The sequence below is a fragment of the Diadema antillarum genome, unplaced genomic scaffold (genome assembly GCF_040938485.1).
Source record: "Diadema antillarum isolate AM-2024a unplaced genomic scaffold, OU_Dant_1.0 seq00001404_RagTag, whole genome shotgun sequence".
In the NCBI taxonomy this organism is placed as follows: domain Eukaryota; kingdom Metazoa; phylum Echinodermata; class Echinoidea; order Diadematoida; family Diadematidae; genus Diadema; species Diadema antillarum.
Genome location: NW_027272159.1, coordinates 26,565 through 95,872, shown reverse-complemented (window position 1 = coordinate 95,872; position 69,308 = coordinate 26,565). Strand labels below are relative to the sequence as shown.

General features: G+C 40.7%; 4 protein-coding genes across 4 annotated transcripts; 2 read left to right on the top strand and 2 right to left on the bottom strand.

The window, feature by feature from the left end:
- Nucleotides 1–13,118: 13,118 nt before the first annotated feature.
- LOC139709074 (pre-mRNA-splicing factor SPF27-like) lies at nt 13,119–24,532 on the bottom strand. Its single transcript, XM_071621039.1, has 6 exons — nt 24,411–24,532; nt 22,876–23,039; nt 21,914–22,075; nt 20,022–20,115; nt 14,152–14,189; nt 13,119–13,362 (listed from the first exon to the last, which is right to left on the bottom strand). The coding sequence occupies exons 1-6, from the start codon at nt 24,483–24,485 to the stop codon at nt 13,119–13,121; spliced, it is 777 nt and encodes a 258-aa protein (XP_071477140.1). The 5' UTR covers nt 24,486–24,532.
- A 215-nt stretch (nt 24,533–24,747) lies between these two features.
- Nucleotides 24,748–33,334, top strand: LOC139709079 (unconventional prefoldin RPB5 interactor 1-like). The gene is made up of 8 exons (XM_071621042.1): nt 24,748–24,792; nt 26,845–27,029; nt 27,744–27,879; nt 28,516–28,671; nt 29,395–29,626; nt 30,162–30,426; nt 30,884–31,150; nt 33,206–33,334. Exons 2-8 carry the CDS (start codon nt 26,859–26,861, stop codon nt 33,332–33,334), a joined length of 1,356 nt encoding a protein of 451 aa, XP_071477143.1. The 5' UTR covers nt 24,748–24,792; nt 26,845–26,858.
- A 10,396-nt stretch (nt 33,335–43,730) lies between these two features.
- LOC139709081 (uncharacterized) lies at nt 43,731–54,246 on the top strand. The gene is made up of 3 exons (XM_071621043.1): nt 43,731–43,889; nt 52,299–52,365; nt 53,091–54,246. The coding sequence occupies exons 1-3, from the start codon at nt 43,821–43,823 to the stop codon at nt 53,186–53,188; spliced, it is 234 nt and encodes a 77-aa protein (XP_071477144.1). The 5' UTR covers nt 43,731–43,820; the 3' UTR covers nt 53,189–54,246.
- A 4,641-nt stretch (nt 54,247–58,887) lies between these two features.
- LOC139709078 (U6 snRNA phosphodiesterase 1-like) lies at nt 58,888–64,801 on the bottom strand. The gene is made up of 6 exons (XM_071621041.1): nt 64,695–64,801; nt 61,848–62,033; nt 60,841–61,072; nt 60,169–60,274; nt 59,460–59,543; nt 58,888–58,983 (listed from the first exon to the last, which is right to left on the bottom strand). The coding sequence occupies exons 1-6, from the start codon at nt 64,792–64,794 to the stop codon at nt 58,888–58,890; spliced, it is 804 nt and encodes a 267-aa protein (XP_071477142.1). The 5' UTR covers nt 64,795–64,801.
- Between the last annotated feature and the right edge of the window lie 4,507 nt (nt 64,802–69,308).

The following is a 69,308-nucleotide window of genomic DNA, read 5'->3' as shown; positions in this document are numbered from 1 at the left end:
ATGGAGAAATGGGTGGAAATCGATGAGGATTTTTGTGTGGAAACTTTATTTTGTTTTGAACTCGTGGAGAAAAGCAGATTGAGGCTACTTCACTCATCAGTATTCATCGACATTTTGCAAGGGAGCTTTCCGAATTCAGCGAGCCATCATAAGCGTGTAACAAATACCTTTAGAGGTTGAGAGTGCCCTGGGTGGCATCCTTTTGTGGTGTGTGACGTAAGAAAATGTTAAAGCTCAGTCATATGATGAATAAGACAGTTTAGTCTCAGTATTTATACAATTTCTCTTATGATTCTTGGCAGTGAGTTTAGGAAATGGGTACAAATGTGCTATGAGCAGAATTCTGCAAGCTATCAAGAGAATTTGTGTGGTAAATTAGGCGATGGATATCTGCCCTAATTTGATTATCTGTTAGTGTTATTATGTTTACATTTCTGCGTGATACATTCAAATGCTTTAAGATTGATATTGATTGAAGAAAGTAACAATTAAAGTTAAAGAGAGGTAAAAGAACAGACAAAAATGTTGCTTTTGTCTCCTGACCACTTTAGAAATAACATTGACCATGGTGTGTCCATACAAACTTCGATTACTCTTCACTCAGAGACATCCAGTATATCTTACAGGTGTATATCTTTTGTGTGTTTTGTTGGTAGGAAGATTTGATGTGAATATCACTCATCCAGTTAGTAATGATTTGTGATTTCAATTTAGGAAGAAAAGAAAAAAACCCATCAATATCAAGTACTTGTTTGTTTGTGTTTTTGTGTATAATATTATATTTTGACCATGTCTAATCTAATGGTGTATGTGACAAAAACCTGTGCAAACATCACTTAGCAGGGCATTTTTTCGAGTAATGAGCATTGATCATGTGGCGTTTGTTATTTGTGCCACACGAAGGCACTTGCAATATATAGAGCATGAAGATCAGGGTATTAATGTTATTAGTGCCATCCATTTCATTCTGTGATGTGAAGACTGTGAGGGTAGAGATAATGAATCATGACATGAAATGACATCATTATTTATCATCAATTTCTTGAATTTCTTGGGTTTTTTTTTTTTTTTGTCGATTTCACTAAATGGTCAAATGTGCACAAGGATGTTTAGCTTACCTCTGCATTTTCCACAATTAACTCCACATGTTCCACTGACAATTCATGGGAGATCACATCACACACTGTTGATAACAGACCATTTGTGGGACCCTGCATCACAAAACCAACAAAAAGTCGCCAGACATGGATTTGTAGTTAAGGTCAGATTCTGAAAGAGCAGACTCTAAGCTTTAGAATGATGTATAACTCAATTCAAATGGACTTCCCTAACCTATCTAAATAATGGAAAGAAAGCACACACTCTGGGAAAGTGTGAACTGATAAAAGAGGCTCTGAAGTACTGGGTCTATTCAAGCACTTAATCTTTTCCAAGCCATGCTAGCTGTGCGATGAAACGGGACAAAACACAGGATGTAAACCACCGAAGCAACAACAATGAAGGGATTATCCACTTGAGCTGAAAATGAGCATGTTCTATGAACACATTCTGTCCATGATTAATGCCAACTTTCAAAGCAGTTGGGTTATCCTTTCAAAAGTTATTCGATTTGAAAGTGAAGAGTGTGCAAAGAATTTCAAGAAATGAAAAGGGGCCTGTAAGACATACCTGATCATTCTACTCTCCTCCCAAATAGGGTTGTAGAAAAACTGCTGAAAACACACTTTCCCATTCATGTTATGATCCCAAACTAAAGAATTATGTTGAAGAAGGATCGCTCTTTCAGAAAATATGAAAAACTCAAGATTGACATGGTTGACCCATTTCACTTTTTTTTTTAAGTCCTCACGTAAAATCAAAGGATGCAACTTTTTGTTGGTTTTGTGATGCACGGTCACATTTGTTGTCTATGTGAGAAGTCTTTGCAGTGTCTGTAGCAGCCTGTAAACATGGTTGTGAAAGCGTTATCACTAAAGTGATTTAATTATTTTTTCTTTCTTCTTTTGGAGAGGAGCTACTTTGTCAGTCCTCTGGCGAGACTACTTCCTTGAAGTGGGAAAAACAAATTGTAGAATGTTCTGTCTGTCTTTGTTGTGTGGAACAATTTTTGACAAGAAACAAAAAGATACAAAAGTGGGCTTCTTGATGTATAGTTTAAGAATGGCATCTGAAATATGTAATACTTGGCGATTTTAATTTGGTGGAATTTTTTTAAATTTTTTTATTTATTATTATCATATTTTTTTTGACAGTTGCATCAGTGTGTCAATCCAAACAGTGGTCTGGAATGGATACCAAAGAGGCATGTTGTTGTCAAAATCTTGTGCATTGTTCTCATCCTAGCTGCCTTAGTCAATGACATGACATAGGACTAAACTGACATAGTTGCATCTTGCTGCTTGAAATTTTTGTGCACTCTCCATGAAACAAATGATGTGATGATCTTTTTGTGCAAAGCGTAGGGCAGCTCTTCGTTTTCAATCTCGCACCGAAAGTCAAGGAAATTTGTACATTGCTTGTCTGCAGTATGATAGTAAAATGAATATGAAATATGTACTGCCAAAAAACAAAAAACAAAAACAGAATCGAAGAGTGAAATGCCAGAAAGCAATATTAGAGACCAGGTAGAGTGAAATACTATAGTACTTCCAGTGATTACAAATTGCAAAAGGTGTGCTGCCCGTTGGTTTCCTGTGTAATCCTTCTGTATAGCAAGTATTCCTCCTATGTGCATTCATATAGGCCAGCCATCTCTACTGTCTACAGGTCATGTAGTGATTTATTTTCACCGCTCTTTAATATCTATCTACTGGAAGTGACATGTAAAAACTGCAAAGTGATTGACGTTTCGTCAGTTTAGAGGCAAAATAAAAGATATTGCCTCAGTACACTCCCACGGTTAAGGGTTCTATTTCTGACTTCAGAGTTTGGGGGAATTTCATGCAAACAGTGAGCACCAGACCATCAAAGGTTACATGCATTTGTTTTGTTGTTACATCCATGTGGGTCCTTCAGTGTTTTATGGGTATTTTTGGTTAAATTTGCTATGGGTAATTCATTTACGGGATCAATGTCTGTTATCATGCAGGACGATATGAAGTAGCACAGAATATGTGATTTAATGCTATGCAACCTCCGAATGAACAGTAATGCATCCACTGATCTCCCATGTTATCAAGAAAGGGGAAAGGGGAGTGTGTGTTTGTATAGCAGAGTGAGAAACAATTTTCATGGAAATTTCTCAGAATGAAAGCATTTATTGAAAATTTCGTCATGAAATGCAAGTTGGCGAGCGTTTGAGGTTGTTTTCTTTAATTAAAGTGTTTGGATTTGTGATTGTTTAGAGTGCTATGGCACTGTGGATTGAATTTTATGATACCCAGTGCTACAAATGGAAAGATATAAACACGCAAATTCTGGAGATATTCTTATTGCTCCCAAGGTCAGAGTTCAAATTGCTGACTGTTGTGGTAATCAGTCAAGCCACAAAATGCCAAAAATCTAGGGAAGTAACAAAAGTAGTCATCTACATTTAACTGCCAACACATATCTTTGGTCTTATGCCAAAAGGGCCTTAAACCTCTTCCACTGTTATGCCAAAAGGCCCTTAACACTATAGACTTTGTACACTATTAGTGCCCTTTTAATTGGCACAACAGGGGAAGTTCTTTAAGGCCCTTTTGGCATAAGGCCGACGATATGCTTAACTGGGAAGCATTACAGATAAAACACACAGTGTCTCCTGTACAAGTGAAGCAGTCACCTGCCCTATACAGACTTTTACTTCTGCTCTATTTTCTGTGCGGCTGCCATAGAAATGTTTGCAAACAACATTGCCTACATGGATGTCATAATTCGGGGGTACTGTGAACCCTGCAAGGAAGTAATAACTCAAGTTTCCCCCCAGTTTTTCCCCCCGTTTGATCTCATGCAAATTCAAAATCATACAACTTGTTAATTGTTCCTTCAGATTTTGATATTTGAAGGATGAGGAATGTGAATTGCATCCGTTTTCACATTTTGAATGATGCATCCCTTCATTTTCAAATGTGCATGGTTCTACAATAGTGTCGAAGTCGATTTGGCAATGAATGAAAAAAAAAGATTGTGGTCTGCAAGTGAAATGCTTTAGGAAGCACCCCTTCCCCTCCCCATGGGCTACATTTGTAGGTAGTGATATTTTCTTCAACTAATGGACCCAGAAAAAATAAAACTGTCCATTCTTTTATATTCTTTCCCACAAAATTATAGAATCACTGAATAGCAGTCGTTGACTGAAAATTGATGATATTATGATGGCAGTGGTTGATCCTTGTTACGAATGTTTTTAGTTGTATATATTGCTGACAGTAGTGCCTTGTAACGTGATTAGAGGAGGGCCCGCATGTTTGAAATAGTCATATATTATATATTTTCAACTCATCTATTTATTGCACTCATCACAAATGTACCTCCTCTCACCTGATGTCATCTCACAAATGTACAGATATTGTTCTTTTCAGAGTTATTTCTGTACAGAGACCAACAGTAGCTCTTTCAGTCAAAGTAAATTATTTTACAGATTATATGATCGACATGACAACTGTTTTATGTGTAAGTGTGTGTGTATATTTATATCTATATTAATTATCGTATGCTGTATGTGAGGACAAGCAATTTAGGAATTCCGACGTGATTAGGAGGAAGTTACAAATTTAGAGATGCACTCATACTATGTTCATGTTTGATCTGAGATTACAAAACACTTTGGCCCGAATTCACGAAGGTTGTACAATTGAAACCATGGTTTAAACCATGGACAAAGACCGTAGTATTGTATGAGGCGCCAAGTGTCGCATGGCCTATTTCGTTACGAAATCAGTCATTTCATTAACGAAATAATCATTTCATCGACGTAATGTTAACATTACGAAATGACTGATTTCATAACGAAATGGGCCATGCGACACTTGGCGCCCCATACAAAACTGCGGTCTTTGTCCATGGTTTAAACCATGGTTTCAATTGTAACACCTTCATGAATTTGGACTTAAAGGAGCATGGAAGGTTCTCATTCTGTGAATTATATTAGCCCGAGACTCATCGACGAATATGCTCTGGTGCAATTTTGTTTCTGATCAGTGAGAAACTCTTTCATACACACAAGAATTCTAAGATATGATGGATTCATATGAAAGCATTATTTTTATCTCTTTTTCCCTATATTGTATATTGTTTACTTTTACTGCATTTACTTTATAGGAAGGGCATTTGTCAGCTAACACTCATTTTGTTGTTTTGTTTTGTTTAATCAGAATTGTTATTATACTTTTGTTTGTGTATGGACTTGGTTGCATGACTTTTATGCAGAAAGCTAATTTCATATCAGCTGTACAATTGATGGAAAAGGTTTTGAGGTATTGTATTAGTGGACACACTGACTGCTCACAAAGTCACTGTAGTTCAAGGGTACTTCACTATCCACATTGTTTGTCATAATCCAATTCGTGAAACGATGGTGAATATTGTGGTTTCGTGAGGACAGCGAAACTTGTGACGAAATATGATATGCTTTCTACATGCGAGACAAATTCATTATTTATGGACAGGTGAGATCTTGTTCAGCATTACTGACATTTTTTTTGGTGTGTTTAATCATGACATGTGCACATGGAAAACCTAATGCCTTGAGAAGCAATGTACATTTCATGTACTCCAAACATTTTCTCATCCTGCAAGCAAGATTTTTGATGGGGTCTGAATATAATGCCGGAAAGCACAGTACAGCATAGCTGAGGATGCTTTGGTGTAGAAATTAAAATAAGATCACACTGGAGTAGAATGAATCAATACAATATTTGTTCAAAGAGTGCAGATTCTGAATGGTATAATGCATATGAACATGTCAAAAATTGTTTTGCAAATGTAATCATGTACTAGGCATGTTAGGGACATTCTTCTTAAACTGTAAGGGTGTTCCATATCTGATAATTGCAAAATGTACTGTCTGTCATAACCATTGGAATGATGTAAAGTGTGGTACTTTGATAGCAGTGATGATAAAGAGGATCGTCGATCAGTCCTGTGTCTCTACACCTGTCCCATTAGTGAGACATTCAGGTCCTTGCAGACCTTGTTCTGTTAATCTTTTCTGTGACAGGGACTTTTGATAGATGTGTGCAACGAAGGCTGTGAAGTTTTTTTTTTTTTTTTTTGCCAATCAGCACTCAAAGCACACATAGGGTCATTACTTGAAGAAAAAAAAAAAATCAGTTGTCTTGATGCCATTGGAATGACATAATCATCTCATTCTTCTTCACCCCTCCCTTTATACTGGACAACAAAGTACATGCGTTTTACTCAAACCTTGACATTTTGAGTGTGAATGATGCAACTGATTTTTACTTTAGTTGCTCATAGAAGCTGTATGTGGAGGGTAATGATTTTTTTGAAAATAGTCCGGTCTGCTTAATCTTGTATGCCCATGCATCTGCAAGCTGTACCTTGCACGAGGAAAAGACGCATTTGGTTACTGTAATTGTTTATATCTGTCAGTTTTGTATGTGTTCTTCAAACATGCATAAACTCTGCGATTAGGTTATGAGAGTAACTACTAATTGTTGTATGTTACCCAGGAAGTACAGTTTATGGTCTGATATATTTAAGAGGAAAATGACAGGGACTTTTACCTACAGAGGAATCATGGGACATTTTTTCCGTCTTATATGTATAGTATTCTACACAGTCATACAAGCACACATTCACATCTTTGTTTTTCCTATTGACCTTTCGTACTACACGAGCCCAGACAACTACCAATATACCAGGTGATAGAGATTTGTATGTGTAATTTAAGTCTGTTGACTGATGTTAGAAGGAATGGTTATCTTTCAGAGTAGGAACAATCACCACCTATTTTGCACCATTTCTATTCTTACCTCCGAGTTAATTTCCATATCTTTGGCAAATTAGCATTTTCAAAGGACAGTGGTTGTAGGTTTGGGCCTCACGTGTGTAACACTGGTCTGTGGGAGATTATATGGTTTACCGGCATTCCACTTTGCAAATGAATTCTGCACTGTGTGATAACACAACAAAACACAAAACAGACAAATCTGCCCTGAAACATGTACAGTATTACACTGCAAGGTGATTAGTAGGTATTGCACTAGTATGCTTTTGCACTTCAGTATTCTAAGGTCATTGTATAGACTAATAAAAATACACTGTATGTCCCTTTTTTTTTGGTGTAAAATAGAATCACTCGATAACTGAAATTACTGTAGGTCATAGTCAAAGCTTGCATGCTTGTATTCATGTCCAAGAAAAGTACTTCACAGATCCCGTCTGATCAATAAATGTACATCGTATGTACGTACGCAGGTATACGCATCAAGTTGTGTGGTTGTCTTGCAACAGTCAGCATAGTAGCTTTTGAAAACAAGCAAGAGTATCAAAATGAGGAAAATTGTGATGTGTGTGTAGAAACAATCTTACACGCATTCCAAACAAAACAAAAAAAGTGAAAAATGACTATGTGTGCATGGAAATATGTTAATGTGTGTATGTGTGAAAATAAGGTGTGTGCCCATGTATAAGGATACGGTAAATGGTGAATATAGTTATTAGCAAATTTTACTTTCTACTAAACTACTGCAAAAATAATGTACAAAGATATTGGAGAGATGTTGAAATATGAAAATTTATGATTCTTCACCATCATAAATGCAACAATATTATAGCATCCAAACTGTCCTTATTATAGTGCAAATTGGCCCTTGTAGCATCCAGACTCCCATCTTTTTGGTACATACACAGTATATAAGCACACACACACACACACACTCCCTCGCTCTCTTGCAGGGCTATGTAACACAAGGAAGCATGTACAGTGGAACTTTGTAGAGATCAGATACGTATAAATATCAATCTGTAATAAAACTAGGTAATTTTGCAGGTCCAAACTCTTTATATTGCTTTGTCCTTGTGTGTGTGTGTGTGTGTGTGTGTGTGTGTGTGTGTGTGTGTTTTACCTGACATAGTGTGAAACTTGATATAACAAGGTAATTGTCATTGCTTTTAGATCTCTTTATAACAAAGTTCTCCCGTACAGCCAAACTGGAGAAAGAAAAAGAGACTGTAAAACTCCATTCAATTCAAGAGATTTATTACAAACCATACAAATTATAAATTTACAATGTTTCTAAACTTCACTGGGTCATTTCACAAACAGTGAAGAATTTGGAATACTGGATTCAAGACATTTTTATGACCACAGACAATTCCTGTCTCCTCTTTATCTCTCCCTCAAGTTCACTTAGAGAGCATGTGTTCACAGTGACAATAAATTTATATACATGTACAGTATACACTCACACAGAAAGATGACTAGTCCCTGCTAATTTATTTACATTTCTATACATACCAACATATTTGTACACTGAAAAGTATCCCACTTCTTGCGCAACACAGTTTCCACAAGTACTGTACGTGTGATCTGGCAGAAAATTTTTTTTTTCGGCTAAAATGTCTGGGAAATTTTGTGGAAGGAACTTGTATCAACCTTTAACATCTGCACAAATTTGCTTTCCGACAGGTGGTGAAATTCAAGATCGTAACGTAGAGTAATGGAAGGAAAAACGCTATCATTCACTCATTTTGAGGAAGAAGCATGCGCATCCATTCACACAGAAGGTAGGCCAAGACTTAGACCAACTGAACTGTGTTTTTTTTATGTACTGTGAACTGCGTAACAGTACACATGCATGTGCATGTTGCAGTCATTTAGGAAGCACAGATATCTTCGCATGTTGGTAAATTCGAGAATAGCGCCTGACATGCAAAATTTGTGAAATATATGGCGTACACAGTGGCATCTCTGCACAGAAGCAGTGAGGTCCACGAGGGGTTTTAGCATGTCGCTGCGACATGCTAAAATTTTTGCGCGACATCCTTCAAAACTTGCGACATTCTAAGCGCCATGCCAATAAAACTGCGACATGCTAAAAGTAACTAACTCGCAAATGACTTACGAGAGTGCTCCTTGTTGAAAGGAGCAGCAGTTTACAAGCGCCAAAAGTTTATCCACAGTCACCGCACCGATCACAACACAACGCGGCTCAACAACCAGCTATCAGTACAACAGTCTCGCACAACACCACATCACACACTTGCTCACTATCTCCCTCACCTCCCTGCTCACATGTGTATGCTATGGGATTGCGCTCTGATTCGGGATCCACACACACAGCAATTTGTGTGAAGTAACACCTATGCAGCGGCACAGACAGCCGCCTGTATGCATGTGAGAGGGAGAGAGAGGACGGAAAGAGAGGGTCGGAGGCCGAGGGAGGCTGAGGAAGGCTGACACGTGCTCGCTTGTTGTCACGCTTGTTGTCGGGTTACGCAAAAACAAACGATATGAAATGCATGCCCCCCTTCGCCAAAGGTTGTATTTTATATATATATATATTTTTTTTTTTGCTGCTTTGGTTTGTCTGTTCGTTTGTCTGCCTGTCTGTCTCTCTATTCGCAAAATAGGTCAAAAGTTGGGAACAGATTAGGATGAAATTTCAGGAACGGTTGGTTGGTAAAATGGCGCAAGGAACAGATGATTAAATTTTGGTAGTGAGAAGGATTTATGATACCACTGGAATTCAACGTCAGGATATCCAGGATTTTTTCTTAGACTTTGTTTCGTATATTTGAAAGGATTCGTATCAATTCTATAGGAAGCTTGCCATCGGCAATAGCAATTACGCAAAATTAGATGCGTTCAAAGCATTGCCGCAGAGAGAAAATTACCTCCATCTTTCGTTAAAAAAAAATCAAAAACAAAAACGAACGATGGAGTAAGCAAATGCAAATTGTTTAATCTTTTTTTTTTGGTAGATTCAGCGGGTTAGTTTTTCTCTAAAAAGCCATGCGTTCCATTTGAACCTTTAGTAAGTTAGATTTTACTCGAGCGCCGAAGTTGAATTTATCCCAAGGATCTCGTCGCAATACCGAGTTTCCAATGTGTATTCATTTTCGCGTAGCTTTCGGTGCTGCAAAATTTTGCTAGGGCCTAAGTTTACTACTAAACTAATTTCTGTCGTTTCTCGCACCTCGTTTGGTACGATTTCTTCCCTTTTATATCACTTTATCCGTTCCCTTTATACTTTGAAGTAATTAAACGTAATTCCGTGTCTCGCACTGTTATTTTTGTAACGGCGATTTCTCCGCTTCGCTGCAATACTTTTTCGAATCGAAGCGACGGAGCTCGGAGTTTGATCCCAGCAGCCGCTTCGATGTGCTGTTTGTTGTATTTTCTAAATAAAAATGTTTGTGTTGTTGGGAGGTGTTGATACTTTGTATTTGTTATTTATTTTCCTAGGTATTTATCTCGAGGGATTAGGGCCTATGCGTGTTTCTTAATGTTGATAGGAAAAGGCTAAAATGATCTTGAGTGATGTCTGATGGTGATGATGATAACTATGCTGGTGACTGGTGTAAAAAGACGGATTCCTGTGAATGCTGAGCGTACGTGACGTTTGTTTATTTCCCTTTCCCTCTTACTCTTCTTTCCCCCTTACTCTCCTTTCCCCTCTCAAGAATGATAAAAAAAGAAATTACATACACCTCACAACAAAAAGAACCACGTGCTATGGCAACCTTCGTAAAGTTCAATCTAAATGTTCAATATCAGCAAAGAATAAGGGGAAAGCACGAATGACAATAAATAAAAGCGAAGAGATCGTGTATGCAGTCTCTTCGGCTAGAAGAAACTTGACACCCCACCCCTCTCCCTTGTGGAAATTTCCACAAAAGCAGGTGCCACACCCAGGTGCGTGCCAGACGAAAGAATGCGCGCACTGGAATAAACAGCGTGTAAATATCCTGGAAATATCGATCGAAGAACCAGCTCATTAGTTGAATTAAAGGAATCATTGCAAAGATATCATGATTCTATTTCTATAGCCTTTCTTTTGGCGCATAGTAGGAAACATCGAACAGTCGATTATAGTGTACTTGATCGAATATCTAATGTTCCCTGAACAATAAAAAAAGGATTGATTATTCAGTCAATTAAAAATGCAATCACAGAAATACATGAATTAAAGGTCTCGTATGACCAGACAAATTCACTACGAGTACAATTGTAGGTCCAGTGAGATGCAGTCATCACCTGGTTTAATACAACGTGTAATGACAATTAATTCCAGTTCACGCTCATCAAAACTGCTTATTACTTTTCAAAGTTTTGGCTATCAACATTCGTTCGTGGGTGTATTTTGTTTGTTTATTTGTTTGTTTGTTTGTTTTGTGTGTTTTTCTCTCGTGAAAGGCGTAATGATTTCTTCGTATCGAACGTAAACTGCATGTTTACCGTAAACAAGCCATTCAGCTCAGCTCAGCTATGGCGCATTCGATCCATCGAACTTGCAGTAACCTCTTACAGGCAGGATCGAGCACATGGCGCATTCCTTTAAAGTGAAAACTAAGTTTCGGTAAGTGCTGGAGAACCCGTCTAGCACCATTTCATTTTGAACGTGAAGCCACGTGTTTGCATCGGCGCTTCCACACACAGCGCGGCATTTTGCGATCATCGTTATAGCAGAATTTCCGATTCCAGTCAGGGGAAAAGGAATTGGAATACTTCTGAAAATACTGATATTTAAAATCCAATAAAATAAAAAAGCCTGAAAACAACGCATGATTATGTTTAGATAGTAAACAATAATTGGAAACACAGAACAGAGTTTTGCATCCGCTCACACAGAAGCTCTCTTGAGAAGATGAAAGCATTCCCCGTCCCCTGCTAGATAGTGGAAGCTTCCATAATCAGCCCAGCAAGTTTTTGGAGGTACATACAGTTGTACTTGCACTTGTACACATTCATTGCGAGAAAGCAATCAATCAACGCTGAACATTGCGTAGTTTGGCATCTTTATCGTGCTGGTGACCAGCTCGATCCTTCGGCATGTGTCATAACGTTATGTTTAGAGCCTGTAGGCCTCATAAGTTGACAAGTTTAATTCAAAATAGCAAAAAAGAAAAAAAAAAGGAGATTGAAAAAATATGAATTCTGGTGGGAAAATACGAATTTTGCAGCTGCTGAGTACTAATTTTTGCTTCCAAAGGTTGGCAGCTCTGTACTTTGGAAATTTAATTTCTCTCTGGAAAGGCTTATTGTGGATAGAATTATCTAGATCTGAGTTTTTGTTAAATGTCATTCAAGTTAACTAAACGTCTGTTTACCAGTAGGCTGCAAAAGTGCAGTTCTCACTTTTCTACACTCATCTCATCTACTTTGTGAGTACACAGTTATCTTGGCATTTCAATGTGAAACCAGGGAGGTGGCTCCTCCCTGGTGAAACTGAAAGTAAATAATATTAAAGACAGTCAGTGTGCTGTACTGTAGTACAAGTTCAAGATGTCCTTGTCATTTATCATAGCATCCCCATTGAGGAGTATATCTATTCAAGATATATTCAAAAGGTCTTATGAGTAAGGAGTAGGACGATATATTAACATTTCAAGAACAATTTAAAATCTTATGTCATAATCAAACAATTAAACATAATTTTTCAAATATTAATGATTTTTATCCTGGCATTGCAGAGTGATCATGGTGATCAAAGTGTTCAAAATAAGGCTAAGATAGCACCAGAGAGCATCTAGAACCCCAGAGCTTCCAGGGCCCTTAAGCGGGCCCTGGACCCCGGCCGCAAGGGACTTCGCGCTTCGCGCTCGTGATGTGCGCTTCGCGCACATACTTTCATGCGCAATATCACTTTTTTCCCCCTGCAACATGCTAAAATTTCAAGTTGTGGACCACCCTGCAGAAGTAACATGCATCACATCTCAAGGAGGAAAATAATTTTTGTCCAGCTTCCAAATGTCACTCACTTCGAAAGAAGTTGCCCACGGCAAGGTGCTACAAAACCACTTGCCCACTGGCCCGGGGCAATGAAATTCACTGGCCTGGGGCAAGTAACATGAATGGACAGTTGCCTCTTAAAAACAAGCAGCCATGGCCAAAACGTCCATTTGGGCAAGTGGAAGAAATATTGTACGTAATACCCTGCATTACGTCAGAGGTTCCATATCATACAGGGGAAAACCCTTTCCAGTCACTATGATCATCTTGATGGCAATCATCTCGATGCCTGATACTCATCACGGTCCTCATAGTCTTCCTCATCCCCTTCCTCCTCGCTCTCCTCCATGTTGACGTCGCCATGGTAATGATGGATGTCATCCTCTCCCTGGCCCTGCACGTACTCCATCTCCGGGCGGGGCTTCATGACGTCCGCCTGCTGCCTCAGCTTCTCGATGTCGTACTCCAGCTCGAGGCAGGCTCGCTCGATCTCGTAGTTCTTGGTCACAAGACCGGCCCAGCTGCAAAAGGAGGGTCAGACTAGTGTCAGATTGGTTATCTATATATTACAAAGGTTACGCAGATACTCAGTGTCTTTTGTCCAGTCTAATTTCTCATTTTGGTCACATGTGTACAACATCCAATATACCACAAAGGTCACAACAATTTCTCTTGCTGTAAAAGCCCATTAAATAATTCCTGTACACAACAGCTATCTGTCTCATAGCACTAGCTGCAACCTTATCGTGATCCATAAATCAGTGAGTTTCTAACCACACATGATAGTGTATGAATGGGACCACTAAAATATATATGTGCAGAATAGCTACCAATACTGTGTACACTAGGTTCATCTTTCCATAATTGTCATTGTTATATTTTCCCTTCAATGGACTTTCTGTGCACATTTGACTGTTTATTAGTGAATCCATTTACTTGTAAGCAGTTATCATTTAATGAGTTTGATCAAAAGGCTTTTAGCCATTATGCCCAAGCATTTCACACTGTACACTGTAATAACAGTACCAAGGGACAAGAAACAGACTCATAACTGTAATAATAAATCATGGGGTGTTTACCAGCAAATTTTGGGTCTAGGTAAATAGATGTAGTTATCAGGCATGCAAACATGGCTGTTTTACTTTATCAACATGATAGTGTTTGGCTTGATGATCATTAAAAACATACTTTTATCAGCTTAGAAGAGCTCGCAACTGAGACAGTTCAATCATGATTCCATCATCTGGACGCCATGATAACAAATACAACTTCTTATCTGCATTATTAGAAAATCATCTATGCCATCTTACCTCTCTTGCAGTCTTGTCAATTCAGGCCCAGATGCAGTCTAAACAACACAGAACGAGAAAAAAAAAAAGAGAAAAGGAAGAGAAAATGTCCTCAGTCAATTATCCTTGATATTTACATTGCTTTGTTCTTCTAAACCTCTTTGCTCAAGCTCTGCTTATCAATACAATCTGATTTATTCAGCAGTGACGATAATAGGAAGATTAAATGAGAACTTACCTGTTTGAAATTTAATCTTGATTTTATAAGTAAGTCGTAGAGAAGAGACTACATGTCTCATCGGGTGTAATATGAGATCCCGCTGGTCACGTGTGTGGCAATTTTTTAAAGCTGTACGAGACTACAGGATATATTGATAGGAAGATGAAGATGTTGAGAACTTTACCTGCATAAGGCTACGTAAGTCGCAGGGTGGGAAGAGGAGGGATGTAGTCTCTTCTCTACGACTTACTTATAAAATCAAGATTAAATTTCAAACAGGTAAGTTCTCATTTAATCTTCCTATTTTATTACATAAGTCTCCGATCGAGACTACATGTCTCATCGGGTGTAATATGAGATTTCAAAGCCCTGTAGTCACGTACAGAACAATACATCTGTAAGCCATCAACGGCATCACTACAGACAGACATACGTGTGCACTCTGTGCAGACTGCCATTCCATATGCAGACTGAAGTTGCCAAGTCACATTTTCAGTAAAGCCTGGGCAAATTGGTTAGTATCTTGTAAGGGCTTGCAATAAAACTTGCGGAATGTCTTCTCAGCCACCCATCCAGCCCTTGAGAGGATTTCTGACACAGGCACCTCACTCCTTTGTGCTGCTGACGTAGAGGCCGCCCTTGTGGAGTGAGCACTGAAGATCTGTGTATCGACACCAGCGTCATGTAGGACAGTCTTAATCCAACGTGCAATTGTTTGCTTTGATGCACGATGGTGAGGCTTCTTATAAGCTACTAACAAATGTCTCTCCATCCCTCTTAGATTCTGTGTCCGCTGCACATACTCTTTCATATAATTCACTATGCACAATCTCCTATCTGGAGGGTACGCATTTAGTGTGACACTGAATCCCGTATTTCCAGGCTTGTTTTGTTTCAGTGTGTTCTCAAAAGAAATCTCAACAGATGATTTTTTCCACCTCATCCTGTCCAGGTGGATAACATGAAGAGACTGCACCCTTTGTGCAGAAACAAGTGCTATCAGCATAGTCAATTTCTGAGTAAGTTGCTTCAGATTAAGTGCCTTGGATGGAGACAGCTTTCTGAGGTAGTCCAAGACGACTTTAACATCCCAGATAGAAGAGTAGCGAGGAGCAGGCGGCTTTAAATGAAAAACTCCTTTCATAAACCTATTTACAAGTGGGTGCGACCCAAGAGGCTGTCGTCCACCATCAACTATGAGAAACGTGGAAAGGGCACTCCTGGCTGTATTCAGGCTACTGTATCCAACTTTTTCTTTGTCTAACATATTTGTAAGAAATGCAAGGACATCACAAACTTGGACATTCAAATAATTAATGTGTCTCTCTGCACAAAATCTTTTCCATTTTCTGATGTACACCTGGTACTGTGCTTTAGTGGATCCTTTGTGTGAGGCCCTGCTCTGCGTAAAGTCCCTTCCAAGCCTGCAACATAATAGAGACAAGTGATTATTCAAAGGATGTGGGGTGCCTGAAACTGGTTGACATAATAATGTCTTACTCTTTCGAATTAACATGGGTTCCTCAACCAGCATACTCTTAAGGATAGGGTACCAAACCTGTGTTGGCCAATTGGGCACCACTAAAATCCCACATTCCTTATCCTTCTGAATTTTCTGCAAGCACATTGGCACTAGATTGAATGGGGGAAAGGCATAAAACTCCCACTGACTCCAATCAACTGTGAAGGCATCTACTGCCCAGGCCTCTGGTTCAGGCCTCCAAGAAATATATCGGTCTACCTGTTTATTCAGGCGGGAGGCAAACATGTCAATTTCAGGCACACCAAATCTCCTGATTATTCGTTGAAATATGCTCTTATTCAACATCCATTCTGTGCTGTCCGAGAATTTTCGAGACATGCGATCTGCTTCAATATTCAATCGCCCAGGTAGGTGAGCAGCTGTAAGCCAGATGTCCTTACTAATACACCATTCCCAAATATCAATGGCCATTTGATTACATTCAGGAGATTTTGTGCCACCCATATTGTTCAGATATGCGACAGCCGTTATGTTATCTGCTCTAACAAGTACATGATTGCTCCTTTTCTCTGAGCAAAAGGCTTTTAGCCCATGACTAACTGCTACCATTTCTAGCAGGTTAATTTTATTCTGATTTGCCTCTTTCAACTCATCACTATTCCATCTGCCACCTGTTGAAGTGCACAGATTTGTTGCCCCCCAGCCTTTACCACTGGCATCTGTGTGGATTTCCACATCTGGTTTTGCCCTCTGCATTGGGCTAAACTGTGACTCAAGGTTCCATATCCACCACTGAATTTCATGGATGCTTTCTCTTGACAAGGTCATATGCCTATCGAAATGTCCCTTGTTCCTTGCAAGGGCAAGAATCTTGTCTTTCTCTAAGGCTCTATAATAGAGAGGGCCATATTGTACTGCTGGGAATGATGCCACTAGTTGTCCAATAACCTTTGCAACTGTTCTGATAACAGGTTTCTCAGTAGCCAACAGTTCTTTACAAGACTGCTTTATGTTCTCCTGTTTTTCTTTTGGAAGCCTAACACTCATATCCAGAGTGTTCAGATTGAAACCCAGAAAGGTAATCACATGAGTAGGCTCTAAAACTGATTTTTCAGGGTGAACAATAAAACCCCAAATTTGACAGCAACTTAGTAGTTGTGCTCACTGCTGCCTGCATTTCCTCGGCAGTTTTTGCAATGATAAGTGTATCATCTAGATATGCAATTACAATGTGGCCCTGCTCCCTGAGCGTTGCCAAAACAGGCTTTAGCAGTTTTGTAAAGAGCCTTGGTGCTGAACTAAGCCCATTGGGAAGTGCTTGAAATTGCCATAACCTTCCCTGCCATGTAAATCTCAGGAATTTTCGAGAATCTGGGTGGATAGGAACCGTGAAGTATGCGTCTCGGAGATCGACTGAAGCTAAATAATCTCCCGGAGAAATAAGAGGTAGAGCTGTCTTGATATTATCCATCTAAATGCTGATACAAAATACTCTTGTTTAATTCTGTCAAATCCAAGATGACCCTGAGGCCACCATTCTTCTTTGGCCTTGTGAAAATATTTGATATGAATTCCCCTTCTACATGTTCACATGCTTCTATGACATTTTTCTCAACCAGCTTGTTGATTTCTTCCTGAATCGAGGCCATTTCCTCAGAATTTCTTTTGAATTCATGAAGGGGTTTTTCCCTACAAGGGGGATATTTAGCTGGGTCAAATTCAAGCTTGTAGCCCTGTACAGCTTGCAAAATATATGTATCAGATGTAAGCTCTCCCCAGTTGTGCATATGTAGCTTCAGTCGACCTCCGACTGCAATATCATTGACATTAGATGTTATTGTCTCCCTTACCTCATCACTGTTTGGGAGTTGCTCTATTTCATCCTGCCCTGCCCTTGGCCGAGCTTCCGGTACTGTGGGGCTTGGCGTCCCTCTCTAGACGCTGTCGGGGTAAACGTATGGGGAGCTTGTTGTGGGGTCCTCTTCCTCCACTGGTTTCGTTGGCCTAAAAAAGGCCTAGATGTGCTCCCTGGCGAATCCGCGTAGGATGTCCGCGACACCCAACCAGCTTCCTTGTATCTGCGTTGAGACCCCTGGCTTGGGTAGGGGTGATAGGCCGGCTTGGGTCTTTTAAACCCGCCTCTCATCACTCCGGTCTTGCAAGTCCTTTTTACTTGCTTGCCCAAGTCATCCCCAAAGAGATACTTGGTTACAGGGTTTGTTGGTTTCCAGAGATGAGTAAATTTCGTGTTCAGGTCCGGCTTGATCAATTCTTTACGAAGAGCATTCATCTCAAAGTTTGCGTTGCACAACAAAGCTAGAACGTCTTGCTGTTCGGGAGATACGTTGCTTGGATCGAGCAGGCTGACATAAGCCGAGATACCTCTTGTTGGGGATTTTTGGACCCTCTGAAGTTTCACATCCTTCGTACGAACAGGGGCAGAGAGGTTTTCCCAGATCGTCTGATTCACTTTCAGGGTGTCGATCCCTCGACAGTTCGACGGCACTGGGTATTTGCTACTTGTCTCATCGAGCACTTTCTCTTCCAGATGATGGCTCATCAAGTAGTTGACAGAGCTTGCTAGCTCCTCATCAAGAGGCTGTCCAATATCTGATGCCACCGCAAATTTAGCAGCAAAAGCTGGTACTGTCTGTGCTTCTGCCCTATCCACGCACGACTCCAGCTCTGAGCTATGCCCTGCACTCAAGGCATGCACCATGTCATCATCCTCAATATCCATTTCTTCTGTATGTGCCAAGTCATAATCTGCACTAACGCTAGAAGTTGAAGCAGAGGCTGAATCACTTCCACTGCGATCAAGATGTCGGTCTGGCTGTGCATGTCCCATGCCTGCCACCCCTTCCCTTTTACTGGGAAGAGCCTCCATGAACTGACAGAGCAAGCCTTCGAGTCTATCAAGACGACTGTTTACGGTCCCAAAGTTATCATTTGTCAACTTTGACGAGTTGGATTTCGTAGCAATCCGAGGCCGAGTCGCCGCTACCGCCGCGCGGTCGCCAGCCTCCATCACCGCCGGTACTCCCCGTCCACGGCCCGTGTTGGCAGCCGTACCTTTCGCTGCCGCTGCGCGGTCAGCTTGGCTAGCACTCACCGCCTGTTGTGACTCCATTGCTGCTCTGTTTTCACCCGAAGATTCTGCCGCTGCGCGGTCAGTTTTCTTCTCTTTGTTTTCTTTTTCCGCGGCCACGCCAGCGGATCTTCTATCCTTCTGTTCTTTCATTATTCTGATAAGTCCGAAAGGAAGAATTTCCGCGAAATTCTTGAATATTCGAGGGTTGTGAAAAATACTTTTCACACACACAAAACGCGCCAACGAATTGCCACACACGTGACCAGCGGGATCTCATATTACACCCGATGAGACATGTAGTCTCGATCGGAGACTTACGTAATAAAATCACTATTATGAGTCTAGAAGAGTGCAGGAGGAATGTACACATAACACATAAAGTGAAAGTGATGCCCACCAAAGATCTCATGAGAAAGAATAGATTAGAATGGTATGGTCATGTATGCTGCTATGAAAGTGATGAAAACATCAGAAGAGTGTTCGAAATGAGAGTAGAAGCAGGGAGGTGGAAGACCAAATCAGAGGTGGTCTGATACTATAAACCCTGACATATGTTGGCCTGATCTGGACAGGAGAACTGTAAATGACAGAAGCAGATGGCACAGTCTGGTGAAACTGGGAATCAGGCAAAAACCCGCTACCCAAACAAGCTGTGGCAGTGAAAGGTGTGGAAAGGTGTGTAATGATACTCACTAACGAAACACAACAGAGGACTAGCACTGTAAAGAACACAGATTGAACAAATTCTTGTTATATCAACAATTATTTTTCTTGTCCATATGTTCAAAGCTTCTTTGTATGCAATTACTTCTCTGATGCTCTTTTGATATGTACAGAATAAATTCGCTGGTCCCAAGGAGTTTTTATAATAATACAAGTAGTCCACCTTACAACCAAGTAGCCAGCCATCTATAGTGACCATCTGCTTCATGCAGCCACTTAAAAAAAAACAACAGCAAAACAACAACAACAACAGCAACTGTGAGTTATTACAAGGTCACATCCCCATTTTCTATTAAGCATTGCTACAAGGCACACAAATAAATGAAGAAAAATCCAGAGTTAAAATGCATAAAAAGGTAGCCTGCATAAATCACCTGCTTATTTTTTCTCTTCCAGTTGACTTCTTGGATCTGTTTCCTGACATCTTGGAGCTGTCTCTGTGTGCTGTCCACCATCTTCACAAGTGTTCTGAGTAAAAATAAAATACCGCGGTAAACAAAACTAGAAATGTCGCTACAGTGACTGGTTATACCCCCGCCAAACAACATTTCATAAGCTTTGGTCAAAAAACTGAGGAAGTAGTTAAATCTGCAAGATCTTTCCTTGATCTTCTGCCATTAATATGCCGTTACCATGGCAACGTACTTTCGGGTACTGTCAAAAAATGCGTCTTGCACATCTACAACCAAAGGCACACATCTGTACCAAGTTTCATGGAAATTGGGCAAAAACTGAGGAAGTAGTTTGCAACACAAAATTTTCCATCATTTTGGCTCATAATATGTGAGCTGTTACCATGGCAACATACTTTTTGTCACTGTCAAGAAATGTGTCATGCTGACCTATATCCTAAGACAAACATTCAATATGAATTCCATGAGAATTGGAAGAACACTGATGAAGCAGTTTTGCCATGAAGCATTTTGCCCTATATTTTACCAATAACATGCCGTTACCATGGCAACGCACTTTTTGCCACTGCGGAAATATGTGTCTTGCACATTAACATATTCAGATGAACATCTGTACCTAATTTCATAAAAATTGATCAAAAACTGTGGGAGGAGTTCGCGACGCAAGATTTGTACCCATTTTTGCCCATAATATGCCGTTACCATGGCAACGTACTTTTGGGTACTGTCAAAAAATACGTCTTGCACATCTACAACCCAAGGCACACATCTGTGCCAAGTTTTATGGGAATCGGTTGAAAACTGAGGAAGTAGTTCGCGACGCAAGATTTGCAACGGACCGACCGCCGACCGCCTGACCGACCGCCTGACCGCCCGACCGCCCGCTGATTCCTATATACCCCCTTCAAACTTCGTTTGGCGGGGGTATAATCATGGTATTCCACTGAAAAAAAAAGGAAGATGGAAGCATCATGTATACTGTAGTGCAGGAAAATACTACTGGGCAAAGCTAAAGTCCTTCTGCAGAAGAGACAGTTGCCATACAGCAGGTCGATTCCATTCAAATGCCTAACAGAAGCATTTGACTTCTTCTAAAATTCATTGAATATGAAGGTTTGTGCATCATGTTGCACATTAATTGCTATATTTCTCTCTTTTTAATTACCATATTTCTAGGTATCTCAGTTTTGACCCTATCTCCTTAGAATTTCAAAACCGTTTCATTTTTATTTATTTATTCATTTTATTCATTTTTTTTTTGGGGGGGGGTGGTCCATTTTCTATAAAACTTTCAATGCTCTTGTTTGATTGACTACTTTATTTGATGAGTGAACAGTCAGCTTATACATGGAGATGGGTTTCATCCTTTAAAGGGGAAGGCCACCTTGAAAATTATTTAGCGTGAACAGACGAAAACTTAGAGGAACAAGTTAATAAAGGTTTGAGAAAATTCTAATTAAAACTCAGATTAAGTTATGATTTTTTTTTAAAGTTGTGATAAATCAAACACAAATTGGTAACTCAGTGATGCAGCATGTGAGCTCAACGTCCACTTGCACTGTGCAAAAATGCCATTTTTTCTTTTTTTTAAAATTGATAATGGATTATACAATTGCATGCAGGGGTTGTACAGAATTATATCAAGGGTGACTGCACGGGACATAGTGGGATTTCCAACTTGTTTTTGATTGATTACAACTTCAAAAAAATCAAAGCTCTCTCAGATTTGATCAGTATTTGCTCAACTTCAACTGTGCTGTTCCTCTAATTCTCCTTCTATTCACACAAACTAAATTTCAGGTCGGGCTTCCCCTTTAAGGTTGTTCATGCACTGCATAGCCAGTGCCTCTTACTCGTTGTGTGCCCTCCAGGCGCGGCTCCCAAACTTCTGGAGCAGCTCCAGGTTGATGACTCTCTCTGCCTGGTGCTCCAGCTGTGCCATGGAGTTTTCCACACACTCCGTCCACGCAGTGATGTCATTCTGCCTACCAATGGGAGGGGGAGGCAGCTCATATCTAGCAGAAGTATAAACAAGCATTCCATTTAGTCTTAGCATCTTGGCAGACATCTTTTGATTTACCAGTAAAACATAATACCTGTACATAATGAAACAGATATCCCATAACAGGTTACATTCATAACATGCTATATTTGTATCATACAATGTTTAGAACATATAAAAGACTTACTAAACTTTCTCAAAACCATGTTAACAACATTTTTAGACCGGACATCAAATAAGCAGCACTAACATACATACACATATGCAAATTAAGATGTGCATGGGATTTACATCTCTTGCTTTAATCAAAACAGGAAATTTAGCATCAGTCTGAGAGCAAAAGGAGCCTCAGTCCAAAGCACAAAGGGCATGATAAATTCATGCAAGAAATATTTAATAAAGTTTTCATAGTTACTAATTCTAAATCATCATGATGAGGATATGTACCTTGGACACATAAATGATGACTTGTACATGAGGATATGCATGTACACTTCACACAGGAAAAATCTTTCCCTTGATCTTCAGACAAATAGTATGCAATCACATGGCATGTAGGGTAACATGATATCCATTTCCATGTAAAAGACTCCCACACAATATTCATAATCTGTTCTCTCTGAGTAATTATCAATTTGGATAAGCAATGTGTAAATATTTCTTTGGTCCCTTTTCTCATGTCCCTCTTTATAAATATTTTCTGTTGCCTTTCTCAGCACATGAGTACCTATTCATGATGGATACTGGCACATTACAAGTGTTCATATTAACATTATCATCATCATAGACAATCATATCTTTGAAATCACATACCTCTTCATGCTCAGCATGTCCATGGGTTGCCTCATGGCCATTCGCTCAAACTCGTTCTTGAGGACCTCGGTGACAAAAGGAGTGCTGTCGATGCCAGGCAGATGCTCAAGATAGTTTTTGGTAGGCCGGTAACGACGCGTTTCTTCCTCCACCAGAGCATATGCCTGCGGAAAACATTGGAGAGAGAGGTGGCCATGTGTTGTAGAATTACACTTCTACTTTTGTCAATCAAGTATGGCCTCACTGTGTCTAAATTCTAAAGCTCAGCTCTTTGAGTTTGATCTCATTTTCTTCTTTCGAGTGCAAACTTGTGCTTGAAAACGGTCAATGCTAAGTAATAGAATGGATTTCAAATATGCTAATAGAATGGTTTTCATGAAAAGTTAATTCTATGAATGGAAACTTACAAAACTTTTGATATTGAGAATACATCACATATCTCATAATGGTGATATTCAAGTACAGTCCAACCTCAATTACTCTTTCTCGGACTTCTCTATTATCTGGACGCCTGAAAGCAGTGAAGGAAAAAAAAAGTGATTTCAGACACAATTGAAACTCCTACAAAACTATGGAAGGCAATATACCTATGATATTCCCTACAGAAACACATGAAATTTACACTATTTATCAAAATCTACACTACAGTTACGGAGTACACAACTACATGTACCTGTACATACCGGTACATGTACGTAACGTAGCTACCATTGGGTCAGCAGCTTACAATGTACTTGCACTCATTACCATGTATACATAAACACCGTTTCTCCCATATATATCCGGCCAAATCACTTACAAATATATCCGGGCGAGCGCCAGTCCCGACTCCTGACATGGCCATATTACAAAAGTTTGGACTGTATTGTATAATTCTTTCAATTTCTTCATGCCTCAATTCTCATCATAGTTTTTCTCCTTTGTCTATCGTAATTCTTATTCTCTTTTTCTTTTTCTTGTTCCTATTATTCTGTGCTTTAGGGGTCTAAAGTAGGCTGCCAGCTTGGCCTCTGGAGACTTGCCTGAATCTGCATGGAACACCTCTCCAGTAATGACATCAAATGAAATAAAAAATCCTACACTGTACACACTAAAGATAGTCAACTCTCAGTCGAAAAGTGAAACGCTGCCGCTTAGAATTGTGGGATCTTTAAGAAGTGCAGCACTAGCGCTGAGCGGAGATAGTTTCTATATGAGCTGTACTTTCCCTACAATTGTTTACAGCTCTGCTTTTATCACAATCACATATTATACTTATAGACTCTAGACAATCTAGTGTGTCTCATAAGATAGTCATATGCCACTTGCTTTTCTTCTTCTTCTTCTTCTCCTTTTTCTTCTTCGAGTTTCTCGTGGATTGATTGACAAGACACCATCTCTAGACTCTACCAGGTTAACAGCAGCGTGCATGCAGCACCATGCACCAACAGCAACACTACACATAAATACACGGGTCCCATTCATTTATTTTCATGTTTGTCATGCAATTTCAATGGACTGTCAAACATTTTGAGCTCAACACAAAATATACTTACTGCTTCCCTCACGCCAGGCTCATCATATCCTTGATCAACATACGGTAAAGCATCGACAATTACTTCTCCGGCCATGCTTGTTGGCGTTTAAGGATTGTTTTTTATAGGTTATTCTATATGAGAGAACCTACTCACATCACACTCACACTTACTACTCACTAGTCACAGTGCACCGTTGTGAACTGTGTTACACGCACCGTGCTGTGAACGCGGGACGCGTGCTCTGTGCATGCATATGGCATGAACGAACCGCCGCGGAGTACTGTACGCAACGCAAGAAAGAAGAAGCGGCTGCTTCTGCAATTTGAGTTGATCGCACACAGACCAAGTTGTTAGAGTGTCTCTATACTGGGCAAGTTCGTGCAGAATAACGTGATTCTACGTAAGATCCGAGTCAGGAAGACATTTATTTGATACCAGTAATTTGCGGTAGTGTGTCGGGTGTGTGTTTTCATACAGACTATTTTTGCAGGCCCATACATTGCATTGGCCGTGGTGAAAACTGTGTGTGCGCTGTGCTGTGCTAGTCGTCTGTCTGTACTACTATCTATGTCTGTAACCCCGTCGCGGGGCGCTGTATTTACGGTACGTATTTGTCCGTATGGGGTCGCTGCTGCGGTTACTATGTCTGTAGAGTGTGGATGGATCATGGATACATACCACTGGCACTGACTGTACCAGTCAGTACTGGTAGTGCACAAATATAGTGGATCACATGTGCTGAGTTTTGAGAGATATTCTGCCACTCTTCGCTCTTTAAATAGTCTTAATTGTAGAATGTAGCACCAAAATGAAGCAATGACAATATGACATGAATGATCAATAATATAATGAGACCTCTCGGTGCTTTTGATGTATTTTGGGTAGGTACGTATGGGACATGACTTGGAGATCTACCTCTGTCGACTGTCATTCTGAAAAATATAATGCCACCAGGTAAATTTACAACATGTAGGGTCCTAAATATACACTCTTAAAGGCGCATATAGGCCTACCCGGTGTATGCGGGGATGCTGTTGGATGATACTGCCGGTCACCGTTAGCATTGATACGAAGATTGCCAAGGTTGAGCTGTCATCAAGAGTAAAGCGCGTAGGTGTTGCTAGGTAATGCACCATTGCTTTCATTGTCATCTCTGTGCATCTTACAGTCTGTAGTAATGCTATGGTCATTGATAGTGCATGCTTATGTGCTTCTATTAGTATGACGTCACAAAAGAAGGGCAAAATCGTGAAATAGGCCCCACCGCAGTGCGCGTGCACCCGTGCGATGCTATGCTGTGGAAATCAGCCCCACCGCCGTATGCATCTCGCGTAAACGCCGTTTGGTGGGGCCGTATTCACGAGTACTATACTGTGGAAGAAAGCCCCACCGCCGTGCTTATCTACCGATGAACGCCACACGGTGGGGCTGAATTCACGAGTATAAACAGGCGAGCCGCCGTAGTATTTGTACGGATACGCAGTGGTGGGGCCTATTTCACGAGTATGCCAAAAGAAGTTTGCTAAAGCTGGCTTTCATCCCCCTTAGCCGAATCATGAGCCGGACTGTGATTGGACCACTGACTACAGTGGATCGAACTTCTTCGGACCCGTGGAAATGGGTCAAAGCGTACGAGCGCTAACGAGGAGTTGATAGCAGGGCTGCCAACACTGGAAACTAGTTGAGAGTGAGACTCCCATAGGCCAATGCTATTACTGTATTTAGGAGTCAAAATGAGTGAGATCAATAGAAATGCATGCAAATGAAATAAAGTTTGAGAGTGAGAAAGGACCAAAATGCGTGAGAGTTGGCAGCCCTGTGATAGGAAACTTACGCTGTGCGAATGAGATTAAGTATACACCTCCATGTCACTGTACAGATACTAAACATTGTGCGCAGCACATTGTCTGGTCCGGCTAACTAAAGATGAGAGAAATGTGTGATAAACATGTGCACATATGCGTAGTTGTGTTACTAGTGTGGTAGTAGACTCATTACAGTAGATGTCAAACATGAAAAGACAGAGGACAGCCATCCAAACCCCTCATATACTATGGCAGGGGAACCTCCCAGAGATGTGTAGTTACTGCATCAACAACCCCAGTGATCTTAATTAAAGTTCAGTGTATCATCCTCATGAAGTTGCTGCTATATTCTTCCCCAGTGCGTATCGAAGTCATTTAAAGTTTTTTTAGTTCATATTTTGGCCTCACACTTTTTTTTTTTTGAGTTTCATGCTTTGATAGCCAATGTTGCAATTATTAAAATGAATAGTTACATCCAAAATAGATGATCTATAAGCTGTGTCACAGATGTGAAAGTAAAGTAGGCCCCAACAAAGCCTCTAACAACAAAAATAAGATTATGTTTACCCCAACCTAGATATATATATTTTTAGGTTTCCTTTTTACAGTATTTCCTTTCAGTGATTGTACTTTTCTCCGTAATGTAGCTTTGGCTTGCGTCATGGCTGTGGAGTCGGACCTGGCACACATTGGTAGATTGAAAGAGGAGGAGGAAAAGGCACTCTTTGAGACGTTGGAGAAGGTTCGTCAGTGGGAAAAATTTGATGAGGATTACACCGCACTCAAGACCAGATTGTCAACTCTGCCCGACAAGGTGTCGCACCCGATCATGGTGGGTTACGGGTACTTGGTAGTTTAATTGTTACTCTTTAACACACACATACACAGTACAAGACACACACAGAGCAAGCAATGAGCTGAAAATTTGAAAATTTTGGTTTTGTTATCACATTTTACAAGAATATGAATTTATTGCTGAAATGAAGTCATATTGGAAAGGACTAAGATGTTGGAAAGGACCAGATTATGCCTAATTCTTATTCAAGTGTAGTTTTTTAGATGGTAAAGGAATTCCTTTCTGTCCTCTTGGATTCCCAAGGTGTAGATTCTCAGATGACAAAATGCCTATCTGGACTACAGATTTATATCTCATTGTAAAATGATATGCCATGTTTTTATGATGGAAATGGTATTGATTGCATCATCAGAACAAAACACAGTTTTTGTGTTCTTCCATGAAGGAAATGAGGCTAAAATAACATGTTTTTGTTTAGACAGCAATTATACACCTTTATTGTGTGATTATTGATTATCATTTTTTTTTTTTTTTTTTTAAGGGGCGGGTAGGGAGGGGAAATGATTATTAAACTTGACATTAAACTCCGCTATTGTTTCACTGACCCATAGTGTAATTGTTCAGCAACTAAAAGAACCAGTTCAATGTGCACTCATTAGTACTGCTGAACGTATTTACTTCTTGTGCGGCCTAGGCACCTGAAAACCAGAAAAACTTGTTAAAGCCAATCGTTCTTATAATCATGTCTAGGTACCCTTTGGGAAGCTTGCCTTTATGCCGGGCAAGCTTGTTCACACCAATGAGATACTAGTGCTACTGGGGGACAACTGGTTTGCTGAACGATCAGCCAAACAGGCATGTGATGTCATTGACCGGCGAAAAAAATGTAAGTTGGCAGCCGATAGTCCCTCCACCTTTCTGTGCCACTCCGTTTTTGAGTTATTTGCATTCTTGCCACCAGATTTGAATGCTGCAATTTCATGATGTCTCTCCCATACTTGGTTGCTCACTCTCTCTCTCTCTCTCACACTTTCTCTCCCCCTCCTCTCTTTCTGTCATCTTTATCTGTCCTGTCTGTTATTGTTGTTGTTTGTTTCACTTATCATATGACCTATGTATATAATATTATGTTGATGCAAGGCATTCCTTGGCAAGTATCTTCTCCAGGATATCTTTTTAATGCATTCCTCCCTATCAGGCTTTGTTGTTTGTCTGTCCATCCGTTCATGAGCAAGCATCCTGGTACCAGATGAAGCTCCTTATACCTTCAGCCCTATTCACTATGTAGAGGAAAAGGGCTCATCAACGATCACTCCAAGAATTGTTAGCATTACCCATTTCTCACTCTTCTCCAGTTTAGTTCTTGACCCTCCACCCAAACAAAAGACAAGTTTTGTTGTTTTATAAATCTGCTTGACAATGATATTGTATTCATTAATGAATAGATATTGCCTAAAATAATTTTGTTTCTCTTTTCGCCCACCCTGTCCTCTCCTGATGTCTGCGGATGTGATTCTGATAGACGTTGGGAAGATGATAGATGACCTCAAGAAACAGCAGTATCTCTTGGAGTCAAGACTAGGCTTTGTCTCAGACCTCAAGAGCACCACAGAAGGTCGGGGAGACGTAGTGGAGATCAGAGAGGACTATGATGCAGAGAAAGAGGCTAAATGGAGAGGTACATTGTGACAGCAGGATCCTAATTACCCATTGCTTTTAGAAACCATGTCAAGAAAGGATTTTAAATAGAAAAATCTTTGGTTGTCAAGCTATTTGTCATACTGCCAGTTTCTGGCCAGTACCAGTATTTTTATTCTCTCTCTTTATGATTTATTTCCCCTTGTAAGAAGAAATGATTAAGGTACTCTTTTAAGTATCTTTGTAGTAAGATTGGCAGAAAGATTCTGCTTATGTCCTGTAGTCACTGTTTGGTGAACACTAGAATATTGATATGCCCCTCATCATAAACGAAGATTTTACATTCATTGTGACGATCTGAGAATGCAGGTGTAGAAGTACAGTGTTTGCAAGTCTTGTATCATCAAATCGTCACCTATTTTCAGTGGTAATAATGCAAGACATTTTCATAATATAGCAGTGTATGAAGTGCATTCACTCAGAGAGAAGATGCATCTTAATTCACCGATTTCCAGAAGTCTGTCCTTTTCTTCCAGTATTTACTGTAGGGATTGTTTTCCACCAAGTAACTATGGCCTTCGAAGTGCCAAAGCATAAAACTGAAGAGATTGGTTAATATCAACTTCTGATGGTTTTATAGATTTGCCATCTGAATGGACATCTAGGTTTGGGAAAATTATATTATAACCGTAGAGCCAAGGTAACTGTAAGCACTAACAAGTGGCACACCACTTTCATCTTTTCCTACATCTGGAAACTTCAGAGCAGAGGAGAGCAAACAAGAAGAAGAAGAAGGCTTCTGCGGAGCCGTCACCACCACCACAAACTACGGCAACAACCAAGCCATCTGGAGGCCACCAGAGTCTTGGGAGCGGAGGAGAGGAGGGGATGGGGGAAAGGGGTGTAGACACCAAAGCGATGAGCGAGGAAGAGGAGCGCTTGTGGGCCAGACTGGATGAACTGGAGAGGCAGGAGGAAGAGCTGGATGAGATGGAGTAAGTGTATTATGCATGCCATTCATCACTCTGTCAAGATATTTTGTGTTGCTGACTTTGCTGAAGTTGCTTGGATGTTACTAGGATGTTGCTGAAGTTGCTGAAATTGCTGAGATGTTCTCCAAGTTGGGTTGTCAGACACCTGCAGTTTTAGCAGGGTCCCCTTTATCACAAGTGCTTCATTATGGTGCAATTTCTAATATCTGGGGGGCATTTCACGAAGCGTTTGGTCAGATATTTTTTCTGACAAACTGTTATAAGCTACTGAAATCCTTGCATCTAATTGGCTGAAAGCAAATTTGCCGCACAAATTTGTCGGACAAAACGCTTCATGAAATGCCCCCCTGATGTCAAAATTGTGGTTTTCAGATAGAAGGTAAGGAGGATGTAGGAGTGTATATGCGATGTGTTTTTTTTTCTTCTTCTTCTTCAGTCTAAGGAGGTTTATCCGTACTGAATTTGTACGTTAGGGGAGAAAGGTACAGGTTCGTTTCTCTTCACAATGCATGCATCATCTTCATTTCTATCTATGCAGCATGTTGGATGAATATTATGAGGAGGAGACAGTAGCGTCACACAAACAAACCACAGCAGCTGAAGAAGCTAGGCTCCCAACAGTGACGGGACCAAATCAAAGGCACGTTCACTGGGACGATGAGCAGACACCTCCCACGTCAGAAATGACTCTCAATCTGGGAGAAGATGACAGCGATGATGAGGATGAAGAGGATGATGATGATGATGGACCAGGTTCGACATCAGTCATCCACTTCACACACAATAAGGGGCAGGACAAGCAGGTATTTGTGCATTTCAATATGATGTTAGTTAATGGTAGCAGCACTAATGATAATGATGGTAATGATAATTACTGGTAATGATAATGATGATAATGATAATTATCATCATCATCTTCATCATATGAATGTTGTCTTATTCATCAATCCTCTTCACTGCTCTATCAAAATTATCATTCCCTTGCGTCATGTACTTTGGTCAAGATGGACATTGTGGAGAAAACCTGAATGCCCTGGGTGGGATTCAGACCAAGTACTCCCCTCCCTGGTAGTAATTTTCCTGTGTGGAAGCATTGACCTTTACAAGTAACACATAAGATTGTTAGAATTAGGGGCTGCAATACTGCTATGAGTAATGGACACAAAAATGTGGTTCATTACAATGTTAAATGTCCATTTGAGTCACTAGATAGCACTTACTGTATGTGCAATGCATGATTTTGTTTCCTTCGCTGTTTAGGAACCACCCATGATGGAGAATGGCAAAGATGTGTCGCCCAGATCTCCCGGCGATATCTATGAGCTCTACCATTCCAAGAGCAGTGGTGAGGGTGGGAAGTCGTCAGAGGTGCAACCCAGGTCCATTCTCAAGCACTCGCGTGAGTCGTCAGAAGCACAACCCACGTCTATTCTTAAGCAGACTTCTGTCCCACATCAGGAAGAATCTACATCCAAGAGGAAGGAAGAAGCTAAGGGAAAGTGTCAGCCTCTACCTGCGCCTGTGTCTGTAAGTTTTTCTTTTCTCTTTTCACATCAATCAAATTAGTCCAATGCAGAAAACATGTGATTGCAACTAGGTGCTGAATAACAGCAGCAAGAGAAGTAGTTTAGTATGGAGACAATAAAGTTGTACTTGCAGCTGTTGCTGCTTCATTATGTGAAATAAAAGTGGTTTATCATCAGTCTCCTCAAATGATACGATTTTCCAGACTCTGTGCTTCCCATGATGTAGAATTTGTGTCATTCAATTTCCAAATGTCTGCCACAGACACACTAAAAGATTTTGAAAAATTTGATTTTGAACTTAACCCTAAAATGGCCAGGGGATGGTATCAACCCCCTCGACATTAGTGTTCAGATTCATCAGGCATGCAGGAGATGTGGTATTCATACACAAACAGTCAATTCACAGCATATCAGCAACATGCTTCCCCAAACCTGACATATTTTGAAACTTTTCAATAGTCTGGACTTTAATAACAGGAGTTAGATAAGTTATCAGATATGTAATTTTCACCCCCCCCCCCCCCAGCAAATATGACATTTTTAAAATGTTTAGCCAAATCACCTTATGTGGCAGTTTACCTAGCTTCAATAACTTTGACTCTGTCAGTATAATGTGATTATGGGTCATATAAATTGGATTCTTTCTTTCTTTCTTTCTTTCTTTCTTTCTTTCTTTCTTTAGGAGACAAAATGAATTGAAACAATGAAAAGGTAGCTTAACTCTTAATGTGCCATGGTCGCCGAACGGCGACCTTAGTCCTGACGTGCCATGGTCGCCGATCGGCGACTAAGAACAGCGAGAAAAGCATTGATCATTTAAATTCTTGTGGTACAGTAATGTGTTACACCAAGCAACTGCCAATGATATGTACTGGTAGCTGATTAGCATAGCAATCGTTTCCACTAAAAATATGAGCATGCTTACAGTGGAAAATTTTGAGTAAATTCACGATTTTTCAGCTAGGTGTATTTTTTTCACATCGGGAAAATCAGCAGTGGGCGCACCCTCTGCGAGGTGTGTATGGATCAAAAGTCTCATAGGTAAACCACGCGTGTGTATGCTATTGACTCTGCGTGTATTGTCTATGCGGTTCCACTCACATTGTTCCGCTTGGACGCTGTCCTGCGGGAAGCTGCTTTGATTTTGTCCCTCAAAGAGGGTCAGCTTTCGTTCGTCGGTCAAGTCTTTCATCCTTTTGTTTTGGTGAACGTCACTAATCGTCCCCACGCTAGCACAGGAATTGCGCGTGGACAAAGGCCTGCCGATTTCAATAGAGTACGCCCGCCCGCGGTCCGCGTAGACAAAAGGAGGATTAGCAGGTTCTTACTTCTCAGGTGGACAAAAGACACTATTCCAGGGCCCGGGACAATTACTTTAGTTTCAAATACAGGATCTGGGACTAAAGGACTCAGATTTGAGAATGAATTACTGAGGCAGAAAGAGAAATTGCTAAGACAAAATAAACTGCTAGTATCTTTGGAATCATACAATTCTAGAAGGCAATTTTGTTATCATTTGAAAGAGGAGATGTTGCTCTAAAACTTTCTCACAGAGCCAAGGGAGCGTTCTATTGAAGAAAAAACAAGACTGACTCTTTTTTTCCATACTACACAAAAATTTCTAATAATTTTTTTTGATGTATCAAATATTTCTGCAATATTTCAGATTCAGATAGATATTGTGGCAAACTGACAGCATGACACGAAAGAGCAAATATTTCTTGATATATGTTGTGTAGAACTCAATTCAAAACAGTCAATAGTTTCAGAGATATGACGGTTTTAAATTTCATTGTCAGTCCAGTTTCGAAACGTTCTGGCGTTAGGTAAAAACCTCTGGCACGTTAGGGGTTTTGGGCCTGGCACATTAAGAGTTAAAAGGTCATGGGATAAAATGTACTGATGCTAAGGTGCACTGATGTTAGGTGGTTATCTAACATGTGGATGTATACCTGCTTCATATGATATTTGAAATTGGAGAATTTAGCCTAATTTGTGTTTTGATTGCATCAAAATACAACAAGAATCATGCTTCATTTCCATTTTTCTTCTGCAGGCATTTACAGGAAACGTTGTTGAGCACAGCCATTCAGCAGTACCCAGTGCAGCTCCCGTTCCTTCAGAGCAGGGTCAAGGATCAAAGCGTGTGTCAAAGTTCAAAGCAGCCAGACAGGGGAAGAGATGATAGAGACCCTGGGAGGGATGTAAATGAACCGAGAGCATTGATGCATATCTAGGATCGCGATTAACCCACAGCTTTTGGGCCCAGTCGTACACATTGCCAAAATTGTCTAAGCCCTCAGCTATAAGAGTAGCTTGCATTAGGCTATATGGTCACTTCCCGATAGGGATGCACCCCCCTTCCTTCCCCTTTAGCAATATCTGAGTAGCAGTGCCAGCCTTCTGTCATAGTCATATGCACCAAACAACACCATCACCATTCAATAGGTGTCTGAACCCATATCTCACTATGCGGGCGAACCTACAACGTGTATGTCACCACTTGGGCAATTTCAATGACCACCTGACTCATCTGGGCTTGAAATGTGCCATGTTCATCTTTTGGTAGCCAATCTGTGGACGCCCATGGATTTGGCAGTAATTTGATGATTGATTTCCAGTTTTAGATCTAAATTGCAGTGATATGCCTGTTGATATCTTTCCAATGTACAATCACAGCATTATGGTTAGGTTTTGTCTCAAGGCCCTATAGTGATGGGCATGAGTGCCTAATAACTTAATCGTAGTTGTAAGATCTTGGAGAAAGAAATATGATTCTTTATGTTAACATATTTTTGTATGGAATTAACTGAAAAACCTCTTTATCATCAAGAAAATGAAAGCTGGCTGAAGGAAAGAACACATTTGTGATAGAAAATATGAAATTTAGATATGAATCATGTGTTTAAATGTTATCGTCCAATTTATTGTGTGTTTCCGTGAAACACTAGATCATGGGTATAAAAGGATAACACTGCATTCATTTGGATGTAAAATGAGATAGGTTATCCTTGATATAAGAGTGCAAAGTTGAATGTAAGTGTAAAAACTACTTGGCTTCCTTTAACCCATCAAATCCTAGGGATATTTGCTGCAGAAATAACCATCTTGTCATCACCAAATTGGCACATCTGAATTTCACTGCTTATTGTATGTGGGAGAAAGATTAGATGGAAGTGCTTAGATTAATTAAATCCACACAAAATCAAGGGGGGGGGGGGGGAAACCAAAACATTTGCAATTTGAGACTGAAACAATAGCTTTCACCTCAAATAAAAGGTAATGTTTTGTTCTACCTGATGAAATCCTAGCAGTGGATGATAGGAATTGTAGTTGAAAAAAAAAAATAGTGCAGCATCAAACCACTGAAATATTCTGTCTTGGACTCGATGAGTTAAACAAATTCACTGTTCAGACTTATTTACCAACATGAAGATGGTAACAACACTTACACAGTATCTTTGTAGCGCCCCTCCCGGAGAGGGGGGCGTATCTATTGAAAGAAGAAGAAAGAATCCATGTGATGCTTGAATGGTGGTGATGAGCACAACTACTGACCTCCACCAATACCGCATCACCATGGATCCACCTTGCACCCCCCATAGGGCTGGGATGCTTCACTCTCAGATTGGGGTGGGACAGGGTGTTTCCTTGGAGGGACAACTTTAGTATTTAGGGATAATTGTATTGCTGAGGGGGGGGGGGGAACTGTATGTTGGGTTTCTGTTAATACTAATTATTCTCAAAATGCGTTTTGTCTTTAATTACATAATAATTAAATAATTACTTCAAAAATTTATAGGGGGGTCCTATTTGTGGGGGCTCCACCCCTTCCCCTCCAAAATCAAATGTCTACCAGACATTTCAAACTTAACAAAAAAATATAGTCTAACATCAATTAACGTAACCATTTCATTCCATCAAAGCATTTTCCTACGAAAATGCAATACATTTGTACAGTGTAATTTCATCATTATGACATATGATAATAAACTTGAGTCTTTCATAGTCCGATCACATCGAGCTACGACAACATTTCGGAAGTTAAGAAAGCTGCCAAATTCATCGAGGTTTACTCCGTTCATCAGCAAATGCGGACCACTGGGCAATCCAATTCTTTGTATGTGATGACGATGTCATTCAGTTGGACAAAATTAACACATAATGTTTATCATCTCCAAAATGCTTTTGCTAAGAACTCTTGCCAACTCCATGGCAAGATATTTTCTTTCTCACATTCTCCGCTGGATGCGGTGATCCTTCAACAGACGGTATTTTCCCACATCCTTAGATCGAATATCGCGACATATTTATAAATACAGCACAGAAGTGATCCCATTTCATGATCCAACATACACATGGTTTCTTCCTTCACATTCGCACAATAGCACATTATCATAATAATTACACATTGGCACAGCAAACGCATCATAATTTTCCTTTGGCACAGGTAATCACACGCTTACACAGGTAGGGGTGGTCCTCCTTGTGAGAGCTGCGGGTTAGCTGGTAGAACATGACTCTGGACATCTGTTGTCATCATTGGCGGCAAGGGATGTGGTGTCATCATCTGGAGTTGAGGTGGCGCATGGTAGGGGAGACCAGGCAGGAAGGGATACTGCATCGGTTGCTGGGCCGGAGGGGGATTTCCAGGAAAATATGTCTGAGATTCAAACATAGGTTGTGCATGTACGTAGTTGGTGCAAGTGGGGGCCATGGGGGACAGATGGGGCAGGATAGGTTGGCGGAGAGTTTAGCAAGTGGGGTACAGTGAAAGTGTTAGGCGTAGTGGGATTTTGTCTCGCTCCTAGTTGGGCAGGCCAGGGAACGTATGGATTGGCAGGCATGGGGTTCCTGTCAATTTGCCGTCTAGAAGCACTAGCGCTTTCCAGGGCGACATTGGTAGGGTACCTGACGAGTTCACCGGGGGTCTCATATGTGAAGGTGGCTGGTGGCCGTCTCTCTCTTGTACTTCTCCTTGGCGCATTCTGTACTGCAGATGGTTGGGTGGGGTTGTCAGGGGTCAAGGTTGGGTCTGGGGCAAGCGGGATGTTGTCATTGGCAGCTTCAGGTTTAGGTGGTCCTTCTGGCGGCTTATTTGGGCCCGCAGGGTGTTCAACAGTAAATGCATTCCCACTTGAGGAGGCTAATTCCTGTTCTTCCTCGGTCTGAGAAAAATCCCTTGGTCTGGGCATTCGCCTTTGTGCGGTCCAGTAATAGTTTTCCTCTCCTGAGCTGGAGTCATCGCTGTCAGGTGTAGGAGTTGGTCGGGTATGAGTTGGTCTGGACCGTTTCCGTTCTTTTGTGGGGACTCTCTTGGTTGGGATGTTCTGTGGTGCATGACTGTCTGGGGTTTTGGGGAGGTAGTCGCAGGGCATTAAGTGGAATCGTGTCGTTATTCTGCTTAATGACTTTGTAGATCGTGTCTTCCCAGTAGGATTTGAGTTTCCCTGGGCCTCCTTGTGGGGCAAGGTTTCGAACAAGCACGCGGTCTCCTGGGCTCAGAACAGTACTGCGAACTCTCTGGTCATAGTACCTCTTCCGTCTTTGCGCTGTTTTGAGATGCCAACTTGTAGGCCTGCTCCATCTGCGTTTTCCACTTCTCTGCATATTCTCTATGGCTCAGAGTAGCTTTTCCATCCTCTGTCGTCTTTAGGCCAAAGGCCACATCAACGGGAAGTCGTGGGGATCGTCCAAAGAGGAGGAAGAAAGGACAGTATCCAATTGACGCGTGCTTCGTGCAGTTATATGCGTGCACGACCTTCTGGAGATGGTCCTTCCAACGGGAGCGTTCAGTGGGGGTTAGATTCCTCAGCATGCTCAGCAAGGTCCTGTTGAAGCGTTCAACATTACCGTTGCCTTCCAGGTGGTAGGGAGTAGTGTGGGATTGCGTGATGTGGCTATGTTGACACAGGCGGTCGAACAACTTGTTTTCGAATTCACGCCCCTGATCATGATGAATTCGCTGAGGGAATGCGAAACGGGGAATGAAATCGTTAAACAGGCGATATGCCGCTGTCTTAGCCGACTTGTTAGATGTAGCATATGCTTGGGCAAACCTTGTGTAATGGTCCATTATCACCAGTATGTATTCCTGACCTCCAGTGCTCTGCTCTAGGTGTAGGAAATCCAAGGACACTAACTTGAAGGGCTGGGTGGTAATGACTGGCACGAGGGGGGCGGTGGTTTTGGTGTTCGTTTTTCTCTGCTTCAGACATGGGCACCGGGAGGTTGTGTACATCTCAATGTCTCGCTGCATTTGGGGCCAATAGAATTGGTCTCTTGCTAGCACTATTACTCTCTATGCTCCCTGGTGTCCCATCTCGTCATGGAGCTGTTTGAGAACAAACTCTCTGAATTCTTCAGGAAGAACAAGTTGTGACCGTTCTCTTGTTTCCCTGTAGAGAATTCCTTCCTCATTAATCCTCAGCTTGCCCCACTCGTGCAGGAGGCTCCTTGACTCTTTACTATACAATAGCCGCTCATTCCGTGATGGGAAAGTACCTTCAGCCTTCTTTTGTTTGACCGCAGCAATGACTGGGTCATTTTCCTGGGCCTTCTTGACTTCATCTGGAGTCCACTGGCGGAGAGGGCTAGGTAATGGGTCTCCTTCTTCTATGGGTGAGTTGGATACCATGGTCAGGGGCTCTTGAGTCTGCATTGCAGCTTGCACTGCCTTCATAACATCCTGAGTTACCTCTTCTGTACAATCCTGCTGGTAGCGCTCAAGGTCAGTTGGCATCCTTGACAGGGTATCCGCAACAGAATTGGTTCTCCCTGGAAGGTACTTGATGTTAAAGCAGAAATCAGCAAGTTCTGATACCCAGCGTTGCCCCGTAGCGTTTAACTTGGCTGTCGTGAGAATGTAGGTGAGGGGGTTACTGTCAGTATACACTGTGAAGTGCTTCGCAAATGCGAGGTAGTCACGGAAGTGGTCAGTGATGGCCCACTTCAGGGCCAGGAACTCGAGTTTTCCTGAGTGTAAGTGGTAGTTATGTTCTGCTGGTGTTAGGGTGCGGGAGCCGTATCCAATTACTTTGTTCTGTCCCCCTATCACCTGGGTCAGCACTGCTCCCAGGCCGTCCTGTGATTCATCTGTGTACAGGCAGAACGGTTCATCGAAATCTGGGTACGCCATTACTTGAGGTGAAGCAAGGGTGTCAATTAGGTCATTGAGTGTCGTTTGGTGGCTTTCTTGCCACTCTACTGGGGTATTTGAGGGGACTGTGTTTCCTTTCTTTTTCCCTTTTGGGGTGGCCTTTTGCTTTTGGTTGGGGTTGGTTGGTCCTTTTAGTAACTGGTACAGGGGTTTGGCCTTCTGTGAGAAGTTTGGTATGTACTTGCGGAAGTAACCAACAAGTCCAACAGTTGACGTACTTCCCCGACCGTGCTGGGGTGTTTCTCCTTCAGGGCCTTGAGGGCTTGGGTGTCCTTGGGGTCAGGGGTGTGACCTTCTGATGATACAATCCTGCCCAGGTACTTAGCTTTCCTCTGGAACAGGCTGCATTTAGCTAGCTTCAGCTTGATGCCGTGCTGCTGTACTCGGAGGACTTGCCGGATATGTCCCATGTGCTCCTCGAAGGTGTGACTGTAAACGAGTATATCATCGAGGTATACCACGCAACATTTATGGGTGAGGCCCTCCAGACATCCCTCCATGTGGCGTTGGTAAACCGCTGGGGCATTCTTGAGGCCGAAGGGGATACATTGCCACTCGTATAAACCCCATGGGGTTACGAAGGCGGTCATGTGTTCGCTGTCTGGATGGATGAAGCCTTGATGGTAGGCTTTGCCTTGGTCCAGAATGGTAAACCACCTACTCCCACCAAGTCCATCCAGTACATCCTGAATTCGGGGTATTGGCTGTCGATCGTCCGTTGTCTTTTTGTTCAGACCTTTGTAATCGATGCACAGCCGTAGACTTCCGTCTTTCTCCGTACGCATACAATCGGCGAGGCGTAGGATGAGGTGGATTTCCTGATCCAGCCTCACTCTATCAAGTCTCGTAGATACTCCTTAACTTCTGCGTACAGGGGTCTGGGGATGGACATATATGTTCGACTTACAGGAGCATCATATGTGAGGGGAATACGCATTTGTAGGTCAGGAATGCAACCCATGTCGGAGTCGTCTTGGGCAAAGGCGTTCCTTTCTTCCTGAAGCATCTGCAGGACATGTGCTCTCTGGGACAATGTGAGTTCAGTGAGGTCCATGGCTGCAAACATCTCCTCAACTATTTTGGGTGGTGATGGGCTGTCACTGGTTGTTTTATCTGTCTCTGGACGTGGGTGACTTGGAGCAAATTATTGTATTAGGTGGAGCCGGCTTAAGACTTTGCGTCCCTCTAGTAAAACTTCATGCTTGGTAGGATTCGAAACAGCGATCACTATTCGGGTGCTCGATCCCCACTGAAGTTGGACCAAGCTCTCATCTACTTGAAGGTCTCCCATCTCATCACTCGTGTTAGGCTGGAATAAAACATCAGTGCAACGGTTTACAGGAGCCGTATGCACTCTGCACACCACACCTACAGTCTTCCCACTGGGGATCGTGATGCCATTCCATCCATTTCTGACCAATCTAACCTCATCGTCTTGCTCTTGAGATAGAAGATTGATTAGACGGGGGATATCGTAGGGGCTGGGCTCTCAAAGAGGATAGCATGGCTTGGGTCCATCCTGCTGCTGCATCTGCTCCTGAGTGTGACCTTGCAATCTCTGCTATCACGTTGTAACCTATGATTGGTGTTTCAAGGGGATCTGGGGTGACTAGGGTTGGTACATCAATGACATCGCACTGTCCATCAAGGGTGAATTTCATACTTATCCATCCAAGGAATGGAATGTCGACGCCATTCGCAGCCTTTACAGACAAGTCTCCGCCAAGTAATTCGTCAATATGTCGTATGGTCATGTCAGGCATAAAATCTCTCCATTTCTCTGTGACAATGGTGACTTGTGCGCCAGTATCCCAGAGTGCCTCAGTCTTCACACTGTTCAGGAAGCAGCTTACTGTGCATCTATTTCCTACTAACCTTGCTACCTTGCTTGCTTGGGGACTCCTGAAGACTGAGTCAGGGGAGGAGGAAGACTTTATTGTGGCGGCTGAAACTGTGGCCCGGGGCTGTTTGGGGAACCCGTTGCCCCTCTCGGATGCCCCTCCGAAGTTTCCCGAACTGCGATATTGACACTCCCTCAGAAAGTGGTCACCGCTCCCACATCTAAAACAATGTTGACAACTTGATCCTCTCCCAGCTAGGAGGCAATTCTGACATCCCCAGTCCGGTCCTCTGTTGGGATGTGCGTTGGTTGACACCATTGGGGGCATTGGGGCTGGTGACCTCTGAGTTACAGCTGCCAACTCGGATCGCACTATCGCACGAATGTCTTCCTGCATCTGCTGGAAGCTAAACTGAGCTGGCGCTTCTCTTTTTATCTTTTCTTCTTTCTTGGGGGCTGGGACATTAACTTCCTGGACCTTGGCCTTTTTCGTTGTCGCATGTTTCTGCTGCCGTTTGTTTTCGTTGTTGGCGGCAATATTGATCCTCTCTAGTAGAGCCTCGTCACTTGTCGACACATCTTGTAAGAGCGGTTTTAAGTCGGCCTTCACACTGTCGTTTATGATTCTAGTTAAATGTTAGGGAATGCATAAACATTCCCTGGACGAGAGTTGCATCATAAGTAACTGTAGCATCCGCTTCCCTAGATGCAAAGAGGATCTTCTGGTGGAGTGCTAGCATCCGTAATAGGAACTCCTGAGGGCTCTCCTTTGGATCTTGCACGGCTTTGTTAAATCGTGGTACAACTCCGTAGCCTTTTTTTCTCGGTAATGACTATGGAGTAGGCATCTAAGGACAGGCAGGTTGAGGTCGGGTTTTGTTTCAAGGTAGCCACGGAGAGGAAGACCAGAGACCGTAGTGTTGATGATGGCATCCACTGTGTCGATCTGATGCACCAGACCTGAGAAAGGAAGCTTGTCTTTTTGGCCGGGTTCTCCAATTTGCCCTCTTATCTTGAACTCCTTTCGGACATGCTCAGGAGGGATTGTGTTACTGGGCGATGGTTTTGTTACTGGTACGGGTGGGCTTTCCTTGCTCTTCTCTTCCTTGCTCACTTTCACCTTTGCCCACTCATCCAACCTTACCATTACCTTACCCATCAATTCCATTCCCCCATCTGTCTCCCCTTCTAACTCTTCCCCAGTCAAGTACGACGTTACCAGTCACAGAACTCCTAAGCATCCTTTACCCTTTGCTTTCTGTAGCTTTTCTGCAGGGAGGTCACACAGGGCAGCTTCTTCTAGGAGCTGCTTTTCATCAAGTGAAGTGAGGCCTCCTAGCACACGGCTGGTAACATCCTCGAGCGTTGCCATCGTCCTTCAGGTGTTCAGGCTCGTGTCTTAGGACAGCACATATTCTGCTCTCACCAAAAATGGCTGTCCTGGCAGGGTCGCCAAATTTGTAGCGCCCTCCTGGAGAGGGGGGCGTATCTATTGAAAGAAGAAGAAAGAATCCATGTGATGCTTGAATGGTGGTGATGCGCACAACTACTGACCTCCACCGATACCGCATCACCATGGATCCACCTTGCACCCCCCATAGGGCTGGGATGCTTCACTCTCAGATTGGGGTGGGACAGGGTGTTTCCTTGGAGGGACAACTTTAGTATTTAGGGATAATTGTATTGCTGAGAAGCGCGGAACTGTATGTTGGGTTTCTGTTAATACTAATTATTCTCAAAATGTGTTTTGTCTTTAATTACATAATAATTAAATAATTATTTCAAAAATTTATAGGGGGGTCCTATTTGTGGGGGCTCCACATCTTCATATGACAGCCTTGATGGTCTGTGTGTATGCATGTGTGAGGCTGTTTCTCCGTCTGTCTGTCTGTCTGTCTGTGTGAGTACATTTGTGTATTTGATTCATAGAGTTCCTCTTGTGTTCAAATTATATCTGGATATTAAAGACTACCCAAAAAAAGAGAAAGAAATAAAACCTGAAAACTTAATTTTGTTCTCTTGTTGAGTGTCTATGTTGTCTGTGTCTATGCCTGATTTATACAAACACACAGGAAAGGGTAACATGGTACACTTTTACAATCTTTCATTATACATTTTGTATTTCTTTTGCATTTGTGAAAGTGTGTAATATCTCCCTGTATTTACAATTGCACCTGGACTTGAGAAATATGCCATGATAAGACAGCTGTAGATAAACTCATAAGCACATGCGTGCTTGCACAAAACCTTATTCTTTTCATCCACTCAATTTTGAATTACATAGGTTCCTAATTATCTCCTTTTCTGAAAAAAAAATGCTAAGAAGCTGAACACTAACAAAAATACCATGGACATAGAAATTATGCATTGTTCCATTCATTTGTTGGTCATACAATTGACACCTATTTTGTTGTGTTGTGGTGAACTGCTATCCAGTTGGATCTTCATCATGTAGCTACTGATTCAAAATCCTACATACATTTTCAATAAACGCTCTGCAACCACAATATTTGATACAGTATCAAAGAACTCCCCCCCCCCCATCATATTAGTGGCTTACTTTATTTTTTATCAGTTGTTCCAGGAATGCACACCTCTGTCTGTTCTTTTCATTTCTTCTGAAAGTAATACCTATCTGTAAATTGAAAAGTTCAAAACCAATGTGATTCATATTTATAGAGATATACACTCATAGAAATATATATACCATTCTCGAATAAGTACAGGTGACGCCTGTAATAATCAGAGTCCCTTGGGACTGACTTTTTCTTTTGTTATATCAAAATTTGTTGGAATTGAAGGGAATTATGCACTGGACATTAGTTTCATCAATTCGGGGACCTGGGACCTTTATGAAGACTTACAATTGATTATATAGTTGATTTCTATTATAAGTGTAAGGCAGCCTGTGTGGTGAGGAAATTTATAATCGATTATATCTGTGATAAAATGGGGCCCTGAATGTGTACTTCATTGTAACGAAATTGCATATAACCAAAGCTCCTACTGTAGTGTGTAGGATCTTTGATATAACCATGATCATTGTAATGGGAGCGCCCTGTATACATGTATATCTCTATGGTTCATTAGTGATAGCAGTAAATTGTGGATGAAAGGAATCTTGATTTTTATGGCATTGGGGATGATGGCAGAGATAGCCGACATGATAACTTTATCAGGCAAAGAACTGAACTGAGATATTTGTTAAATTTTGAGATTCCCTTGAAATATATGCATTTCCTACCGAACAGAGAAAAGGAATATGGAAAATGTTTTAACAATACATTGATGCATTGCTGTTTTGCAGTTTGGCGATACCATACATGTCATTGGATGCCTGTTGATTAGCTGAGGTCAGGCAGGATAGGCGTACGTAGCTACGCACCGTAGCGAAGTAATTAGACTACTACTACTGAAGTACATCGACCCTCGTTCATACGTACACACACTGATGAGCAATGCTAGCACACCGTCCCCGATATCCCCCGATCCCACACACACGCACATCACACACTGAGCGGCTTGATACACACAGTACAATGTATTACCATATACACGGCGGAACTAGGTTTTTCAGTACGAGCTCTGTGTGCGGCTAGTTACAAAACTACGAAAACACCGTCGAAAGCCAAGTCCTGCTTTGCATTTATCACATAATATCAAGCACCAATCATGACCGACACGAAGCAAGACCTAGTAGATCCAGCTGATGGCAAGAATGTGCAAGACTTGACGCAGTTTGTAAGTACATTTTATGATATCAATCATTCGCATTCGCCTCATCTCACCACCTCTCAATCGTTCGGTACCGACCGTGTAGTGTCCGTGGCGGTCTGTACGTCTACGGCCGTGCAATACAGCAAGGTCCTGTATTCTGTAAACTCATTAATTTAGTTGATGGGGCAGAATTAATTTCAGGTAGATCATGTCTAGTTTATTCTGCAATAATCTAAGTAAAAGGTCTAGAGGCATTAAACGGACAAGGTTGCCAGGTACTAGTAATCACTCATTAAAACTTTATGTCAATTATGAACAGTGCAAACTCTCGAGCTCTCCTCCCCCCCCCCCACCCCCCCCCCCCCCCGCCATCTCCATTCTTTATCGTCGCGTAGCTGCTACTCTTGTCTCTGCTCTGACTCACTGACACTGAGTGAGTGCAACTGTACTCCTGTAGTACTCGGTAGTAGCCTGTGGCTAGCTGTACAACGCTGTTCTAAATTTCTAGTATGACCATGATGGATATGGGGAGGGGTGCTCCGTTGTGAACTTGATTGTAGTTGTACACATGTATTCCACGTTGTCTATCTCTGACTCTTAAACTTGTAGGGTCTATAACTATGAAGTATAGGCGGTGTATGATCCATGATGTTGATTAGACAGAAAAATTTGAAGGTTTTGCTTTGACACTTCTCTGAGGTTTGCAAGGAGATAGACGGAAGCCTCTCATGCACTGGCACTGGCCACTGCGGGGACTCATCGCAATTGGGTGAGGTACAAACTACCCCACGGCCCATCGGCCATAGCCCATCCGCCTTGATTATGTCTAATTCACAGTTCTACTCCTACACATTGTATTTGTAGATCAACAAATTTAAACTTACATAGTAGAATTAACATCTCATAAATATATTGCACTCACCAGCTGTTTGACATTTTAGGGCAAGTGTACTTTCGCACCTGTTTGTCAAATGATCTCTAAACATGCACAAACTCACTCTAAACATCCAACAGCCTCAAATATTTGCATCTGAGTGAGATTCAAGGCCCGTGGAAAAGGAATTTTTGCCGTTTTGATACTTTTACACTTGTCAGAATATGTCGATCACAGCTAGTTTTCTCTGCGATAACTGTGTTGTATAGGAGCAGACAGCACAGCACAGTGTGCAAAACACATTCACAGCAGCGAGCAGCGCCTTGATTGATCTGAATGTAGCTATTTCATAGCGATCTGAGCAAGTTCTGTGGTATCTGTAAAAAGATAATACTTTTTCTGCCTTTCTCAGCTTGTACCAAGTCGTGGTACTAGCGATTGATTGAGGAATGTTTTTTTTTTTTTTTTTTTTTTTTTTTTTTGTGTGTGTATGTGTATGTGTGTGAATGAAAGAAGATTGTGAAAAATGTGGTTAGAAGACAAGGGTGAAAGAATGTAAAGCCTATACGGCAAGGATTTTTAGTAGGAAAAGGGGGAAGGAAATGAAAGAAAACATAAAAAACCTAGAAAAAATTGAAACAAGTTTTACAAAAGAGAGAGTACACTAAAAGATGATGGAAGGAAAGAAAGAAGAGAAACTTGCATCATAAAGCAAAGCAAGGGATACGTTTGAAAAGAAATGAGGGAAGCAAAGAGAAAATATAGATTGAAAACAGAAAAGCACTAGGTAGATTAAGGCCAAGTAAAAAAAGAAACCAGTTTCTCGTCCTCGCGCGCATCGATTTTGGCCGCCGCGTCGATTTTTTTACTATTTACTATTTTCAAAATGGCGCTGAAAATACCAAGAAATTCATAATTCTCGTCCCAGCCCGCTCCCCGCTCGCATCGATTTTCAGTTGCCGCATCGACTTTTTTGATATTTTACTATTTTTTCGGCCGCCGAAAAAAAAATCGACAATTCACCTACCAATCGTGATGTCTCATTTCTAATTACGCCTTGCGTCCTCTACTTTATAGCTGTAGTACAGCTGTAGCTTCTGTAGTGCGTATGTAATAACGCATGCATTTCACACTGCGAGCTCGGCAAGAAGGAATGACCCACAAAGCAGTTGAACTGTAATTGGATGGGCGCGGGCGGGCGCGGCCTGGGCTGTGATGTACAGCGCACTCGGTACGTCGTGGTGTAGACAGGACGTTGAGCACCTTCTGTACATTTTTCTCGTGCTGTTGCCCGCTTCATGTGCTGCTAGATTGATTGCGCGATGTAACCACATACTAGTCATAGAGGAGACCAGCCAGCCAGCATAGCATGCGCGCGTTCTGGAGCTGGAAAAAAAATCGTGGAGTGCAGTGATGGAGAGAACCGATCTCAAGCGCACGTGTGCACAGCGAACGGCTTTAATACCAGGGCCCCGTTTTATCAAAAGATATAAATCAATTTTAATTTTCCTTACTACACAATCTGCCATAGACTTACAGTTGAAATCGACTTCATAATCAATTCTAACTCTTCATAAAACGGGGCCCAGAGCTGCCAACCTTTGGAAGCACAAATTAGTACTCAGCAGCTCCAAAATTCATATTTTTCCACCAGAATTCGTATTTTTTCAATCTCCCTCTTTTTGCTATTTTGAATTAAACTCGTCGACTTATGAGGCCTACAGGCTCTAAACATATCGTTATGACACATGCCGAAGCATCGAGCTGGTCACCAGCACGATAAAGATGCCAAATGTGTCTAGAAGGCTCTTCCAGACACCTCACACCTCCTACATGCTCGCGTCACCAGAGCCCAAAACCTCACCCGCCAACGCCTACGCTCTCGTCGACCCTTCAGCCGTCATGCAAAATCACTAGCAACCTCCAACTTCAACCTTATGGAGAAATGGCAACATGATTGGCAAGTGACGACAAAGCCCACACAGTTCACCATCCCCCCTGGCATAACCATCCCACCAGGAGCCGATCTCCCTCGTAGAGAGTGGGTCACCCTGAACCGCCTCCGCACTGGAGTAGGTCGCTTCGGGGCCAACATGCATCGCTGGGGCCTTAGTTCCTCAGCAGCTTGTCTGTGTGGTGCACCTGAGCAGACAGCGGACCACATCCTGCTGGAATGTACCAAGCTCGGACCACCTCGAGGATCCCACACTAACCTGACCAACCCATGCCCAGCAACTGTGGAATGGCTGCGGCACCTTCAAGACGTAGCATAGCAGCAGGTCTCATACGCAAGAAAGAAAGAAAGAGACGCAATGTTCAGCGTTGATTGATTGCTTTCTCGCAGTAAATGTGTACAAGTGCAAGTATGTACCTCCAAAAACTTGCTGGGATGATTATGGAAGCTTCCACTATCTAGCAGGGGACGTGGAATGCTTTCATCTTCTCAAGAGAGCTTCTTTGTGAGCGGATGCGATACCGGTACTCTGTTCCGTGTTTCCAATTATCGTTTACTATGAAAACATAATCACGCGTTGTTTTCAGGCTTTTTTCATTTCATTAGATTTTAAACATCAGTCTTTTCCGAAGTATTCCAATTCCTTTTCCCCTGACTGGAATCGGAAAGTCTGCTATAACGATGATCGCAAAATGCCGCGCTGTGTGTGGAAGCGCCGATGTACAAACACGTGGCTTCACTTTCAAGTTTAAAGGAATGCGCCATGTGCTCCTGCCTATAAGAGGTTACTGCAAGTTCGATGAATCGAATGCGCCGTAGCTGAGCTGAGCTGAATGGCTTATTTACGGTAAACATGCAGTTTACGTTCGATACGAAGAAATCATTACGTCTTTCACGAGGGAAAAACACACAAAACAAACAAATAAAATACACCCACAAACGAATGTTAATAGCCAAAACTTTGAAAAGTAATAAGCAGTTTTGATGAGCGTGAACTGAAATTGTCATTACACGTTGTATTTTGCTGTTTATATCACTGCTGCTTCTTGGTATCACTGTAATGATGGCCATGGAAGAAATGAAGGGAGAATGTGACTTACCTGCACAGGTACATGTTTTACTACATTTATGTAGTTTTGGTATAGGCCTACAATAATTCATCATCCAAATGATGAGTGATTATCAAATGTCTTTTTAGAACATGAAGAAACATCTAATGTTTAATGCTATAATGCCACATCAGTATCATTTTGACATCCATCTGCAATTGTACAAGCTAGTTTCCAGTTGAATGTGCTACAATTGTACTGTGAAGAACTATACATACCAGCTGTGTGGACTCAAAAAGTCATAAACACAAATGATAAATAAAGCAGTGTTTTGAATATCATGGAATTAATTTCAGTCGTACATTTGTTGAAAGACATGTTTTATACCTGTTTCAATTAATAGCACAATACATCAGAATTGCAAGTACACTGGTATCAGAAATACCAGTATTAAGATGGTCATTTTCCCTTGACATCTGTAGTGGAAAGAAAAAGCAAATGTATTTCTGCATGCATGAAGTTTCGTTTCAAGTATGGTACATAATATATCTATTTGTTTGAAAATGCACAGAGTGCAGGCAAGACATACACTTGGGACCTGGTCTCTCATAACACAGCTACCAGAGTGATATTTCATTTCATAAATTGGATATAGAAAATAGTAAACCCCTCTCTCGTTACCTTTCTCAGAATTACCGGACGAGAAACACATATTACTTTCATTTTGACAATCCTCGAAAAAATAGTAAGATATCAAATAGTAAGGACCTCCCTCATCGCCTTGCTCAAAAAACCCGGACGAGAAACTGCTTTCTTTTTTTACTTGGCCTAATAGAATGAGAGATGAATCAAAACTTGATGAAAGCAAAGATGAATAGGAAGGAAAGAAAGAATTATCCAGGTTGAAAAGGAAATAAAGAAAATGATTCATTAGAACGACACATTGGAGAGGATAGAAAGGAAAGACCCTTGTAGTTGGAGGGAAAAACCCATGAAGGAACCACACAGCAATTAGGCAGAAGTACAGTAAATAGGAAATTTGAGAAAGTTAGACCAGAGGGAAACCACAAAGAAATGATTGATGGGAAGGAAAGGGAAATTTAGATATACAACAGTGTAGATTCTACCTGTTCAAAAATGAGAGAAAGAGAAAGATATTGTGGCAGCACACACTCGCGCACGCACTCAACTGCTTTGAAGCTACAACAGCTAATGCAGGACTTGGCTGAGGATAAGAGATAAACAAATTTTAGCAATTCAACAACACCATAGAAAAAGTCACTGTGTGGCTACATTCAGACCAAATGATCAACCCTTAATGCATGCGCTGAACCTATTCATACTGTGCTTGTGTACAGAGCAGCATTTCAAGTGATCAAGATTTTCCAACGATTTTACGACACTCGTAAATACTAAAAGTGTTAAACCTTAACTTCCATTTGACTTCGGAGACTCAGAAACAAATATTGTACATTACTGAATAACAGGGGTGAGTTTGTGCATGTTTGGAGATCATTTGACAAACAGGTGCTAAAGTACACTAACGCCGACATATCAAAGATTTGGGTGAAATTTTCATGAGAAAAATGAAAAAGAAAAAACACAGCTACAGTACCACTACCAGCTTGTCGACATGTTAATGTGTAATTACCTAACACTGGTGATAACCAAAGAGTATAGGATCTACATTGTACAGTAGAAGCGCATGAACCGCATGCACTTCTGATACTGTGGTGATAACTGATTGGCGGTAAATTGGTTTCCATGCGTGAGCATCCCCCCCCCCCCCCCCCCCCAACACTGCCACACTATCACGTATGAGAGCCTTCAGTGTCTATAGGAGAGGGATTCTGTGAAGCCAGACGTATGGTAGTCTCAGACTCTCCGTGGAACAAACCCCTGGCAGATCTTTTGGTTTAGCTGTTGATATGCTGTCATTTTGCAGTGAATTCATTACAAACCTCACTCAATTGAATTAATCAGCTTCAAGTTCTACTTACAATAAAAAATTACAAATACATGGAGGTTGTAGAGCCTATATATGAATTTACTTTGTATTCAGGTCTTCATTGTGTGTCTGAAGGTGCACATGTACATTTGTAGTTTAGGTTCTACAATGTAAGTACTACATGTATGACAATGTTTTATATGTAAATGTACGTAGACCACATGATTGCACATGTATGTACAAGTGTGCATGTACTACAGTGGAAACTCGATATAACGAGATGGTCGGGACCGAGTCATTTTCCTCGTTATAGCCGATATCTCGTTATATCAGTAGGCATAAAAGAAGGCATGAAATAATGACATTAATTTGCACATGTGGGACTACCCATCACATTTCAATCAATACTGAAAACTTGATATTGTGTGTGAGGGAATTACTCACCTTTATGGGTAAGAAGATGTTTTTGCCAAGGAGATCCAATATCAAGAATGTGTTTCTTATTAATTGTAGATGTTTGAATTTGTAAACTTATATAGCTTGCGATTGTATCAAGATCGTCTGTGGATTGGTATGTGCATGGTTATCGTATGGGTGTGTGTTGTGTGGAAAGCTTGAATATGGTCTGCACAATGCTGTGTGTGTATGTGACACATTCTGTATGTACATTATGACTGCGTGTGTGTGAAGACGGGGAATTCCCTAAGTAGAAGGCCAATCACAGCATCAGATTGCCTCACACCTGCTAAACGTCATGATGATGTCATGTATACATATGGCCGTCCCACTGACCACATTTTCTGCATGTATCAGTGTGCGTGCACACACACACTTCACACGTACAACATGCAGTGCTAGCTGGAGTGCATTGAAGAAAATGAGATTATGTGTGTACAAGACAGTTTTTGGCGCATCAAGCTTTACAATCTCGGAAGATGATAGCACAAGCGAAGAAAAACTTTACCGAAGGCATTTTGCTTTACCTCGCTATAGCAGGTTTGATTTACTATGTTTTTCTTTGTTTGGAAGTCACAAAATTTATCTCGTTATAGCAGTTATTTCGTTATAGCCGATCTCGCTATAAGAGTAGCATTTTACATAGACTTGTGTGGAAGGAAATTTGGGACCGAGAAAATTTCCTCGTTATAACCGATATCTTGTTATAGCAGTGTTCGTTATACCGAGTTTCCCCTGTATAAACAAAATTTTTGTGGTGCATTAATTTTCGCTTATTTCGCTCTACTTTTGGCTAGCGCCAATTCTAAAACCTGCAAAAACACCTGCACAATTTTCTCTGCATAGTTTAATGGGTTGACAATCGTGCAGTGCGAATTCAAGAACCCGCGAATATGTTTTTGAGTCGCTCAGTGGGAAAAATGAATCGTGCGAAAATATGGATGTTTACAGTACAAAAAATTGTACTTGTACATGTACATTGTAGGTGCCATCATCAATCTACAGCCATCACTCATCAGTTCAATCTACACTGTATGTGTAGAAATGGTCTCGCTTATTTTATGTAAAAACTATCAAAATACAATCATGGTATATCATATTATTATCCTTTTTTGTTCCCAAGTAGTATATCAAATTTGAATAATTCATGTAAAAGTTGAACCACATTTGATTTAGATTTTTCGTCCTCACCCAGTATGGCATGATATGCAAAAATTTACCAAATCTTGAAAATGTTTTAAGTGTTTCTCAAAGGGCACATAATACTGATGGCAACTTTTTTTTTTTTTTTTTGCTTCTTTAGAGTTGATGACTTCTTCCATTTTATATTAAGCAATGCTCATCAATATTGTTTGGATTGTGAAGTGCTATCAAGTGCACTATTCATACATTGGGAGAATAAAGTAGTCTAGAGGAGGAAGGGATGAGTACTGTTCAATGCTTCAAAGCATGTAAAACTGATGTACAAATAGTCGGGGGAGACACAAAACTAACCAGTAACTCTGGGGGGGGGGGGGGGATGTTGTTAGAAGATACAAGGAGGAAAAAAAAACTACTGTATAAGCTGTTATTTTCACGTACAAATATTTCCGCGAATGCGGAGGTCACAGCCATTTTCGCGAGATGTTGTTTTCGCGAATTGACACCGACACTATCATTAATGCGTAGCATCAACCCAGTGCATGGAGATATTTTCGTGTGTTCCTAAATTCGTGATCAAACTGTGATTCGCGAAATACGCGAAAATTACACCCTCGCGAAAATAACAGCTTATGCAGTACATGCTGACTTAGTATTTTATACAATAGCTTGTTAATGTCTGTTTTGCATCCTTTGACTCTAAGTATGTTTTGAGTTTGGTAAAAAGGGATGAAATGGAATGCAACCTGAAGACCAGCTATACTTTTAGTACATGTTGTACTCTACTGCATGATATTCAATGTGGATTTGTATCAGACTGACAGCAATGGGTATAAAGTCCTCTAGCTAAAAATCTGTATAATTTGTAATTTATCCAGTTTTGGAAATCCTACTGTACTTGCCTTTTGAGGACTGGTGAATGCGCTTGGTATCACTTCCATTCATTTAACATTCTGAAATACAGGAACAGTGAAGTAATTGTCAAGAATGCTCTGCTTGTCTCTCCTTACAGGTCCAACAACTTCTGGAACAAATGCAGAACAATTTTCAGGCAATGTCTGACCGCATCATTGGACGGAATATCCTTTTGCAAAGAGTTGACTTTGAAAAAAATATATATATTGGACATGTTTCTAAGCACAGCAAATTTCAAGCCAGAAGTCTACAGATACCCAACATGTAAAGCATTCATATTGTTTGCCCAGCTGTGCTTTTAATTGCCCCAAGCAATGGGGCAAGGGGATTTGTGGTACCCTACATCAGCATTCTAGATAGCTGTTCTTGAGATGAGCTCAAAATTGGTACCTGTGTGCTGTATGCAATGATATGTACAGTGGATATTGCAACTGAATTTTGACCATTCCGAGCTCCTGTCTCTTCAGGAGTTTCCTACTTTTCTTTATAATTTTACTGCATTCTCCTGTGGGAACTGCTCTTTCTTTCCTGCATTGTACTATTGAGCCAAATCATCCCCCCTTTTACAGGTCATAAAGGTTGGGATGTCTGGTGTAGTCATCTACTGTAGATGAAACTACTCTACAATTCAGCTAGTTACAAACGTACTACAGGGAGACTTCTGTAGTGGAACTTGCTCAGTTATAACAAGGTCGCGCTTCTGTAAACAAGATGAATTCAGCAGTTTTCTAGTTTTGTGTTTATTAGCAGGTCTCATATTCAGTGCATTTACAATGGGGTAATGGTTAAAATGAGATGAAATCGGCAGTCCCGATAACCTTGTTATAACAGGGTTTCTTTGCACTGCATTTATGCAATCTGCCTTCTTCCTTGACCCACAAGTTCTCACTAGACGAAATGGGGAACAGGATTGACGACCTGGAGAAGAGCGTGGCTGACCTCATGATGCAGGCAGGCGTGGACGAGCCGGAGAAGACTGACAAGTAGGTTCCGTCGTCCACCGTCTCGGGGAGGAGAATGCATCGCTGTCCATTGCACAGTTTCAGGAGTCCAGACGGTTGCTTCAGCTCTTTATGACCAAGTCACTGTCACATCACTCCCTAGCCTCCTGTCCTAATCCCTCAATTTCAGAGGTGTGAATCCATCACACCAGTTTTTTAAGTGCCCATGGAATAAATTGCCACCATTACTTTTTGATAGTCAGGAATGGCCACATGCCTGCCATCAAAGGCCCTCTGCACAACAAATATGAGCCAAAGAGAAAGGCAGGCAGCTATATTTCTGCATCTCGTTGATATGAGAAGTATCAGGTTTCTGGCAGACTTACATGAATACCTATGTGTCTTCTGGCATAGAGTGTGTACACAGTATGCAGTACAACAGTCAGTGCCATTAATTGTCCATAATAAGCAGTGTTTTACCAACACAGCTTTGTGCCCTCAGCTTCTAATTATCAAATGAATTTATCAAAACAAAAAACAAAAACAAAAACAAACATTTTTAACATTATTTGAAATACTGGGGTTGTGCCCAAGTTTATAGTAAAGTCCATTTTTCAAAAGTTACTGAATTTTGATATTCTTTTTGTGTGCCCCAGCCCCTTATTTTAAACCCCTGCCACCAGTATTTCTTATTGACATGCCTGTGAATGTGACAGTGTCATGCTACAAAAGCATGCACTGTTTTTAACATCAGTGATACTTTTGTGTGAGTACCTGGTGGAATTTTTCTCCATGAGCCATCTCCCCACCAGGAATAGTTCAACCCACATACAATGTATGCATTATTTGTTAACCATCCCATAATTCTTGATTATAATGCTCCATTTAAGAAAAGTCAAAATTGTGCATTGTTCCCAAATGATTCTCTTGACGTTATTATGATATGACTGAGAGTTTGATGTCTAACCGTTGCAGGGAACATTAGAATTTTGTGTGCCTTGAAATTGATTAACCATTTGTTATCTCTGAATGTTCTGTGGTGATGATATGGACATTTAAAGAGAGAAAGACGTTTTTGGACTGGAGTCATAATAATCGTGCATTGCCAAGTCACGTTGTTAAGTCTGTAGTGTTTGGTTTGTTTTTGCTTTTGGGGTGGCAGAAGAGTTTCAGTCCTTGTTCCCTCATGTCCAAGTATTGGCAATAATAGGAAGCTTCAGTCTTTCTCCCAATAGTCTGTGCTAACCCTCCGTGTTGACTTCTGGACCCACTGGCCAGCACTCTGTGCTATTTCCTAGCTGTTTGTAAATATGTGAATACAGTACATAGTACATATACCTGTGTACTTAGTTAATGTTAGTCATGTGTGCCTTCAATCAATTTGGTCCTAGCTGAGAAAAGTTGTTACTTAATCGTGTCGATCTCTGAGAATAGATAGCCCCACTTCCCTGCATGAAAGTGAGAAAGATTGTATGCGACTTACAAATAATTCGTGAAATGTGGTCTGCCAAAATAGAATGGTATACTACAGTAGTTAGTTGTTTTGCCAAGCAGTTGTCAAGCGTTGCTGTGTATAGAGATGTTGTCAATGATTCAGAATTTGTTTTGTGTGTGTTTATGTCTATATGTGTACATTGAGCCAACATGTTTTCTATTTATTTTTTGCTTAAGTAGATTTTATCATTGAATCTGTACATGAAATAGGTGTAAAGAATATAAATAATCATTCTAAGAGACCATGGTTAATGATCATGTGTGAAAAATTTGAAGTGTTTGTGACAATGCTGTTAATTTGTCCAAGAATAATAATTGTACAATACAATTAAAAAGTTGCTACATGCATAATTGATTATGAAATCATAGTGTTTTTAAGTAGGTCTCATGTTGATTCTTAACTCATCTAATATTGAACTAAACAATGGAAAATACAGAATGCAGGAAGAAAATAATACACTCAGTACATTGTAGATGTGAAAATACAATTCATACAGTGTATATTGCCACATCACCTTGGACAGAATCTGTTTTGCATCCATACTAGTTGAAAAACTGTGCTGCTGTAATTTTTTTTTTCTTTTTTTGAATGAACTGACAGAGAACAGTATAGGGTGTTCTTCATCGTTGTTGGGGAAGAAAAAAGGGTTGTTGATGAAGATGAGAGAAATTGGTCTCATGCGCAGTGTTTTTCACATTATTTCATCTTCATGTGCATCCATGGTTACCCTCATTCCACGACCAAATTGCTTGAGCCAGTCTCATTGAAGAGCACATCTGTTGCTTCTCTTTGGTGTCTGATGCTCAGCAAGAAGATTATTATTTTCATCACACATGTTGGCAGTGAGTGTTACTTACAGAATAGGTACAGAACTCCCAACATTTTGCAGGTAGAGATATTATTGTATTATACCGATATTGCGTATATTTTGGAAGTGTAATCAACACTCGGCATTCCCACAAGTTATATTTTCACCAAAAGAGTACCAGCATATTTTTCCCTGCAGCATGCAGCGACGTGGGAAAATAGTCTTGTAGGGAAAATATAACTCCCAAGGGACTTTACAAGGGACTGTTTCATGAAACTTTTTGTCAGTGATTTACACTGACAACTGTTAAAAGCTACTGAAATCCTTGCGTCTGATTGGCTGATAGCAAATTTGTCGGTGAAAACCTCCGACGAACTCGTTGATGAAACGCCCCCCAGGTGTCTTAACTGTATGACAATATACAAGGTAATATTTGTTGTATTATAATGGTCACCATAAGTATGCAGCATTTCATTTGAGCCCCATCAGCAGACAGTCAACTTCTGAAATTATCACATGATGTGACGTCATCGCTTGCAGTACATGGGTGATTAATTTCGACCCTCATTGAATGAGTCATGATTGAATTATGTCCAATTGCTGACCAATATTTGTGTAGACCATGTGATATTTCATCAAATTTGAAGGGAAAGGGATATACATGTACATGTATGTCTAGTTTTCATTCCTCCCATGATGTACATTGTATGGGCTGTAACTTCCAGAAGCAATCACCCCACCGAATGCCTATTGCAAAAGCTTGACGACACACTGCCGTAAAAGACCCCTTACGAGTAAGACTACTTAATAATGCATGTACAATGTATCATTTTGTCATGCATTGGTGCAATTGAAAATGATCATTTTAGTTGATAGACGTTTGTGTAAACATTCATACCATCCGCATGCAGTGTCCATGGAGATCAATATTGCTCTTGAATCTAAAAGTTTTACTATACATAGGTCAATTGCTGCTATTAGAATGATTTGAAGAACATTCATCACCATACTTTATACACAAAGCTATCAATGGGTCCATGCTGGCTGGATTATAGACCCAATCATTAATTGTCTCTGTCCTGTAGTGCCGACCAATTCTTTTTAGTCATTCATGCATTTGAGTTTTGGTTTTTTTTTTAAATGCAGTGTACAGCTTGTATGATACAACTGTATTCGTTATTTCTACACAGTGGCAGTCATTAACTTGAGTAGATGAACTACAGGATTATTCTGCATGTTGAAGAGTGCAACTTTGGAGTGATACATATGCAAGTTGAAATAAACGCAATGTATGACACTTGGATTGGAATATTACCTTTGTGTATTTTTTATTGATTAGTGTATCAAGTAGGCCCTACATGTACAGTAGAAAAAACAAAGTTCCTGTTCGTGAATGTAAGTCGGTACAAAGTAAAAGTAGGCAGTGAATTATGTGTGTGTGCGTCCATGTGTGTGTGTGTGTGGGTATGTTCATTTGTATGTGTCTGTGTTTCCATGTGTGCATAATATGCATATACATGTATTATATGATGTATGTTGATATACATTCAATACATGAAGAAACAGATATAAAACATGGATGGATGGATATAAAGGGATGTGTGGCGTGCTGCTCTGATGCTCGTGATTCAAATACCCTGGTAGTCTACCTACCATGTCATTTGTACAGAGTACATGTACATGTATTTAATTTTCTTGCCTACCCCCATGATATGTTTCAGTTTACCTAGTACATTGTACCATGATTTACACTCCCGTTATAATGAAGTCCTCGGGACCAGCAGTTTTCTCTGGTTATATCGAAATTTTGTTTTAACCGAACAAATAAACAATTAAAATACATGGAGCTGATAATGTTGCGGCCTGAATTTTTACTTCGTTGTAACTGCAATTTCGTTATAACTGTGTTCGAGTGCACTGTACAACAAACCTGCAATAGAAAATAAAAGAAATCAACATCACATCTCATTTTAAGTTTGTCTTCACATACATGTAGTTTATTCTGCAGAATCTCTTTAGACTTCCCTGCCAATGTTCTCTAATCTGTCTCATCTTCACTCTTGTAACTTATTAGTGCAATGATATTTCTTCATACGAGTAATGGAGCACGAGCTCACAGGTCGGAATGGCTGAGATACAATTGTACTTGTATCTTTCTTGTTTTGAGTAATACATTCACTATACAAATGCCTTCAAAATTACTTCACTGTATGAAAGTTTAAGTAGCAATGTAATTGTAGTTGCCAATTTGCTTGAGTACAAGAATATAATTTCTGCAGCCATACAACTCCAGGATGAGATACATTGGGTTCCAACAGTCACTTCTAGTGACAACTAATATGTAACTTCAGTGGAAACCCGATATAAAGAGATCTGGGGTCCGTTGCATAAAAGTTACTATTATGGTAACTTTGCCATCTAATGGTACTGTAAAACGAGAAATGTTCGCGTGCATTTTAATTTCGCGAATTTCGCGAGCGCCAAGATTCGCGAAATTAAAGTGCACGCGAAATTTCTTATCTACACTATATGCACTGAACGCAAGAGGCAATTCGCGAAAATTTCTTGCCACGAAAAAGGCCGTCGGCTCCAATTCGCGAAAATTTCGTGCCGCAAATATATCATGTTTTACAGTAACTTCCATGGAATTCTTGATTTTGATTGGCTGTTGAGTATTGTTGCCATGGTAGTTACCATTGGACGGCAAAGTTACCATAATAGTAACTTTTATGCAATGGGCCCCTGGTATAACAAAGTACCTATAACGAACTCATTTCTCTGGTCCCAAAGAAAACAATTTTGCTTTATTCTGTTTTGTTCATTGACAACTGATCTGACAAAGTATCTAACATAGCAAACAAAATTTTCTGGTCCAAAGGACCTTGTTATAGCAACTTTCCACTGTAGTATTACACTGTAGTATTACACTGTACAGCATAGTGGTCCTAGGAGGAGTAAAGTGTGGAATCGTTCCAAGATTTCAGCATGCATCTAGCAAGAATGGGTGGCAAGCAAGCCCATCATTTGGCCCCTCTGTTTTTGTCAGCTTTGGAGTCCATTGCACTTCTGTCTTATAGATACAGTGTAGTATCATCATTTGCAGAACACATGTGGGGCTGTAGTAGTTTAGTCTCCACTTGCCACTCACAAAGATAAATATGAGCCTACACTTCTGCCATCTGGCACCGTTTCCATGACGGCAGCCATTGTAACATTTGCAAGAGGATCAATGAGTGCACTTGGGGAGAACTTCCAACATCCGTGTTTAAAAATTCTCCCTGGTCATCGGAGTGGGAAAACAAATTTTTTGCAGCCGCTCTTGCAGTGGATCTCCTTCACATCTGACTCCGTTTCAATGACTGCAGCCGTTGCAACATCCTCAAGAGGATTGACACAAGCGTTTCTGAAGAATTTCCAAGCATCAGTTTATAAGTTCTCCAGTTCATCCGAGTGGGAAAACAAATTTTTTGCAGCCACTCTTGCAGTGGATCTCTTTTGCATCAATGGTCAAGCTGCCATCATAGCTGAGAAGTTTATCCTGTCATGGACAAAAATATTAATCGAGGATTAGGATGAGCAGATTGGAGTGGATTACCGCAAGAGTAGCGTGCATTTACCATATAAATATGTATCAATAAACAATACGAAAGAGATGTGTCATATGATCTGCCACTTATTATTAACCCTTCTTCACACAGACAACCCAACGAGGAGAATTTATGTATTGCTTTTAGTTATCAAGTGTTTTTTATCAGCATTAACTCAGTCCATCCACAAATGTTTCACACATCTTCAAACTCGCTTTAGCCTTTTTCCATGGAGAATTTTCAATTTGGAGAAGGTATGGAGTGGAAAAGGCTACAATATGATAACATAATACATGTACATCAGATAAATGCAGGTTTATCTCTGAAATAGGGAGCTGATATACAGACTAAACACTTTCTATGAAATGGCAGTGATATTCATACGAAAAGTATGCCACTATACTCTCTGACACCAAATATTTCCCACCTGTAAACTGCGTAAGCTGGCTGCATCAAACTTGGCCGACACGTCTCCAACACACCAGCAGAAACTTATATGAAAGGATGGATTCTGTCAAAGCAATGTTGAAAGTTCCAAAAATATTGATAACACTTTGGACAGAAAATTTGTCACACTGGAATACATATCTCATCACAAATATGACCTACAGTTCAATTGAAATGAATGAAGATGATTAAACACATCTAGTTTTGTTGTATAATAGAGTCTGTGTATCCATATACGTATACATCCTTCACATACTTGTATCATAAGACTTGTGGGTATTTTCAAAATCAAACACTGCAGAAAAACTGTCTCTTGGTCTCACTCATACTGAAAATGACATACAGTCAACCTTGCCAAAGTCAAATGCAAAGGGAATTGAAGAAAATCTTTGACTTGTGTGGTTTTGAATAATCTGGCACACAACAGAATAAGGACATGTTTACCGGTATATCCACCCATGGTCGAATTTTTCTTTTGACTTTAATAGCCATTTTTTTTACCTGTGCATGGTTAACCTATATGAGGTTGACTGTATATTCACTTATAGATATACATCCCGTATCATATCAAATAGATTTGGATTATAGCAAACTTCTGACTTTACCCTCTCATGACTTCATTTTACAATACCACTGACATTGTTCAGAAACAGGTTGCCAATGATAACTGAAGAGTAAAGTAGAAGTACCTTATAGAAGCAAGGCAGGGAGAATTCCGAGAGACATTCATCGGAGAGGGCCACCAGATCGCAAAGTGTGTCATGGCCTGCACCGACTTTCAAACCCAGGAACGTCCTGGAGGTCAGATACAAAACAAATCCCTGCACTGTTTGTGATATGACCATATACCAAATGCAAAATATCATTCAATATGACACAATAATCAACACCATTCCCCCATATTTTCATATATTACATAACCTACATACAAAAGTGTACATATCACAACCTACCTGTTTAGTAAGTACATGTATATCATTACCATGCCATAATGAACAATGCACTTTTCTCTAATTCACTTCAAACACACGACCCAAATATTTTGCTACACATGCTTTAAGTGTCCCTTTTGAACACCACCTACTAACAGTTGCTAAAAGTATACCCTTTGGTAAATATTTTATAAGCTATTGTAAAGGCAAAACCTTTCTAGAATTTTACCATGTCCCTAAACTTAAAGTGGACACTGTCAAAGATAACAAGTCTGCCACATGCCCTCACAATCTTCATCCATATCTCAACGATATCCTGAAATTACATCTTGTACGCGAAAACTCCATAAATGCTATGGGCCTCCAAATGGCTCAAGCGTGATCCCAACTGACAAAAACATAAAATACATGTATTAACAGAAACCCAACCTGGTTTTCTCGTCATTGGTGAAGATGTCTACCCTCTCCAAATGACACTTGAAGGAACGTGTAGCAGCAATCAGACCAGACAGCGACTTGGTGAAGGGCTCGATCCAGTGGTGCTGCAAACAGACAGTGCGCGATAGGCTGATGTGAAGGTCATCGCTGGGTTCAAAGGTCGTCCCTTTCGGCAGATGAGTCATGAGCAACTCTGCCAAATTACGTAGATTGGAGCTCTCAGCTGTAAAGTTTTCAGGTATATAATTGCAAATTCTGTGATAAAACCAAACACTAAGCAAAGAATAATGCTGGGTTCTTGGTGACTAGACAGTTACAGATTGATTATTCCAGCTACAACAGCATTAATGTTATCAGCTGTTTGTATTCTCAGTGGCAAGCAACCAAAGATATTTGTGTGTATGTGTAGTAAATATACTGTCAGACATTTTCATTGTCTTTTTTTTTCAAACAATTGCAGTGTATCAGTCTCAAGACTGGCAAAGTTCCAGACATCAGTTCTCACAGTTTCTGAAGCTCAGTGAGATGTTTCTAGATATTCTTGACTCACTGGTGATCTGCTCTCAAATAATTTTACACAAGAATCATAATAATAGTTAATATCAATCATGCTGATTGAACATGTTGCCAATAGCGAAGGGAATAATAGCATCTAAAGTGTAATTTAGAGTGTACATAATACACCTATGGAAAAAAGCCTGAACTTTAGAGAATAAATGCTACATGTACCACTCCTGTTATATACCTATTTTTCATTTTGATGAATGACGGACGATTTCTACAAATCTTTTGCCAGTGAATCTTAAATCATTGAGGATGGACTGATTCTGCTACAACTCGCATTTCCCATAGACACCTGCCCGAGCATACTCGGGACTCATCCTCAACAGGCTGATTTCCTGCAAGTGCAAATTAAAATACTTTTGAAACATCAATGTAGCAAAAACAAATCATAACCCATAGTAGCAGCAAAGTTGGTCTGGCACACTTGATCTTACCAGGAATGTAGACATATGTGGCCCAGTTGCCTGGAACGTGATCAAAGCTTCGAATCCTGCCTTGGTGATTGCTTGGATCACTAGCCTCAGCCGGGTGCCTGGATGATCCAAACATCGACAGGATTTCGGGAGGGAGTTCCAGCGTTGGCTGAGGGATGTCACCAGTCTTCGAACAGTCATTCAGCTCTTGAGGCAAATAACATGAAATAAGTACCAGTAAATACAAGCACATATGGACAATAATACTGCCATTATGTCACTCTTCACATAATTTTGGACCATTAATTCACTGTAACCACATCCTCTCCTCGTATGCAAATTGTCTTTTATCAAAATTGCTGAACTGTGTTTTTCTCCCTTTAATTCACAGTCAGGTGCAGCTTACATCTTTCCCCAAAATATTAGCTTGGTGCTCGTGGTGTCATTTCCCCAATTAGAGACAAAGTTACTCTTTTCAGAGCTTTCTGTTAGATTTGAATATGGATTATTGCGTAAGTTCAATATTTTACATATTGACGGGTGAGAATGATAAGGGCATTAAGTTGCCACTAAACCCTCAGGCCCAAATTCACGAAGATGGGACAATCTTTGTCCATGGTTTAAACCATTGACAAAAGTATGGGGCACCAATTGTCGCATGGCCTATTTTGTTATGAAATCAGTCCTTCTGTCGACAAAATATTAACAAAATAATAATTTTGTCGACAAAATTTTAACATTTTGGGTCGACAAAACGACTGATTTTGTAACAAAATAGGCCATGCGACACTTGGCGCCCCATACGTTTGTCCATGGTTTAAACCATGGACAAAGAGTGTACCACCTTCATGAATTCAGGCCATAGTGTTTGAGGCAATTTACCGCCCTTCTAATTCTCAACCGATGATATAAGAATATTTGAACATGTTTGAAAAGCAATCACAAAAACATAAATGATTGAAGTTGAGAGGAAGTGTAATGATATATGTATCTTTGAAGACACTAAAGTGATAAGAATGCAAAGTTATAAATCCCCAAACTACATACATTGTATTGTAATGTATGTTTTCTCATGATATAAAGACACTGGTACCGGTACTTAAGGATATGACAGTGCCCCAGAAAAGTAGCTTCATGATCATCACGTCTACTGATCTTTAAACAGTGTTTTATTTGATGTTTACTTTCCCCTGTACATGACTGATTCAAAGCATGATCCTTGCATCCATGCTCAGCTTGAAAGTGACTAAAAATTGTTTCTTGGGTTTGTCTCATTTTTTTTTTCAAACACAGACTACTAGAACAATTTGCAACTGGATGTTCACATGTAACTGATCAAATAACATCATCACCTGACCTTCACTTAATGAATCATTTGTTAAATATTGACTCCTTTTCAGCCTCGATAGTACTATTATGTCTGATTTCCAATGGCAAATAAACTGACAAAAAAGTTAAAACTAGGATTTAGGGCAAATAGTTGTACAGGGCACCCAACAAACGATCAACTACGTCGCTTGTTAGGACGTGGACATTTGTTTCATTTCTTAAATTCTATTCAGGCTTAAAACATTATGGACAGAAAGATCCGTCTGTCCGGAGGAGTCTTTTATTTTTTTGACGTTATTGCTGGAGGGGATCTGTGAAGCCAGACGCAGTCTCCTCGGAACATATCCCTGACGACCAGATACAGACCGATCTTTCGGTCAAAAAACATTACTGTTTTTTTTACACAGGTGATATTTCATATTCAGAGAATAAAGGCCTAGAACGCGAACGTGCCTAGATCTAGATCTACATCCATTTGTTCTACTAGTAAACTGCTTGCACTCCATGATATATATATATAGTGAGGTGCCTGCACCTCGTCAGGGGCCCAAATACCGTCACCCCGCTTAAAATTGTTTTAAGCGCACTAAACAAAAATTTATGCCCGGGACTGTGTTCAGTAAGCTTGAAACTTGGCAGGGCTACCACAACCAAGCAAATTGTGGTGAAAACCGAACAGTTTTTCACGAAAATCTGAAATTTAATTGAAATACGTGTTATAAGTATCACCACTGTCCCCGCACGAATCTTTTACGTGTATGTCTATGGGAGCATCACGGTCACCCGCGGCCGCACACGTCTTTTACGTACTTTGTCTATGGGAGCGCGGGTGACAAGTTGCGGGCCCCTTCCTTAGCGCGCACTTTTTTCGCATTGTTCCCGTTTGACGACGATAGCAGTAAATTTTCAATATCTATCAGTGAAATTTAGGTTCCATTGGAATTTTCAGCATTTTTCCTGTATGTGAGTTGGATTTCAAAGAATTTCAGTGGCGAAATGTGATTCAAATATGCGCAAACATTAACTATGACGAGGTGCGGGTCACCCAAATATATATATATATATATAGATCTATATATATAATATGTTGTAAATACACTACTTTGTGGAATTTGACTGGTGGAACACACATATGGTTGCACTCTCACACACCAAGTGCATACCTGGGGCACTGGTAGTGCTAGTGCAGGGGTATTAACTAATCTTCACAAGCATGAAGCTGTACTTCACGCCAATAACGGAAGAAGAAGCTTCGAGTGTGAGTTCGATAGACAAGTTGTAAATGTGTTAGATAGACACTAGACATATGCAAACAGTAAACTAGAGTTAGGGAATCACTAAGAGAGTTAAAATTACAGGTAAAGTTTATAGAATGCGCACAAGCAATATAGTAATACTAAGACAGCGATTGAGAAGAACAGTAGGTGACATCAATTAAAGCACATGGGACTTAGCTGAGTCGATCCACTTCAGGCTGATTAAAAATAATGATAAAAAATACACGGCATGAACATTTAGACGTCTATGTCTCTTTCATACTTCGCTTCTTTATCTGATGATGAATGACGCCATGCTCGCTGTCATCATCGCTAGAACTGCTTTCACTCTCGTAAGATCTCAGCGCCTTTAGTCCAGCCATTTTGTACAACTACATTCGGCTTCCAGCGCGGCTGGTAATGGCAGTGCCCAACCTGCATGCCCGCGCCCGCGCCAGGCGCCCCGGCCGGCCGGGCGGGTGAGGGCCACAGTGTCCTGCCCTGCACCGAGCTTGCCTGGCGTGCGTGGGTCGGTGCTAGTACCCTGTACTTACCATCAAAGTGCGATTTTATTTTGATTGGTCCACTTCCCTGATTGGTCCGAAGTTCATTCAGGATCATGCATCCTCGTCCTCCCACCTTTCTCTCGCTCTTATTTTTTTTTTCTCGCTCCCTCTCTTCATCCCTTTAATTTAATCCCTTCAATTTTGATCCATCCATCCCATGCATCGACAGATTATCTATAAACATCAATCTCCTCTGTCCCGCTTTCCATTCATCTCCGCGATTCATCTATATTCATCTATCTTTCCATTCAGCATTACTGAGTAATACATGTCTGTCTACCCATCTATTACAATACCTATCTACATATCTACCCATCTATCTATCCATCTATCCGTCTGTCTATCTATCTACCCATATCTACAAATACTAGTACCTGTCGACTATCTCTCTCTCTAAATCGATATGAGTAATAGATCGATCTACCTATTGATTTTATATTTTCTATTGACACATTTCTTAGAGTATTTCCCCCCCCCAAAAAAAAAAAAGCCAAAAAACAAAACCCCCAAACAAAACAAAACAAAACTGTTTTCTGATTTATAACAAAGACATGTTATCAGCAATATTTTTTTTTAATAAAACATGAATTAAAAAAACAAAACATTGTCACTAACGTCCCCTGGGGCCCGTTGCATAAGACTTACCGATGAATTTCAATGGTAACTACCGTCAAAATTAGGCGTCACAGCCAATCAGCATCAAGGATTATAAAATTTACCTCCCTCTCTCTCCCCCTCTCTCTCCAACTCTCCCCCTCCCTCCCTCTCTCTCTCTCTCTCTCTTGTCAATGTCGAACTGGTGGGCTGTATGACTCGTGGGTGTCGGCCATAACCTCGATGGGATTGTGGTTTGATTTGAAACGGATGAAAAGGATTGATAGATGAAGATTTTTGATTTGATTGGGAGTCAAGGATTTCGTTTTTTATTTGTATGATGCATTTTTTAATGATTATGATTTTGTATAATGTTTCCTTCCAAGTGGAATATGATCTAAATTATCAAACATACTCTTCAACGGGAATATGAAAGCTTATGTGAATTATCTTCTTGCTAGTACAGTGGATCGACCAGCTGGATTGATCATAAGTGATTTACTATCATTACCGATGTTGAGAGAGATTCTTGCAGTATACACAAATCAAAATTAAAACTCTTAATCAGGCTTTAACAAGAGACTAATACGTAGAGGTTATACTTCGGTTGCTGTCTTGCAGTTATGATGTCCCAAATCTCCACTCACAAGTTGAGGTTTGTGGGTAAAACGGATTCCGTCACAGATGACGGGTCAAAACAATAGCAGGACATGGGTTTGTTTACCTAATGTCGAGTTATTAGTGTGTGTGTTTTTTTAATCCCGTTGAGGACGGGCTGATTTTGTTACAACACGCATTTCCCATGCATAGACACTTGCCCGAGTATATACTCGGGACACGTCCTCAACGGGTTAACCCCATTACCCACCTACACACTAAGAAAAAATGATTCATTCTTGCACCTTTTAAGGGTGCAAAGTGATGTCACACTGGTGGCTCCCTATGGGTGTTATCTTGCACCCTCGAGAAATGGGTGCAAAAGTGGTACCTTGCGCAAGGGTATAACTTTGCAACCTGTGGGTGCACCTTTGCACCGCCAAAGAAGGTGCAACATTGCACCCTGTATTGAGGGTGCGAAGTGGTTCCCTTGGGTGCATACTTCCACCCACACTAAGTGGTGCTAAGTTGCACCCTTTTCTTGAGGGTGCATCTTTCCACCCACACTAATTGGTGCTGAGATGCACCTTTCTTGAGGGTGCGATCTTTCTCCCTTTAATTTTCGGCGCAATTTTGCACCCTCTCTTGCCTCTACTTTTGGTGCAACTTTACACCTTTCGTGAGGGTGCAAAGAAGCACCCTAAGTTCCAAGATTGTAGCCTCTTTTGAGGGTGCGATTTTGTGCCATATATATAGGTATAATGTTGCACCTATGTGGTGCTTATTTGATCCATGACTGCAGCAAAATTGCTTCTTTAAAGGAGCCAGTCAGTGTCACTGTCTACGCCTTTAGAGGCGCAATGTTGCCCAGTATAACCTCAAGTGAACCTTGAGATTACTGGGCAATATTGCGTCTCTAGAGGAACAGGCAGTGACACTGATTGGCTCCTTTAAAGAAGCAATTTTGCAGCAGTTATGGATGAAATAAGCACCACATATTTGCAACATTATACCTATAAGGTAAATATACTTAGCATCACATAACAAGGTACAATTTGGTTACTTAACTACTTTAAACCTTGAATAGTGCGAACTAATGCAAGCCTGTTTGCTCAGTATATCAAACTTATGCTGTTGTTGCACTCTGCAAAGTAAATAAGATTGGTGTAATTTGGATCCTGTGAATCATGAAATGTGTGCGTGGAATATGTGAGTTTTGAAATGTTAATGTAGAAGTTAACTTATAGTTGTGTTTGAATGACATACTAAAACCAAATATTTACCCAATTGCCTTTCCAATGAGGTGAGCACTATCACTATCTATCAAACAAACCCTCTAGGCAAGAGCATACATCTGCATGAAGGAAGAGGTAAAAATATGATATACATTTGTCTGGATACGTTTTATTCAAAACGTACTTGAATACGTACTTATTCACATAATCTATAAGAATAAGATATGCTTTTTGCCAGTACACAAAGCCTCAAAAAACAAAAGCATGCTACGTACATTTCTAAAGTATGCACCATATCTATAAAAAAAAATGTAAGAGGATTTAACAAGTGGTTTGTATGCATTTAAATGAATAGGCCTACATATTTCCATGCGTACAATATTAATGTAACAGTGACGTCATCATGAATCATCAAAAAGATATGTTTCCAGCATAGACATGAATTTATCTAAAATTTAAAACATGTCTTACAGTTAGGAGTTTGTTTTATAATGACGATGCCAATTGTCTTAAAGTCCTTATCACGACATGTCTTGGTGTTCACACTTATTCAAATCATGAGATTCTTGGCACTTAGATTACGACTACAATTTATTATGGTTTAGATACTTAACTGACATACGCATACCATATTCAGGTATACGGGCATTTCGATGAAAACATCTAAATACAAGGTATAATTATAATATGAAAATCGAACTTGATACCAGCCCTTATGGGCTACCAATGGAGACTAGGTAGAATCGAAGTTATCATGGTTATGTATTCAGATTTTGTTTTGGGTGATCAATTCGAGTCCCTCGAGCTGAGATTCCGGAACTGCAATGAGCAAATCATCATAATGACTAACAAAGTGACTGAGAATAATACATGCACCAGTTTCTGTTTCGTTGTTCTATACATAGAAAGTTGTTACGTTTTCCAATCCTCTGTAGGCACAGAGGGATTTGCAGATCACCTTTGGCTATAACGCCATGGTCGCGTGCAAAATGATTGCAGCTTATCTAACTTGTAGTTTCCGAATAGGGGACTACCGTGCTTATACATATTAATCGGATGATAGACCCCGTCAAAGAGTAAATTGCGGATATCGTATACCATTGTCAAATCCACTTTTTGTTCTGTGCACAGTTTCACTGGACTCTTATGAACCACTTAAGCATTACCACATCATGGAGTATAAGAATAATCTTATGTTATTTCCTTGAAACGGCTGCATTTGTATGAGCGGGAACAGTTTGGCATCATACATGACTAAATGCATGTATTATACAAGGTTTCAGGACACTTTGAACCGTGTCCCCCCCCCCAAAAAAAAAAAAAAAAACAACCAAAAACCAAACACAAAACAAAACAAAGCAAAACAACAACAACGAGTGAAATGTTGTATACCCTAGGCCCATTAGTGTATGATCTTTGTCCTTTGAATACATTGCCCATATTTTTCAACGAATAGGCATCTGGATGCAACGTAGGTATATATAAAATGATTTTTTTAAAGGAAAATACATTTAACCACTTCAGAAATAACTATGGAACAAATAGCATAATATTGACACGTTCCCTTATTCCTAAATGACGTGACAGAAAACTTTCCTCACCGAAATCATTCTGTCGTTATTCAAGTACAAGACATTGATGATTATATACCTAGTTCGATTAAAAGTATACATGGAGTAATTGCAAAAGTATCTAATGAATAGCATGCTTCAGAACTACATCATTGTCATTTATTCTATGACGCTAATAATAGAGTAATTGTTCCGCCATACTGCCAGGCAGGTTGTAGTCCTCCTACGACGTTTGTTCAGCAAATTTTACACGCTGTTGCCAAAGTATCTAATCTTCTTTACCACTATTCTCCGACATAAGGTATGCTGATGCTGCATGAATTAGAAACGGAAG

Bases quoted from the DNA above. Each gene is read 5' to 3' on its own strand.
- LOC139709074 (XM_071621039.1), bottom strand. From the start codon at position 24,485: ATGGCCGGAGAAGTAATTGTCGATGCTTTACCGTATGTTGATCAAGGA. The intron at 20,116-21,913 runs GTAAGAGGCACT...ATTTTTACTCAG, and splicing joins GCCTGGAGGGCACACAACGA to AACACTTGTGAAGATGGTGG. The intron at 14,190-20,021 runs GTGATTTATGCA...TGTGTTGTTTAG, and splicing joins GGAAGAGAAAAAATAAGCAG to ACTGCATCTGGGCCTGAATT.
- LOC139709078 (XM_071621041.1), bottom strand. From the start codon at position 64,794: ATGGCTGGACTAAAGGCGCTGAGATCTTACGAGAGTGAAAGCAGTTCT. The intron at 62,034-64,694 runs GTATGAAAGAGA...ATTTGCCTCAAG, and splicing joins TCATCAGATAAAGAAGCGAA to AGCTGAATGACTGTTCGAAG. The intron at 60,275-60,840 runs GTTGGGTTTCTG...TCTGACCTCCAG, and splicing joins ACCAATGACGAGAAAACCAG to GACGTTCCTGGGTTTGAAAG.
- LOC139709081 (XM_071621043.1), top strand. From the start codon at position 43,821: ATGACCGACACGAAGCAAGACCTAGTAGATCCAGCTGATGGCAAGAAT. The intron at 43,890-52,298 runs GTAAGTACATTT...CTCTCCTTACAG, and splicing joins TGCAAGACTTGACGCAGTTT to GTCCAACAACTTCTGGAACA. The intron at 52,366-53,090 runs ATATCCTTTTGC...ACAAGTTCTCAC, and splicing joins TGACCGCATCATTGGACGGA to TAGACGAAATGGGGAACAGG.
- LOC139709079 (XM_071621042.1), top strand. From the start codon at position 26,859: ATGGCTGTGGAGTCGGACCTGGCACACATTGGTAGATTGAAAGAGGAG. The intron at 27,030-27,743 runs GTGGGTTACGGG...AATCATGTCTAG, and splicing joins AGGTGTCGCACCCGATCATG to GTACCCTTTGGGAAGCTTGC. The intron at 28,672-29,394 runs GTACATTGTGAC...TGGAAACTTCAG, and splicing joins GAAAGAGGCTAAATGGAGAG to AGCAGAGGAGAGCAAACAAG.